This window comes from Lolium perenne, chromosome 5, assembly GCF_019359855.2.
Source record: "Lolium perenne isolate Kyuss_39 chromosome 5, Kyuss_2.0, whole genome shotgun sequence".
Taxonomy (NCBI): Eukaryota; Viridiplantae; Streptophyta; class Magnoliopsida; order Poales; family Poaceae; genus Lolium; species Lolium perenne.
The window spans coordinates 256,725,592-256,795,505 of NC_067248.2; the positions used below are offsets into that span (position 1 = coordinate 256,725,592).

Here is a 69,914-nt window from a genome sequence, read left to right on the forward strand (position 1 = left end):
GGGTACACAGTTCACTAGTGGTGTCTCTCCAATAAGAAATAGCATGTTGGGTGAACAAATTACAGTTGGGCAATTGACAAATAGAGATGGCATAACAATGCACATACATATCATGATGAGTAATATGAGATTCACTTAGGGCATTACGACAAAGTACATAGACCGCTATCCAGCATGCATCTATGCCTAAAAAGTCCACCTTCGGGTTAGCATCCGCACCCCTTCCAGTATTAAGTTGCAAACAACAGACAATTGCATTGAGTAGGGTGCGTAATGTAATCAACACAAATATCCTTAGACAAAGCATCGATGTTTTATCCCTAGTGGCAACATCACATCCACAACCTTAGAACTTTCTGTCACTATCCCAGATTCAATGGAGGCATGAACCCACTATCGAGCATAAATACTCCCTCTTGGAGTCACAGTATCAACTTGGCCAGAGCCTCTACTAGCAACGGAGAGCATGCAAGATCATAAACAACACATATATGATAGATTGATAATCAACTTGACATAGTATTCCATATTCATCGGATCCCAACAAACACAACATGTAGCATTACAAATAGATGATCTTGATCATGATAGGCAGCTCACAAGATCTAACATGATAGCACATGAGGAGAAGACAACCATCTAGCTACTGCTATGGACCCATAGTCCAAGGATGAACTACTCACACATCAGTCCGGAGGCGATCATGGTGATGTAGAGTCCTCCGGGTGATGATTCCCCTCTCCGGCAGGGTGCCGGAGGCGATCTCCTGAATCCCCCGAGATGGGATTGGCGGCGGCGGCGTCTCTGGAACTTTTCTCGTATTATGGCTCTCGGTAATAGGGTTTTCGCGACGGAGAGTTTAAGTAGGCGGAAGGGCAGAGTCGGAGGGCTGACGAGGGGCCCACACCATAGGTCGGCGCGGGGCCCTCCCTGGCCGCGCCGCCCTATTGTTTGGCCGCCTCGTGGCCCCACTTCTTATGCTCTTTGGTCTTCTGGAAGCTCCGTGGAAAAATAAGACCCTGGGCGTTGATTTCGTCCAATTCCGAGAATTTTTCCTTTATAGGATTTCTGAAACCAAAAACAGCAGAAAACAGGAACTGGCGCTTCGGCATCTTGTCAATAGGTTAGTGCCGGAAAATGCGTATAAATGATGTAATGTGTATATAAAACATGTGAGTATTGTCATAAAACTAGCATGGAACATAAGAAATTATAGATACGTTTGAGACGTATCAAGCATCCCCAAGCTTAGTTCCTACTCGCCCTCGAGTAGGTAAACGATAACAAGGATAATTTCTGAAGTGACATGCTATCATAATCTTGATCAATACTATTGTAAAGCATATGAGATGAATGAAGTGATTCGAAGCAATGGTAAAGACAATGATTAAACAACTGAATCATATAGCAAAGACTTTTCATGAATAGTACTTTCAAGACAAACATCAATAAGACTTGCATAGGAGTTAACTCGTAAAGCAATAAATTCTTAGTAGAAAGTTTTGAAGCAACACAAAGGAAGATATAAGTTTCAGCAGTTGCTTTCAACTTCAACATGTATATCTCATGGATGATTGTCAACACAAAGTAATATGATGAATGAAAATAAGCAAGTATGTAGGAATCAATGCACACAGTTGACACAAGTGTTTGCTTCTAAGATAGAAAGAAGTAGGTAAACTGACTCATCATAAAGTAAAAGAATGGCCCTTCGCAAAGGGAAGCATGGATTTGTGCTAGAGCTTTTATTTTGAAAACACAGAAACAATTTTGTCAACGGTAGTAATAATTCATATGTGTTATGCATAAGACATCCTATAAGTTGCAAGCCTCATGCATAGAATACCAATAGTGCTCGCACCTTGTCCTAATTAGCTCGGATTTACATGGATTATCATTGCATAGCATATGTTTCAACCAAGTGTCACAAAGGGGTACCTCTATGCCGCCTGTACAAAGGTCCAAGGAGATAGATCGCATTTGATTTCTTGTTTTTGATAGATCTCAACTTAGGACATCCATACCGGGACAACATAGAAAACAGATAATGGACTCCTCTTTAATGCATAAGCATTCAACAACAGATAATATTCTCATAAGAGATTGAGGATTAATGTCCAAACTGAAACTTCCACCATGATACATGGCTTTAGTTAGCGGCCCAATGTTCTTCTCTAACAATATGCATACTCAAACCATTTGATCATGATAAATCACCCTTAATTCAGACAAGACGAACATGCATAACAACTCACATGATATTCAACAAAGGTGTAATAGTTGATGGCGTCCCCAGAAACATGGTTACCGCTCAACAAGCAACTTATAAGAAATAAGATACATAAACGACACATTCTTCATCACAATAGTTTTTAAGCTATTTTCCCATGAGCTATATATTGCAAAGACATATAATGGAATTTTAAAGGTAGCACTCAAGCAATTTACTTTGGAATGGCAGAAAAATACCATGTAGTAGGTAGGTATGATGGACACAAGTGGCATAGTTTTTGGCTCAAGGATTTTGGATGCACGAGAAGAATTCCCTCTCAATACAAGGCTTTAGGCTAGCAAGGTTGTTTGAAGCAAACACAAGTATGAACCGGTACAACAAAACTTACATAAGAACATATTGCAAGCATTATAAGACTCTACGCTGTCTTCCTTGTTGTTCAAACACCTCACCAGAAAAATATCTAGACTTTAGAGAGACCAATCATGCAAACCAAATTTCAACAAGCTCTATGGTAGTTCTTCATTAATGGGTGCAAAGTACATGATGTAAGAGCTTAAACATGATCTATTTGAGCACAACAATTGCCAAGTATCAAATTATTCAAGACAATATACCAATTACCACATGAAGCATTTTCTGTTTCCAACCATATAACAATGAACGAAGCAGTTTCAACCTTCGCCATGAACATTAAAAGTAAAACTAAGAACACCAGTGTTCATATGAAACAGCGGAGCGTGTCTCTCTCCCACACAAAGAATGCTAGGATCCGATTTTATTCAAACAAAAACAAAAAATAAAAACATACGGACGCTCCAAGTAAAGCACATAAGATGTGACGGAATAAAAATATAGTTTCACTAGAGGTGACCTGATAAGTTGTCGATGAAGAAGGGGATGCCTTGGGCATCCCCAAGCTTAGATACTTGAGTCTTCTTGAAATATGCAGGGATGAACCAGGGGGCATCCCCAAGCTTAGAGTTTTCACTCTCCTTGATCATATTGTATCATCCTCCTCTCTTGACCCTTGAAAACTTCCTCCACACCAAACTCAAAACAAACTCATTAGAGGGTTAGTGCATAATCAAAGATTCACATATTCAGAGGTGACATAATCATTCTTAACACTTCTGGACATTGCACAAAGCTACTGAAAGTTAATAGAACAAAGAAATCCATCAAACATAGCAAAACAGGCAATGCGAAATAAAAGGCAGAATCTGTCAAAACAGAACAGTATTTAAAGACGAATTTTTTAGCGGCACTTAACTTGCTCAGATGAAAACGCTCAAATTGAATGAAAGTTGCGTACATATCTGAGGATCATTCACGTAAATTGGCAGATTTTCTGAGTTACCTACAGAAGGGGCTACTCAAATTCGTGACAGCAAGAAATATGTTTCTGCGCAGTAATCCAAATCTAGTATCAACCTTACTATCAAAGACTTTACTTGGCACAACAATGCAATAAAATAAAGATAAGGAGAGGTTGCTACATTAGTAACAACTTCCAAGACTCAAATATAAAACAAAAGTGCAGAAGTAAAATAATGGGTTGTCTCCCATAAGCCCTTTTCTTTAACGCATTTCAGCTAGGCGCAGAAAGTGTGAATCAAGTATTATTAAGAGATGAAGCATCAACATCATAATTTGTTCTAATAATAGAATCAAAAGGTAACTTCATCCTCTTTCTAGGGAAGTGTTCCATACCTTTCTTGAGAGGAAATTGATACTTAATATTACCTTCCTTTATATCAATAATAGCACCAACAGTTTGAATAAAAGGTCTTCCCAAAATAATGGGACAAGATGCATTGCATTCAATATCCAAGACAACAAAATCAACGGGGACAACGTTATTGTTAACCGTAATACGAACATTATCAATCCTCCCCAAAGGTTTCTTTATAGAATTATCAGCAAGATTAACATCCAAATAACAATTTTTCAATGGTGGCAAGTCAAGCATATTATAGATTTTCTTAGGCATAACAGAAATACTTGCACCAAGATCACATAAAGCATTACAATCAAAATCATTGACCTTCATCTTAATGATGGGCTCCCAACCATCTTCTAACTTCCTAGGAATAGAAGTTTCAAGTTTTAATTTATCTTCTCTAGCTTTAATGAGAGCATTTGTAATATGTTTTGTAAAGGCCAAATTTATAGCACTAGCATTAGGACTTCTAGCAAGTTTTTGTAAGAACTTAATAACTTCAGAGATGTGAAAATTATCAAAATCTAAACCATTATGATCTAAAGCAATGGGATCATTGTCCCCAATATTTTGAAAAATTTCAGCAGTTTTATCACAAACAGTTTCAGCAGTTTTAGCAGTTTCAGACAGTTTTACACGCTTTGCATTAGGAGTAGAAACATTGCTAACACCAATTATTTTACCATTGATAGTAGGAGGTTTAGCAACATGTGAAGCATCAACATTACTAGTGGTGGTAATAGTCCAAACTTTAGCTACATCATTCTCGTTAGCTAGTTTTTCTTCTCTTTCCCACCTAGCATGCAATTCAGCCATCAATCTAATATTTTCATTAATTCGAACTTGAATAGCGTTTGCTGTAGCAAATGACTTAATATCTTTAGTTTCATTAGGCATAACTTTCAATTTTAAAAGATCAACATCAGCAGCAAGACTATCAACCTTAGAAACAAGAATATCAATTTTACCAAGCTTTTCTTCAACAGATTTGTTAAAAGCAGTTTGTGTACTAATAAATTCTTTAAGCATGGCTTCAAGACCAGAGGGTACACTCCAATTATTGTTGTAAGAATTACCATAACCATTACTATTAGAAGGATATGGCCTATAGTTGATACAAGAATTATTCCTATAGGCATTGTTGTTGAAATTATTATTTTTAATGAAGTTCATATCAACATGCTCTTCTTGAGCAACCAATGAGGCTAAAGGAACATTATTAGGATCAACATTAGATCTACCATTCACAAGCATAGACATAATAACATCAATCTTATCTCTCAAGGAGGAGGTTTGTTCAACAGAATTTACCTTCTTACCTTGTGGAGTCCTTTCAGTGTGCCATTCAGAGTAGTTGATCATCATATCATCAAGAAACTTTGTTGCGGCTCCCAAGGTGATGGACATAAAAGTACCTCCAGCAGCTGAATCCAATAGGTTCCTTGAAGAAAAATTTAATCCTGCATAGAAGGTTTGGATGATCATCCAAGTAGTTAGTCCATGGGTAGGGCAATTCTTTACCAAAGATTTCATTTTTTCCCATGCTTGGGCAACATGCTCATTATCCAATTGCTTAAAATTCATTATGCTACTTCTCAAAGATATAATTTTAGCAGGAGGATAATATCTACCAATGAAAGCATCCTTACATTTAGTCCATGAATCAATACTATTCTTAGGCAAAGATAGCAACCAATCTTTAGCTCTTCCTCTTAAGGAGAAAGGAAACAATTTCAATTTTATAATGTCACCATCTACATCCTTATACTTTTGCATTTCACAAAGTTCAACAAAATTATTAAGATAGGCAGCAGCATCATCAGAACTAACACCAGAAAATTGCTCTCTCATAACAAGATTTAGTAAAGCAGGTTTAATTTCATAAAATTCTGTTGTAGTAGCAGGTGGAGCAATAGGTGTGCATATGAAATCATTATTATTTGTGCTAGTAAAGTCACACAACTTGGTGTTCTCAGAAGTATTCATTTTAACAGTAGTAAATAAAGCAAACTAAATAAAGTAAAGTAAAACAAGTAACTATTTTTTGTGTTTTTGATATAAAGAACGCAAACAAGATAGTAAATAAAGTAAATGCAAGTAACTAATTTTTTTGTATTTTGATATAAGGAAAACAAACAAAATAGAAAATAAAGTAAAGTAAAGCAAGACAAAAACAAAGTAAAGAGATTGGATGTGGGAGACTCCCCTTGCAGCGTGTCTTGAGCTCCCCGGCAACGGCGCCAGAAAAAGAGTTGCTGGCGTGCAGTTGACGTGGGAGTTAGAGATCTCTGTAGTGTAACTTTTCTTCAGGTCCCCGGCAATGGCGCCAGAAAAAGAGTTGCTTGTGACGGTAAAGCACACGTCCGTTGGGAACCCCAAGAGGAAGGTGTGATGCGTACAACAGCAAGTTTTCCGTCAGTAAGAAACCAAGGTTATCGAACCAGTAGGAGATGAAGGCCACGTGAAGGTTGTTGGTGGCGGAGTGTAGTGCAGCGCAACACCAGGGATTCCGGCGCCAACGTGGAACCTGCACAACACAATCAAAATACTTTGCCCCTACTTAACAGTGAGGTTGTCAATCTCACCGGCTTGCTGTAAACAAAGGATTAAACGTATGGTGTGGAAAATGATGTTTGTTTGCAAAGAACAGTTGAGAACAATGATTGCAGTAGATTGTATTTCAGATGTAAAAGAATGGACCGGGGTACACAGTTCACTAGTGGTGTCTCTCCAATAAGAAATAGCATGTTGGGTGAACAAATTACAGTTGAGCAATTGACAAATAGAGAGGGCATAACAATGCACATACATATCATGATGAGTAATATGAGATTCACTTAGGGCATTACGACAAAGTACATAGACCGCTATCCAGCATGCATCTATGCCTAAAAAGTCCACCTTCGGGTTAGCATCCGCACCCCTTCCAGTATTAAGTTGCAAACAACAGACAATTGCATTAAGTAGGGTGCGTAATGTAATCAACACAAATATCCTCAGACAAAGCATCGATGTTTTATCCCTTGTGGCAACAGCATATCCACAACCTTAGAACTTTCTGTCACTGTCCCAGATTCAATGGAGGCATGAACCCACTATCGAGCATAAATACTCCCTCTTGGAGTCACAAGTATCAACTTGGCCAGAGCCTCTACTAGCAACGGAGAGCATGCAAGATCATAAACAACACATATATGATAGATTGATAATCAACTTGACATAGTATTCCATATTCATCGGATCCCAACAAACACAACATGTAGCATTACAAATAGATGATCTTGATCATGATAGGCAGCTCAGAAGATCTAACATGATAGCACATGAGGAGAAGACAACCATCTAGCTACTGCTATGGACCCATAGTCCAAGGATGAACTACTCACACATCAGTCCGGAGGAGATCATGGTGATGTAGAGTCCTCCGGGTGATGATTCCCCTCTCCGGCAGGGTGCCGGAGGCGATCTCCTGAATCCCCCGAGATGGGATTGGCGGCGGCGGCGTCTCTGGAACTTTTCTCGTATCGTGGCTCTCGGTAATAGGGTTTTCGCGACGGAGAGTTTAAGTAGGCGGAAGGGCAGAGTCGGAGAGCTGACGAGGGGCCCACACCATAGGCCGGCGCGGGCCCCTCCCTGGCCACGCCGCCCTATGGTTTGGCCGCCTCGTGGCCCCACTTCGTATGCTCTTCGGTCTTCTGGAAGCTCCGTGGAAAAATAAGACCCTGGGCATTGATTTCGTCCAATTCCGAGAATATTTCTTTTGTAGGATTTCTGAAACCAAAAACAGCAGAAAACAGGAACTGGCGCTTCGGCATCTTGTCAATAGGTTAGTGCCAGAAAATGCGTATAAATGATGTAAAGTGTATATAAAACATGTGAGTATTTTCATAAAACTAGCATGGAACATAAGAAATTATAGATACGTTTGAGACGTATCAGTGACGATCAGCGCGCGGAGGAGCGGTTCTGGCCGGACAACTACATGTCGTGGACAGAGTTCTTCCGTTGTAGGTACGAGCGCGAACTCGCCGCTTACGACGACCCTTGTTGTGGGTATACTTTATGGGTATATCAACGGCATAGCCTAGATCCGGCAAGCCCGGGTGGCCCATAGTTGGTGGTGAGGCATGTGGCCCATCGGGCGGCCCAGTTGCTGTAGATCATGAAGGATGAAGTCCAGCCCAGGAACAGGAAGCCGGATCTCAACCGACTTACGAAGGAGGCCGGATTCGTGGGGGCCCATGGAGTATCCGGATCCAGCACGGCCTAGAAGGAAGGCGGATACTTGACATACACGGCAAGACATTGTACCGTAGTTAGGCAACTTGTATTCCGGCTAGGACTCTCCATGTAAACCCTAGATCCGTGCGCCTATATAAGCCGGATCCCGGGGGCCCTAGAGACACAACCACAACTCATTGTAACAACGCGAAAGCGCCCAGATAATTCCAGACAAGCAGCAGTAGGCCCTGTCATCGTGCAGGTGTTCCGAAGCTGGGTAAATCGCGTACCACCGTCCCGAGAGCACTCCGCCCTATGGCCCCTACTTCTTCTCCCCCTCGTGAGGATCCCTCCTCCGAGGTACCGTCGATTAGGCAACGACAGTTGGCGCCCACCGCGGGGCCTGTGGCGTCTGGAGGCCGGAACCGGGAGGGTTCCGCCGTGGGAAGCTACGACGACACCATCGCTGTGGGGCGCGTCCTCTACGCCGGAAATCTGCCGATCGTCCCTCCGGATGAGTGTTGGATTCCGGCTAGGACAAACCCCGTCAAGCTCTCCATCGTCCCAGTTGGCGGCATACACATCTTCATCGGGGAAACCGTCGATTCCGACGGAAACCCACTGGTAAGTAACGCAGACGCGACCGCCGCAGAGCTGGACGCTGTCGCGAAGATCCGATCTGAGATGCAGGAGCTTCCCAAGGAAGATTCCGCCTCGGATCTGGAAATTTCAAAGCCCACCCAATCCGCCCCTGAGCAGGAAAAAACGGTGGAAGACCAATGCAGATCCGCCTGGGTCTCCCAGGTGTTAGAAAAGCAGAGGTGCCACTTCGTACACTTCTTGGCCCATACCGCCGGAACCGCCCCTCAAGAAGACGGAGCTGGTCCTGAGCAGGTAGAGGCACCGGAAAACGACGCGGATCCGGATCAGGCTGAGCCTGTAGGAGAAAGCAAAACTCCGGTTGAAGAGTCGATTTTGGGCAATCTGAGCCCAATTTCGGGAGATACCCCCTCCATGGAGTCTGATGACTTCGTTCGCAAGATAAGGGAATACGGATACGGTGATCAGCCTGAAGTTGAATCCGCCCAGACTAAGCAGGTTCTCGCAACCGTAGCGGCGCTGGGGCAACCCGGATCAGAAGAGGCAACCGACCAATCTGACCCTCAGCCGTCCCACCAAGGATCTCCAATGTCGCGGGAGCGACCCCGCAGGGAGTCTTCCTCGGAGGAACTCCTGTCAGCTGAAGAGATGGTTGCACGAGCAGTTCTTAACAAACCTATAACCCCAGGCGACGCCGCAGATCCGGAGGCTCTAGAGGCCACTAGAAAGGAAATGCTGGCCACAGCCAAGAAGCTCGCCGATGCCGAAGCCGCATTAAGGGAGGAAAGGGCAGAAGCTGCAGGATTGGTGGACCAATTCGATAGACAGGATCGCGAAATTGCTGCCACACTCGAGCATGTCAAGAGCATGGCGCAAGAGTGGGAAGTAAAGATGACCTATGCGCAGGCGGAGGCCGATCGAATTGTTAGAGAAGCAATTCCGCCTCGCAGAATCAACTTTGCCACGCCCGCAGAGCAGCAGCCGCTGGAAACCCCAAAGGACAACATGCTAAAAGCTGCGGAGCTGTTAAAGAAGAAGGACGAAGAGGTTGATATCAACTACCTCCGCAAACTTGTCGCTTCAGCAATGCAGCAGCAAAGCAAGGCGGATACTTCGCGCAGGTTAGAATCCAATCCGGATAACTGTGTATCTACCGCGCAGAAGGACGCCCGCGCCAATCGGCATCCTGATGATGAATCACACACCGGATCCTCGGAGCGCAGAAGAAGAACCAGGGAACACCCAAATCCGATCCCCGTTCCGTCAAAGACGCCTTCGTCAGATCCAAGAAAGGGAAAGGATGCAATATACTCTGGACGAGACAAATATCGCAACCCCTCTCCTCCACCTAAGGGTTACCCGCGACCCCCTCGCCGCCGTAGTCCAGCCGGAAACACCAGGCCCCCAGGGCATGGTGGGATTGTTATCCGCGACAACGAGCTGCCAAGAAACAGAAACAGGGAGCGCTCGCCGGAACCTCGCCGGAACCAGAACAACGTTCGTGAGCCCGAGCCCAGGAGGAGTCGGAATGAGGAGCGCGACCCAGAGCCTCGCCGGAGCCGCGACCCGGAGCCTCGCCGGAACGACCAGGGCAGCCAACGCTATGGCGAAGGCAGCCACAGAAGCCGGAGTCAGCACCGGGAAGGCCGAGGAGAATCGGAAGGCGGAAGCAAAAAATCGGACCGACCACCTCGAAGGTCTCCCTCACCACCACCTAGCGGCGGCGGCGGAGGTGGAGGCGGAGGCGACGGCCGGAGATCTCGCTCTCGCTCACAATCTCCTCGCCATGGCCTGCGCGACGCACGGGACCGCCTTAACGAATACAGAACCGACTACATTGGTCCGAAGTGCTTCGGCAGGATGATTCGAGAGGAACCAAAGCCAAGGATGAACCTCAAGCTACCCGGAAACCTGAAGCATTATGATGGCACCGAAAGGCCGGATACCTGGATTGAGGATTACTATAATGCAGTAACCTTTGCCGGAGGAACCCCTAACATCGCCTGCCGCATGCTCCAGTTGTACCTTGTAGGTCCAGCCCGGATCTGGCTCAGTGACCTCGAGAAGAACTCCATCTTTTGCTGGTTCGACCTGAAGACCGCTTTCGAGAAACACTTCAGAGGCACCTACAAAAGACCTGCCACGGCAAGCGACCTGCAAGCATGCATCCAGAAGAAGGGAGAAACCTCAAGAAACTACCTCACACGATGGTTGGCATGCAGGAACGAGTGCGAAAACGTCGACCACACCACCGCCATGTATGCCTTCATTGGTGGACTGCAGAGGGGAGGATTGCTGCGGCATACGCTCACTTGTTTGGCTAACTCAAACAAGCTGACTTTGGATGAGATGATCTCCATTGCCAGTGATCATACTGCCGCCGATGACGACGCAGGCGGTGATCTCGCAGCTACAGCAATCCCCCTACATCAACAAAAGAAGAACCGTGATAATGGCAACAGCAGCAGCCATAAGCGCAAAAACCCTGATGACCAGAAGAGTGGCGGATCCGAGATGGTCGCCATGGCGTTTCAACGCGGAGGTTCAGGAGGCGGAAGAGGACGCGGTCGTGGAGGCGGAGCCGGCAGGGGTCAGCAGCATGCCACTGAGGTCACAGCTGGCGGATCCCGCGCCCCGCAAACCTACGAGGAGTACAGAGACATGCCCTGCCTGGCCCACCTGGATCCGGTTACAGGGAAGTCCACTCACACCAACCGCAACTGCAAATGGGTCAATGATCTAAAGAACGACCCGGAGGCAGGATACAAGCGAGCCCGGAAGCACCGCCCACGCGGCAAGGGAGGCAAGGGCAAAAACAAGGACAAAGATGAAGATAGTTCCGAGGCGATGGACGAGGATGATAACTCGCCGGATCCCAAGGTAGGATCCGTAGGTAAATCCAACCCATTCGACAAAAAGAGCGTGGGGGCTTACCACACTTTCCTCGGAACCCCAATAGTCCGCGCTGCCAAGTCAGCTACCCGGATCCTGAACGCCATAGTTCCGGCTGTGCCGCAGTATGTCAGGTGGTCGGAAATCCCGTGCACATTTGATAGGAAGGATCACCCTGCCATTGTGCCCAAAGAATGCTACGCCTTGGTTGTAAGTCCCCGCATAGATGGGTATGATTTCTCCAAGTGCCTCATGGATGGTGGAGCCAGCTTGAACATCATGTACCTGGAGACTCTAGAGCGGATGAACCTCACCAAGGAACAGCTCAAACATAGCAACACTGAGTTTCACGGCGTAGTTCCGGGTAAGAAGGCGAATTCCCTCGGCGGCATCACACTTCCCGTGGCTTTTGGCGATGTTCACAATTTCCGCGAAGAAAAGATCACGTTTGAAGTTGTGCCCTTCAAGAGCTCCTACCACGTCATCTTCGGCAGGCCCACCTACCACAAGTTCCACGCAAGAGCATGCTACATCTACAACAAGCTCAAGATTCCGGGTCCTAAGGGTATGATTACCGTATCCGGAGACTACAAAAAGGCTCATGAGTGCGAGTTAGGCGAAGCCGCCTTCGCAGAGTCTGTGATATCTGGAGAGGAGCTGAAAGGCTACAGAGCCGCGGTGGATCCGACTGAGATGCAGACCACCAAGAAGCAGATCTCCGAACAGAAAACCTCCTTCAAGGCCGCGATAGAAACCAAGAAGCACGACCTCATCAAAGGCGACTCTTCCAAGCAGGTTTCAGTCGGAGCCAACATGGACCCCAAATAGGAAGACGCGCTCATCGAGTTCCTCCGCGCTAACATGGATATCTTCGCATGGCAACCTTCTGACATGTCCGGAGTACCTAGGGAACTCGCCGAGCACTACCTCAACATAAATCCGGGGGCTAAACCGGTGAAGCAAGCTATGCGACGCTTTGGAGATAAGAAGCGCCGCGCCATAGGAATGGAACTAGCAAAGTTACTAGAGGCAGGTTTTGTAATAGAAGTTATCCACACCGATTGGGTCGCAAATCCCGTCCTTGTACCCAAAAAGAACACTGAAATACTAAGAATGTGCATCGATTACTCCGGCTTGAACAAGCATTGCCCGAAGGATCCGTTCCCCTTGCCGCGCATTGACCAAGTCATTGATTCGACGGCGGGGGCGGAACTTCTGTGTTTTCTTGATGCGTATTCCGGGTATCATCAGATCCGGATGAAGGAGTCCGACCAAAAGGCGACTTCATTCATTACCCCGTTTGGTACTTACTGCTATGTTACCATGCCTTTTGGTTTGAAAAACGCAGGTGCCACCTACCAACGTACGATGCAGCGGTGCCTGAAGGACCAAATCGGCCGGAATGTGCACGCTTACGTCGACGACATCGCGGTCATGACCCGGAAAGGATCCGACTTGATCAGCGACCTCACAGAAACCTTCGACAACCTCCGCAGGTACAAGATGATGTTGAATCCGCTGAAGTGCGTCTTTGGCGTGCCAGCCGGAAAACTCCTTGGCTTCATAGTCTCTCACAGAGGCATTGAGGTTAACCCGGAAAAGATCAAGGCAATCCTGTGTATCAAACGGCCAACTTGTCTCAAAGATGTGCAACGACTAACTGGTTGCGTCGCAGCAATCAGTAGGTTTGTTAGCCGTCTTGGCGAGAAGGCGCTACCTCTGTACAAGCTGCTGAAGAAAACAGACAAATTCGTCTGGGACGACGCAGCCGACGCAGCTCTTCGGGGGTTGAAGGAAATACTCACCTCCCCACCTATCTTGGCAGCCCCAGCAGAGTCAGAGCCAATGCTCCTTTATCTGGCAGCTACCAACAAAGTCATCAGCCTCGTCATCGTGGTGGAGCGAAAGGAAGAAGGTCATGAATATGACATCCAAAGACCTGTCTATTACATTAGCGAGGTGCTGACGGAGTCAAAGCAAAGATACCCTCACTTTCAGAAGCTGGCTTATGGAGTGTTCCTAGGCAGCCGGAAGTTGAGACACTACTTCCAAGAGCACCCAGTAACAGTTGTGAGCAAGGCTCTGCTGTCAACAATTCTCAACAACGCTAACGCAACAGGACGTACGGCTAAATGGGGCATCGAATTATCCGCCTTCGACATCGCTTACAAGCCTAGGACTGCGGTTAAATCCCAAGTCTTGGCAGATTTCGTCGCAGATTGGACAGAAGCTCCGGATGCAAGTCTGGAGCCGGAACCAGAAACATGGGTCATGCACTTCGATGAATCCAAGCAGCATCAAGGCTCAGGAGCCGGAGTCACCCTGAAGTCCCCTACCGGAGAAGAACTGCAGTATGTTCTGCAGATCCACTTCGAAGCTACAAACAATATGGCGGAATACGAGGCTCTACTACACGGTCTGCGCATCGCTAAGGAAATCGGGATCAAGCACATTATATGCTGTGGAGATTCCGACCTGGTGGCACAACAAGTAGCCGGAACCTGGAACGCCAGAAATTCCGTCATGGCGGCCTACAGAGACGAAGTTGACGAGATCGCCAAGTGCTTCCTCGGATACGAAGTCAAGTACGTCAGGAGAGACGATAACACAGCGGCAGACATGCTATCCAAGCTCGGATCCGGCAGGAAGCAAATTCCGCCTGGCATTTTCCTGGAGCATCTCCGGATACCCTCGGTGAAGGGCGCTAACCCGGAAAACCCAGAAGTGGCAGTATCTCCGGCTAGGGAAGTGATGGCTATCATTCCGGCTTGGACACAACCTTTCCTGGACTACCTCATCGATCAGAAGTTGCCAGAGGACGAGGTCCTTGCGCGACAGATCGTCAGACGAGCAAGATCCTACACAATTGTTGATGGACAGCTCTACAAACGAAGTGCAACAGGGGTATTTCTCAAATGCGTCTCCAATCAAGATGGCATTGAAATCCTCAGAGAGATCCATGCAGGGGACTGCGGGCATCATGCCGCCTCCAGGTCACTCGTTGCAAAAGCTTTTCGGCTAGGTTTTTACTGGCTCACAGCTAAAGAAGATGCTGACAAAATAGTCAAGACCCGCCGAGGTTGTCTGTACTACGCTACTCAACCAAACGCTCCAGCCCAAGAGCTGAAGACCATACCTATCACCTGGCCATTTGCGGTCTGGGGGCTCGATATGGTTGGTAAGTTAAAAAGATCATCTCCTGGCGGTTTTGAATACCTTCTGGTCGCTGTTGACAAATTCAGCAAGTGGATCGAGGCAAAGCCAGTGAGGAAAGCCGATGGTGCTACGGCACTAAAATTTGTCTGCAGCCTCGTGATGAGATTCGGCATCCCACACAGCATAATCACAGATAATGGCACAAACTTCGCACAGGGAGAATTGAAGGATTACTGTGAGACAGTAGGGATTCGACTGGATCTTGCATCTGTGGCTCATCCACAGTCAAATGGTCAGGTTGAAAGGGCTAACGGCCTAATATTATCAGGAATTAAACCGCGCCTTGAAGAACCGCTGCGACGAGCAGCTGGAGCTTGGGCTGACGAGTTGGAAGCTGTGTTGTGGAGTTTACGAACTACCCCTAACAGATCAACAGGGTTCACCCCATTTTTCCTGGTATACGGATCCGAAGCCGTGCTTCCCTCCGACATCATCCACGATTCACCGCGAGTTTCCGCCTACAATGAAGAAACAGCTGACGAGGCCAGACAGCTATCTGTGGACCTGATCGAGGAAGCCCGGAACTTAGCTGACCAGCGCTCCGCCATCTACCAGTAGAAGCTCCGACGCTATCACGCCGTGCCGAGTTCGGAATCGCTCCTTCATGGCAGGAGACCTGGTCCTCCGCCTTCGACAGGTGAAAGACCATAAGCTGCAATCTCCCTGGGAAGGACCCTTCGTCGTTAGTAAAGCGCTTCATAACGGGTCGTACTACCTTGTTGATTTCCGTGAGCTGAAGGATAGACCTGCTAATTGGCACCGAAAACGCAAGCGTGAGGATCCGGATGACATCTACGACGAGACAGATCGCCCTTGGAACATCGCACAGCTACGTCCTTTCTACACTTAGCATATTTTTTCCGAGTTACAAACTCTGTAATAGTTATACATGATCAATGAAATAAAGCTTATGGTTCACTCTTTGAGTCTTTTACCTCCTTTACTTGTTCATTTTAGATCGTGTATGTTTTCCGACTAAAACCGCAGAGCTGGATGTTTCCGCCTAGGCGTGTATGAAAGTTGTGATTTTCAAAATCGTCCTTTAGGACGTAAGCTTAAGTTTTCTGGTGGAAATTTTTTTCGTTGCGAACTCGTGGATTCCTGGTAGCGACTTCCGGCACCTAGGCGGGGGGCTTGTTTCCGCGGTTATGGACGGACGCCATTGGGCTTCGTCACCGCAGGCGAGCGTTTCCGGCCAAAGGTTTTCCGGCTCGTGGAAGGTCAAACGAGTAAGCCGGAAAATTAACAAACCAGCACTTGCTTTTAACAAACGAAACATGCAAAATAATTCTAACGGATAGCAGGATAAGTTTTCCGCCCACGCATAATTGTTTCGTCCCTAGATACTTAAGAATTTAAAGTTATATTACAAACCCTCGCTGGGGCCAAAATGATGCATTGTTTTTCCCGCAGGAATAAAAGTTTTCACTCCCCCTTAGCCGGAGAAGTCTTGCCCTCTGGATCTTTTCCTTTGGCGCCTTCGGCCGGAGATGACACGTCTTCATCACTTTCTTCCTCTTCTTCAGAAGCTGCAGCGCTGGTCTTGGGTTCCTCTTGGGGAGCGTCCTTGGAGCTGGTCCAGGTAAATTGGGTTCCGGATTCCGCAGGTCGTGCCTCCGCGTCGCGCTCCTTTTGAAGTTCGGCTTCCAAGGGCTCGTCCGCAGGAAGAACGACCTTGTCGTAGAATTCATCATGCCGGATCCTGCGCGCGATACGGGTGTCGTAGCCGCTCACTGCATCCAGGAGCGCGTTAACATCCTCATCCGGAGGAACGCCCGCGGTTACCTGCTCAAGATCAAGCTCCGGGTTATGTGCTAAGCACATAGTTAAGGTCATTGCAGCTGCGCCTCTGGCTGATGATGCTTGTAGATCCGTCACCAGCTCCGGAAGAACGTCCACTTTTCTAACAAGTTTGTGAACATTGCAAGTGCGACTCCTCTTGATGGATAAGTTGTAGCATATCTTGCGGGAGGCGGAGATGAGATCTTTGCAATCATCGCCTGCTAGTTGAAGAAGGTCATCTCGTGGGAACAAATTCCGACGCTTCTCCGGATACCCAAGCGGCTCTGCATAAGATAATCAGGATATAAGCATGCGATTTGAGCACAAAGAAAAAAAGTCGGAGCAAACATCTAGACAAGGTTTCAGCATAGTACCCAAGATGTTCTCGTTGAGCAAGTCCCAGTGATGTTCCGCGGTCTCCATATATTTCCGGAGTCCATTGAGCTCTTTCTGCAGCCTCTTGATGGTCTCGCTGTCAGCATTTCTTTTCAATATAAATTCGCCCTTTTCCCTGATGTGCTCGGAGTTTTTCTCCGCCAGCTGTTTCTCGGCCTGCTCCCTCTTCAGTTCCGCCTCCTTTAGTTTCGTTTCCAATTCTTGGTACGAGGAGTGCAGGTTCTCAAGTTCCGACGAGGCTGTAGAAAGGGAAGAGGATGCGCCTATAATAACGTCAGTCAAAAGCAAGTTCAAAGCCGGAATATGAACTAATGACGAAGAAGACGAAAACCAACCTTGGGCGTCCACCAGTTGTTTGTTCAGTTCCGCATTCGCATCTTTCAGAGTTCGGATATTTTCCGCCTGGTTCAGAGTAACGCGGCGCTGAAGGGCAATGTTCTTGTGCAGCTCATAATGCAGCGCCTGCTGTTCCTGTAAAACATAGACAGGGCAGGAGTAAAAATTCGGCTTGTAACAGTGGTTTCCTTCAAAGCATTATTGCCGGAAACTTTCCGCCATAATGCTTGGGGGCTACTGATCCAATTTACAAACTTTCCCGGAAGTAATCTTTCTCTAAGCATCTAAGCGCCAACTATTATTTGAGTTTCCGCCTACATGCTTGGGGGCTACTGGGGAGTACCTTTTGCTTGCAGATGAGTTTGTCGAAGAACTGGCCGACATTCTTCTTAAAGTCCTGGATTTCCGATGTCGCGGTGTCAGGCTTCCCTGTGCGTTGTTCAGCATGGCGTTGAGCAAGTCTTGTTCAAGCTCCCATTTCTCCGCCTCGGTTAACTTGTTGAAAAACTTGGTAGCATATGCCTTGGGGGTGGAAGTGGTGTCAGCCGGATCTCCAAAGTTTTTCGGAAAAACGACGATGTCGCCAGCGCCGTCTCCGGCCTTCTCAGAAGAAGTGACTTCAGCCTCTCCTTGGCCTTGTTCTTCCGCGTCTTCTTGGGCAGGGCCTTTGGCCTTAGGATCTTCTCCGCCCACTTTCTCGCTGCTAACCGGAATTATTTCCGGTGGAGTGTTTGCGGCAGGAGGGGGAGATTGATCAGCTTGAGGGGGAGACGACCGAGGAGTAGGGTGGGAGGTGCTTGGTGGAGCTGGGGTAGTAGGACCAACTGCCGGAGACTTTTTCATGTATTTAGTAATAGGCTCTTGGCTGATGGTCCGCGTGGCAGTGGTACTCGGATTCCTGCAAACAAGTGAAAGGGATCGAATAAGAAATAATTTCGCCAAATAGAGGTGCACCATATTCGGAAACTTACGGGGCGCCGGGGATGATGGGGCGCGTGCGTTTGCCAGCAGTTGAAAGCATCTTCAGGCGTGCACGTTCCGCTTTCCTCGAGTCTAGCGGAGGTGGCCTTACGGTCTTGGACTTCTTGGCGGAGGTCTCGCCGCTGGCTCCGGCTTCTGAGCCGGAAGCTATGGCGCGGGGACGCTTCGAAGGTCGAGGGGCCGCCTTGCGGGGTGCCTGTTCCTCTTCCTCCTCCTCGTCTTCCGGAACCTCCTCCGCCGCGTCGCCGCTGACAGGGACACGAAGAATGGTGCGGAAGTTTTCCTCCGCCAAAGTGTTGAGCTGGGAGGAATATGAAATAAAAGTTAGAGTTAACATCCAAAGACTTGTGAAGTTTGAAGCAACGAAAAGAACAGAGCTTACCGGAGGACACTGGTCGTTTGTGTAGATATCCTTGATCAGTTCCGGGACTTGTTGGCCCCTGGGGATCTTCACCAACGTCTTGAACCTTCTCTTGAGGGAGTCGGCCGGAAGATCGTGGCGAGTGACCCGGAGGAGATCGTCCGCCCCAGTATAAGCGCACATCAGGCGTGCGTTGTAGCGCAGAGGCTGGATTCTCCGGGAAAACCAGCTGAGGGTAAGCTGAGCTCCGGTTAGCCCGTCATGGACTAGCCAGGAGATTCTCCGCGCTGCCTTCTCCAAGATAGGGGTTTGGGCGAGCGAAGGAACAAAGCTCCAGCTCGCGAGCTCTTCCGGAGGCTCGTTGATGAACTTGGGCAAGCCATCGTGGATGTCCGGAACTGAGGCGTTCTTTTCATAGAACCATCCGGCGTTCCAGTACCGGACGGATTCGTGCGAGTCGTGGGGAGGATACATGCGGCTAGGTCGGAGCATGAACGTCATACTCCCACAGTTCACCATTGCTTTGTCTTTTGTTTCCTTCTTCACCCGGAAGAAGAACTGCCATAATTTGACATCTGGTCGGATCCCAAGGTGCCCTTCGCAAAGAGTTACGAAGTTGGAAAGGAGGAGGTACGAGTTTGGGCAGATGTTGTGGGGCTGGAGCCCGTATGTGTTGAGGATGGAGAGGAAAAATTCCGAGCAGGGGAGCGATAATCCGCGTTCCACCCAAGCCTTAGTCATGACGATTTCTCCGGCTTCGGGTTTGGGGACGATGGAATCGCGTGTGAAGCTCCAGTGAGTGGAGATCATACCCTCGTTCTGGAGCTCTCTAAGCTCCACATCAGTAGTTTCGCAAGGCCACCACTGACCCCGCTCTCCTTCACGGATCCGGGCCTTGGACGCCCTCTTGTTTTCCGCCTCCTGTACTTTGGCTGCCATCCTAGCTTGTCCCTCGAGTTCTTCTTGAAGCTCTTTGAGGGAGGGGATCCGGCCTGGAGTGGTGCTGGAAGATGCGGAAAAAGGTTGAGCTAGTCTGATGTCGGAAACATATGGTGGCAGGTATGCTATGGGATCCGGACATATTGGTTCTAATGGATTGGGATCCGGGCTACTCGGAGAGCTACCAGTACAGTGCGATGAATCAAGTGGCATGCTTCCGGCTGCACCCATGCAAGTTATTTGAGTATCCGGATCTACACTAAGTTTGTCTTCTACAAGGCCGGCGCACGTACCGTTAATGGCGCGGTGGCTCGACGGAGCTCCGGTGAAGACGAGGTCGCCGGACTTGCAGGAAATCACCTCGCGTGACCACGAATCGGCGGCGGGAAGGATTTCCCGTTCAACCGAAGGGATCTTGGCGCGAGGAGAGGCTTGGACTGGCGGCGCGCGGAGTTCACCGTGGCGAGGTTCGCCGGAGCTCAGATTCGTCGGGCGGCGCGGCGCGAGGAGGAAGATGAAGTTGTGATGAGAGGTGAAAGAATGAAAAATTACCGAGCCGCGGGGTATTTATAGGCCACACGCGGAGATTCGGGATTCGGATCTGACGGTGGAAATGGAACGGTCACACCGTTGGATGGATGACACGTGTCTTAGGTCAAGTGCGGTAAAACGACGTGGAGGTAACTTAACCATGCACTCCCGAAAATTCCGGTTAAAGATTTGCATCTGCGAAAATTTAGCGCGGGAAATAAGGAGGTTGTGCGCGGGAAAAGCGGAGTCTCCGTTGTTATACGTGATCTGAAGATGAAGGATTTCCGAGTGAATGAACCCGGAATCAAGTAAAAGTTTTGAAGCTCTTCAAGATTCTCTTCGGATCCGAGCTGAATGAAGTCGGAGGAATGATGAATCTCGGAGAACTTCGGGGGCTACTGTTGTGGGTATACTTTATGGGTATATCAACGGCATGGCGTAGATCCGGCAAGCCCGGGTGGCCCATAGTTGGTGGTGAGGCATGTGGCCCATCGGGCGGCCCAGTTGCTGTGGATCATGAAGGATGAAGTCCAGCCCAGGAACAGGAAGCCGGATCTCAACCGACCTACGAAGGAGGCCGGATTCGTGGAGGCCCATGGAGTATCCGGATCCAGCACGGCCTAGAAGGAAGGCGGATCCTTGACATACACGGCAAGACATTGTACCGTAGTTAGGCAACTTGTATTCCGGCTAGGACTCTCCATGTAAACCCTAGATCCGTGCGCCTATATAAGCCGGATCCCGGGGGCCCTAGAGACACAACCACAACTCATTGTAACAACACGAAAGCGCCCAGATAATTCCAGACAAGCAGCAGTAGGCCCTGTCATCGTGCAGGTGTTCCGAAGCTGGGTAAATCGCGTACCACCGTCCCGAGAGCACTCCGCCCTATGGCCCCTACTTCTTCTCCCCCTCGTGAGGATCCCTCCTCCGAGGTACCGTCGATTAGGCAACGACAACCCTCCTCCACCTCCCGCTAGGAACAACGCCGCCGGCCGCCACCGGTGGTGGAGCGCGCCTGGCCGCACCCTCCCGAATGTGCTCGCGCACATCGAGGGTGGGAACTTCACCGTTCTGGGGATGCCGCCACCGTAGGCGGCTACCGTGTCGCGCCGACACGGTAGTTCCTAGACGTCGAGGAGGATGGCGCCGTCCTCCTCCTTGTCTGGGTCACGGTCCGCGTCCAGGTCCGACGGGTCGGCGCCTACGCGCTACGTGAAGAAGGAGCCGGCGTCTCCGACGACACCGCGCTTCGTCAAGAAGGAGACGACATCGCCACCGCTGACCAGAGGGCGCAGCGGCAGCGCCCTCGTCATCCGCGACTAACCCTCCTCCTCTCCATCGCACGGGCGGAAGAGGAAGTCATCGAAGAAGGAAGCCGCCGCGGCCGCCACCGCGAACCAGCTCGCCGAGGAGGAGGCCCAGCGCGCCGAGGACGCCGCGGTGGAGGAGGCGATCGCCAGATCGTTGAAGGACCTGGTGCCCGCCGACAACACCCTCCCCATCGACGCCGCGCTGGAGTGGTCCAGGCGGGACTGGGAGCGGTAGGAGGCGGAGCAGCAGCTGGACCTGGCTGCCGCGCGGCAGCCGCCCCACCGGCCTCAGCAAGAAACGCCGCGCCCACGCCCGTCGAGCTGATCAAGCTCGAGGAGAGCAGCGACGATGACCTATACCGATCGATGCCGCCACGCGCCGGCGACCCAACCCAGGGTTCTAGCCGCTGGTACGAGGCGCCGCTGTCCGAGGACGCCGACAACTCGAGTGATGATGACGACGGCGCCGACTACACGGCCTTCTACCGCCATTTCAGCATGTAGAAGGCCGCTATTAGGTTTAGTTTATGTTTGCATCTGGGCGAATTCAAATATATGTACGAATTCGGCCTATATATGTACGAACTCGCCTATATATGTTAAATATCACTAAATTTCGCTTATGTTTGAACGAGTTTCGGATAATTTTATCTTAATTCGCCTAGTTTTGTCAAAAACTTTCATTTCATCTCGCCGTAGGGAAAATGGTCCTCCGCAGGTCAAACTTTCGTCCAATCCAGCGCTAGATTTTGATCTGGGGAGCCCAACGGCTGGAGATGCTCTTACGTTTGAGGGCATCTCCAACGGGGTGACACATTTCGGACGCCCAAAAGTGGTCGCGGGCGTCCGTTTGCGTCGCCTCGCGGTCATATATTGTCCGCACGTCCGTTTGCGTCTGGGTGTGCTCCCACCGGGACGACCCATTTTTTGAATTGCAACATAGTTAAAAACATAGAAAGTAGTACATATAAAAATGCATAAAAACTATACAATGTAGATCTATAGGCCTAGACTACTTGCTTCCTGACGAGCCGGCCCCGTCGTTGCGTCGCTCCTCCATCGCCCTCTGCTCCTCCGCCCTCTCCTCGGGCGTAGGCGCATCAGGGTCATCGGAAGACCAAGATATCTCCGAGTCGGAGTCCTCTGCGGATGCAGCGGCCGCCAGCCTACGCTGTTCCAGCTCGGCGTCGACCGCCGCATGGGCCGCCCGCTCCTCCTCCGCTTCCTTCTCCGCTTCAGCCAGGGCCGCGGCGTCCCTGACCGGGTGGAGGAGGTCAGTGCTGTCTTCGGAGTCGAACTCCTCGTCGGAGTTCGAGGCCGGAGGAGGTGGAGTGGGAGGTGAAGGTGGAGGTGGAGGCGTGGCAGCCTGGCCGCGTCCAGCGCTGCTCATGGTGGATCTGCTAGGGCTGAGCGGAAGTGGCGCTACGGCAGCGGCGGCTAGGGTTTAGTGGGGAGGAGATGAGATGCTCGCGCCCCTGTTTATATAGGTCGGAGGCAGGGTGACGGCCACACCACGCGTGACATCGCCATTACTATGCGTGCAGAGGTAGGCGACGGCCGCACGCCACGCGAGGCATCGCCATTTACGCGGCCGCAGACTGCCGAAGCGATGCCTCGGCGTCAGTACTAGCGGTGAAGACGCATCGACTGAGTCACTGCCAGGTGGGCTAGATAAAACGTCCGCCAGACGCGACCGCGAAGTGTTTGCGGAGACGCAAACCTGCCGCATATTTGAGCCAGATTTACGTCTTCGCGAACGGCCGGTCACTTTACGTGGCGTTCCTGGAGGTGATGCCAGACGCATTTTCGGCAAACTGTCGCGCCGCTGGAGGAGTGCCCTTATTGTTCCGTGACACCTGCATCCCTCCTCCTACGTCAGTACTCAGTAGTTGGTGAGTCAACGGTGGTGTAGAGCGGATCCTGCTGTCGAAGGAGGCAGGCCATGGAGTCTGCGGCGGCGAGCGCCTTCCTGAAGAGCGTGATGGGGAGGCTGTTCCAGGTGCTGGAGAAGGAGTACAACAAGCAGAAGGGCCTGAGGCAGGACACCCTCTCCATCCAGCAGGACCTCCGCATGATCGCCGCCGCCATGGACGACCGCATCCACGCCCTGGGCCGGGGCGACCGCCGCACCCGCACGGCCGTCGCGCGGCTGTACAGCGAGGAGATGCTCGGCCTGGCGCACGACGCGCAGGACTGCATCGACCGCATCGTGCACCGCCTCACCTGCAAGCCCTCCCGCTCCAGCGCCGGCGGCGGGGTGTCACCGTCGGCGCTCGTCCGCCGGGTCGCCCACGAGCTCAAGAAGGTCCAGTGCCGCTCGGGATTCGCTGACGAGATCCACAAGCTCAAGGCCCGCCTCAAGCAGGCGCACGACCGGGTCGTCGGCATCCCCATCCCCGCCACCGCCTGCCAAGAATCGGCGGCGGCATCCTCGGCGTCGTGCCGCGTGGCGCGCAACCCGGTCGGCATCGGAAAGCCCGTGGAGGAGCTCCTCTCGTTGCTGGACGAGGTGGAGGGCGAGCCGGAGCAGCTGAGGGTGATCTCTGTCGTGGGCTTCGGCGGGTTGGGAAAGACCACCCTCGCCAGGGCGGTCTATGAAAGCCCTCACGCCGTGGAGAAATTCCACCGCCGTGCCTGGGTTGACGCCGGTCGGCCGTCACTGGAGACCAATGGTGACAGGGTCAGTGAGATCCTACGAGATCTACTCCGGCAAGTTCGTCCGGAGGACGCCATGGATGTTGCTGTTACTGATGGCCAACGTATTGAAGCCTTGCTCACGGAATACCTCAAGGACACGAGGTGTTTGCATCTTCCATACTCCTCTTTTATCCTTATCCCAAATAATAATTTAGATCGTTTCTTGTAAAGTCTGAATTTTGGGATCCCAGAATTCTAGCATTGCAAATCATATTTGTCCAGTTCTTCCAGATTTTACTGAAATGTTTTAAGAACTTCCTTTAGTGGAATGCCATCTTCTAACCTCCATCAACCAATTTGATTGCTAGGTACCTAATTGTCATAGATGACATTGCAATGGAGCAGTGGAGCGCTATAAGTTTCATCTTTGAAGACAATGGCAAAAGCAGCAGAATCCTACTGACCACAGCTACTCACAAAACAGCTAAAAACTGCAGCCATGGCAGTGGCTATGTGTACCAACTGGACACACTTGGTGAAGAGGACTCCATGGAGATAGCTCTTCAGGGGGCGGTGAGATCGCCTGAGCTGGAGCAGGGTTCGACGACGCTGCTGCAGAAATGTGGTGGTCTTCCACTTGCTCTTGTCAGTGTCTCCGATTTCATGAAAAGTTCAGTTGAGCCCACGGGGGAGCAGTGCGCAGAGCTATGCCGCAGCCTGGGGTATCATCTGAGAGAGAAGCATGACCATGACAACTTCGCAGAACTAAGAAGGGTGTTGATGCATAACTATGACAGTTTGTCTGTGTATGATATGACCTGCTTGCTATATCTCAGTGTATTCCCAAGCAATCGCCTCCTTAAGAGGAAAGTTCTGATCAGGCGGTGGTTAGCTGAAGGATACGCGCGGAGCGATTCTCTTCGCAGCGAAGAGGACATTGCAGGTGAGACTTTCAAGACGCTTATTGATCGGAATATCATCCAGTCTATTGAGACAAGAAACGATGCACAAGTGAAGACCTTCAAGACTCATGCCATCATGCATGAGTTTCTGCTGCACAAGTCCATGTCGAAGGGGTTCATCGCGACGTCGTCTTGGAACCACCCAAGACCCTGTGCCTATCTTAATAATGCTTGCCACCTTTCTGTCCACGGTGGCAGTTTGACAGATAGTGAGGCATCTGAGGAGGATTTATCCCGTGTCCGGTCTCTGACAGTCTCTGGGAAAGCAGGTGATGCTATTTCTTATGTTCGTAAGTGCAAACTGCTACGAGTTCTGGATCTGGATGAATGCAATGATCTGGAAGACAATCACCTCAAACACATAGGCAAGCTATGGCATCTGAAATATCTGTGTGTTGGGGGCACTATTGAGAAACTTCCGAGCAGCATTGAAGGACTGCATTGCTTAGAGACCCTGGATCTGAGGAGAACCAAGATAAAGACATTGCCCATTGAGGCCATTATGCTCTACCACTTAACCCATCTGTTCGGAAAGTTCACGATTGACAAAGATGATCTGAGGAATGCAAACAAGATGAGGAAGGTGGTGAAGTTCTTGTCTGGAAATAAGAGCAACCTAAAGACCTTAGCTGGATTTGTCACAAGCGAGAGCCAAGGGTTTATGCAACTTATGGGTCATATGAAAAATCTGAGAAAGGTCAAGATATGGTGTGAGCCAGTTGCAAATGGTAGCAGCTACACCACTGAGCTTTCCGAGGCCATTCAGGATTTCAGCAAGGTTCCCATTGACAATGCAGGTGCTCGTTCTCTATCACTTGATTCAGAAGTATGTTCTGAAGACATGTTGAGTTCGCTTGATTTCGAGCCATGCCCTGAAGGTTCCAAATATGATATAAGGTCGCTGAAGCTACATGGCAAGCTACTCCAGTTACCTCCATTTGTTACCTTGCTGATAGGTCTCAAGGAACTGTCTATTTCATCAGCTACCCTTACACGGGATCTTCTATCTTCTCTGATCAATTTGGGTAACCTGCTTTACCTCAAGCTGATCGCGAATCAGCTTGAGAATTTTGAAATGAGAAAAGGGGCATTCCCAAGCCTGCGGCGTCTGTGCTTTGTAGTGCGAAGTCTTGCTTCACCTCTGCCAGCAATCGAACAAGGAGCTCTTCCAAACATTGTCTCACTCCAACTTCTCTGCCCCGGTCTAGTTGGTCTTTCTGGCATCCAAATCAGACACCTCAGACATCTTAAGGAGGTCACAATTGACCGTGCAGTGTCTGACCAAACAAGAACAGATTGGGAAGAAGCAACAAAGAACCACCCAAATAGGCCTAGACTCTTGTTGTTCAAAAATGGTGATCCAATGGAAAGTGAGGGACCAGGGCATGAAGAAGCTTCTGCCATGAGAGAAAAACGGAAAATATGCGTAGTGCAATCAAGTTCAGATTTAGATTCTGGTCTCAAGAAGATGCGTCTTTCAGAGTCTTCTTCGCGGCTTGAAGTGATCGTCCATTCGAATTCCTCTATGCAGTTATGAATCCGTTCACTGAGGGAGCAACCCGACCATCTTGGTATGATGTAGAGGTCATATTTATATATCATCATGATGCATGTAAACACAGCCAGAAGAGAAAAATATGTGTAGTCCAACCAAGTTTGGATAAGGACTGGATTCTAATATCAAAGAATATGAGACTTCAAAGAGTCTTCTTCGTGATCTCAATTGATTGTCCATCCTGTGCTGTTAAGGGGCAGATGACCATCTTAGTATGCTGTCGGACTCATCTGTACGTCATCATGATAGTGCTACTTCAGTTCAGTGAAGCAAACGGCTGCGTAAATGAGCTTGGTCTCTTGAATCAGAGAGAGATGAAATGATGAGCTGTTGGTGTATTGTATGGTCTGTAGTTTCAAAACATTTCGTACCTTTTGCAACAAGGTATGTAGCAGCACCATAACAGTATCCTTAATTCCTTTTCTACATGCTCGTGGTTTTCTATTGTTAAAAATATCACCATGTTGCAAACTGCAAAATAATCTTTGTTTCCGTTTCCATTTCTACCACTTGCAACTGTATATTCACATCATGCTAGAAACAAAACAGGGCTAAAGCTAGCAATACAGCGGCAGTTCTTCAGAAGCTAACAAACAACCACTTGATGGTTAAGATCTACGTATGGTGCCACCACACAGCCATCAGAGCTGCATGGCCTCACAATGGAGCTCATGAACGCCGTCACGACTTCCGTGGATGCATCTTTCCGGAGCAAGGAGATGGCGTACTCCATGACCGCGGAATCACAGGGCAGTGTGATCCTCCCGTCTTTGCTGCCCACAAAGCCAAACTCCTCCTGAGACATCCTCAGGAACTCTCCGAAGACCACCGTGCCGAGGTACGCCAGCGGCACCTCAAACCGTGCCCCATTGGCAGTGTACACCACGAAGTGGCCCTTCATCGCCACCGATGATGCTGTGCAGCACTCATCGTAGGCTGCTCCTTTCGCTGCTACCGCTGTCCGGGTGAGCCTCTTCCTCCCCATGGCCGCAATCCTCTGCCACTTCTTTGCCATCTGAGCAAGTCTCTTGGGACTAACCATGGTTTGTTTCGCTACTCGTTTCTTGGCTAGGTGTAGTGGTGCTGCTTTAGCTTGTGTTTTGTGGATGAACTGATGAGGGGATGGTGGTGCTAGCCTGATGGATTTATATGCGAGGGACTGAGGGAGAATGAAAAGGGAACCATTCAGTTTAGGTGCAGCTATCATGACAAGTTGGCAAGGGACATGGCCATGAGCGCAGAACATGTAATGCTGCAGGGCAAGCAACGTGATCTTGATTTGATCTCTCTGGGGCCATCAGTTTGCCACTTGTTGGGAACAGTACTAGCAGTGTCTTGTGTGTTGTTGGACAATCCGTTGTGCTGCCATACTCACCTGCTTTTCTTTTTCTTTTTTCTTTTTGAGAATAACTCACCTGAGGCATATGGCTGACTGATGATGGTTCATTTCTGATATTTTGGGTTATTGATTAATCATATCCCAGTGAAAGGATATATGTAGAGTGGCCCCTAGGATGAAGATATCTAGTCTAACCTCATGCCTGTGACAGAGTGTTGATGACCAACCAGATTAAATCTCGTCAGTTGCCCAAACACCTAGCTACAAGATTATTATCAAGTGAGGGACCACATTCATCAGTTGATGCTGGAGATGGCCATATTTATCTTCATTTTTTACGTAGGAGCAGAGGTGGAGATCTACTATCTTACATGTTTCAGCATGGACTTTTTTACATGATTTATTCAAAAAAGTGAAAAATGAGAGAGAGTAAGTTTTGACTGACTAGAACAAGATTTGATGCGAGCGATTAAGATACCAATCATTCCTGCGAAGTTGGATTTGGCCAATTGGTCTTCCTTCCATGTCATTTTGGCAAATCAGTACCACGTTCCTCTTCGAATCTTTGGTGTACTTTTTTTATATATTTCACAGATTTGATTATGCGTGAGGGAAAATAGAGATTAACTCCCGAGCCATGCATACTGTGATATTTCGTGAACTCAAATGCATTATAGATTCACACCATTATGCAATTGAGCCTTACCTTAACTTATCACAGCCATTGCTACAGAACTCAGCGTTCAGGAGTCTCAGCTCTGCTGTGGAAAAATCTGTCTCCCATATGAAACTACATATTTACATCATCCTAAATAATGGCTAAGAGCCTAAGAAGTCTAAAAAGGTCCCTTTGTAGACTTTAGAAACTAGAAACAGCTACTGATCTAGTAACTCCCATGGATGGCTCCGAGCCACTATCCTGGTGGCAAGTCCTGACCACGGAGCTCAGGAGAGCCCTCTCAACCTCTTCCGATGCGTTCTTTCTAAGCAGGCACATGACGTACTTCATCACCGCCGCATCGCACGGCAGGGTGATCCTTCCGTCGCTCGCGAAGCCGAACTCGTCGTGGGACATATTCAGGAGCTCGCCGATGATCGCTGTGCCAAGGTATGCCAGCGGCACCTCGAAGCGCGCTCCGTCAGCAGTGTACACCACGCAGTGGCCCTTCACTGCCACCGAAGACGATGGCGACGTTGCGCAGCACTCATTAGAGGCTCTAGCTGTGGTTGTCCGTGTGAGCCTCTTCCTTCCCATGGCCGCCATCCTCTGCCACTTCTTGGCCATCTGAGCAAGTCTCTTTGAACTCACCATGGTGTTCAGAGAGTTCAGAGTCTTGTGTGTCAGGTATTCAGCTGGCTAGGTAGATGTGGTGGTTTGGTTGTGGATGGAGGCTGTGGTTCTAAGCTGATGGATGTATATATAGGTGAGGGGGGAGAAAGGAGGGCAGTGCATGCAGTCTAGGTGAGGCGACGCTATCATGGGTGACAAGTTGGCAAGGGACATGGCCATGAGCTCTGAACATGCCATGCTATGATGCTAACTGCAAGTGTAAGGCCATGATATCGATGTGATCTTTGATTCAATCTCTCTGGGGCCAACCTATTTGCCTGTTGTCGGGGGTGACTGGAGAGATCAAAGCAGAGTGTGTTGCCATACTGTCCGGCCTGCTTAATGGCTGATGATAGCACGCGTGTTACATCAGAGCTACCCATTGATCGTTTTGGTTGCTTAGGATCATCACGCACGTTGTGACAGATTAACATGTGGCCCACATGCCGCTTCTCCTCCTCTGAACCGCTCTGTGTGGCAATGGCTGCAAGCCAGTGATGTGCAAGCTGGGATGCATGCATCCATGGTTCATCCGTTTGGGTTGCCGGCTGCAGTTTCAGCAGCATTGCATGCTACGTGCTCATAGCATTGCCACGCTCAAAAAGTCACAGGTGAATGCATGCACTTGACCAAGCCTCAAAGCTCTCTACAGAACATGCATGTTCCCCTATACAAGTTCTGTACAGAGAACGGCAGCATCCTTAGAGAGGTTTTTTCCTCTTCTGGATCATCTATATTCAAAGTCATGTATGAGAATATCAACTATAACTGGAACATCACGTTGCACAATACAATGCATTGCATTGCAGTTGAGCAGTAAACACAACACACATCTGCTTCAGCATGGAAATGCGAGGTGCCACTTTCAGAGGAAACAAAGGTGGCTTCACAAATCACAGTAGGTTTTGTTCTGGTCATGTACTCAAGTACTGGAGTACCTAATAGATATGAGATGCAACAGGGAGAAGCCACCATGCGAGACACGGAAACCTAAACAGATCATGTGCTAGACCAGCACAAGTTCCCAACTGAATGTGTAGAAAAGTGTAGACTGTAAGGAGCATAAACAATTGCATATCATGACTCACGTAAGGATCCATGAACAACTGTTAGACATGACATCTCCATCTCAGGGGCCACTCTATATACTTCTTATCATTAGGTTATCATCAACATCCAAATAATCAATTGGTTTCTCGTTGGGCAATCACAAGCAGAAATGGACCCAATTTACAGGTGGTCCTCTGTTTTGGCCACTACTTGAAACATGTGAGTATGGAAGAAAATTGTAATGTCCAAGGCTGCAAAATCACACTGCTAGTATCAGTCGATAGTCTCCAACAAGTGGCAGACTGATGGCCCCAGGAAAATCAAATCAAATCAAGATCGCATTAATTGCTTGTCTATGCACTCTTGCAGCATTACATGTTCTGAGTTCATGCCTCTGTTCCTGAGAACATATCTAGTGATACCACACCTTATTTGATACCATGATACCACTCTTTAAAATTTAAATTGTAAATGTCAAAAATTTCGGAACTAAAATTTTGGGTGTTCACAAGATGTGTGTTTACATACCTTGTAACTTTCATGACCAAATTCGAAATATCCTTAGAGAAACAAAAAAGAGAAATCTAGCATGAATAGTGTCACATAAAGACAAAAACTCAAAATGCCACTATTCACACAACCTTGCCAACTTGTCATGAGATATTGATCAGCTGCACCTACACTGCATGATGCGTCGGACTGAGATCCGGTGCCCTGCTTAAGACAAGGCACGGATGAACAGTACCATGCCTTGCTCTCCTGGACGTTAGATCGAAAATGGACGAACAAGATCTGAGCCCTGCAGCAACACACTGTAGCGCGTGCACTGTGCACAATACTGTAGCAGATGTCCTGTAGCAAGCGCACTGTAGATAGTACTGTAGCTTATGCACTGTGTGCGGTCATCTAGCCATTGATTCTCAATCCAGTGGCAAAAAAAGGGGGTCAAGGCATGATACTGTTCATCCGTGCCTTGTCTTAAGCAAGGCACTGGATCTCAGTGATGCGTCTCCCCCTCCCCGCCTATAAATCTACCAGCTTAGCATACCATCTCATCATCATTTCATTCACAAGCCAACCACTACAAAACCTAGCTGAGTACTTACTACCACCTGAGGCAAGAGTTTTTCTGAAATTTGTGCCAACAAAGAAAGAGAAGCTACCATGGTCAATGCCAAGAAGCTTGCTCAATTGGCAAAGAAGTGGCAGAGGATGGCGGCCATGGGGAGGAAGAGGATCACCCAGACTACGACGGCAAAAGGAGCCGCTGAGGAGTGCCACACGACAATCTCAGTACCGGTGAAGGGACACTGTGTATTATACACCGCCGATGGGGTCCGGTTCGAGGTGCCACTGGCATACCTCAGCAATGCGGTCTTCAGTGAGCTCCTGAGGATGCTCATGAGGAGTTCGGATTCTCAGGCAGCGACAATGGCCATATCACGCTGCCATGTGACGCCGCAGTCATGGAGTACGCCATGTGCTTTCTCAGGAGAGATGCCTCCATGGAAGTTGTGAAGGCATTCCTGAGCTCCATTGTGAGGCCGTGTCATTTTGATTGTGGCCTGATGGCATCATCTGTAGTGCTTAGCCAGCATGTACCCGTTTGTTAACTTCTGAAGAATGGCAGCTAGCTAGGATCTTGTTGATACCATTTATGTTCAATCGGAGATGTAAATATGGGGTTATTAGATTTGAAATGGAACAAATATTCGTGATGAAATTTGCAATCTTTTTAGTCATAAAAAATATGGAGTTCAACCGTTTATTGCAGAGTCCGTATATAGTCACTGAGCTTCAGCAACACAGCTATATTTGTGTGTTAACACATTGCTTTGAAACTATAACTAATGCTGCTATTTTGTGAACTATAAAACGACGCAAGAGCTTTCGTATAATTGAAGAGAAAAGCAAAGGGTGATACATTCGAGTATGCATGCCACATGAGTTTTACACATGTTAGCATCTTGGAATTAGATGAAAGAAAAACTTCCACTAAACAAAAAACTCAGCTAAATAAATAGGGGACCCTGGAAAATTTAGCAACTGAATGAGACCTAATTACCAAAACATTGATTCCTCCTAAATAAGTATTACCAGTTTCGTCAGGAATTAAATTAAAGAATATACCTTTGAAAACATACTATATTTTTTTTACAACTGACTTAAAGTCGAAATGGGGGAAACAATAATGAACTGGAGACCACGTGAGATGCTAAAGAAAGAATGACCTCTGTTGGGCAAGTGGATTTAGGCAAACGCATGCATCTAGGACGAGTTTGGTTGCTCGGAAAGTCGTACCCTGGCTCCAGGGATGCAAAAATCGTGAGATTGGAAGGCATCCGTGTTCCTTGTTATTAGCTCGCGTGAACTTTAAAGCAGGGTCAGGACAGACCCGCTAGGCATGCTCGATTGGTCTGTTGTCGCTGGGACACACTGGCGGGTGCAAAAGGAGGGAAGTTGAGCGCGCGGGGGGAGCACATGCGTGTCGAGGGAGATGGAGGGAGGGGGAAATTTGGCCGCCCGATATGGCACGGAAAGTAGGCTCACCGCCACATAGGGGGTCACCTCCGCTGGAGAAGACAACATTCCCCATTTTCCCTCTCGGACAACGAAGGCGCCAGTGGCGTTTAAGATCTGCGGCACCAGCAGGTCGTACTAGGCAGATCGGCCTCACCGACTCCCTTGGGAAGCGGGGTTCGCAGATTTGCGGCGGCGGCGACCTTGCTTGGTGTCGGGCACCATCTTTTCCCCGTCGTCTCCACCGACGGTACCATGGCGCCGCCTTCAAGAAAGGTTGTAATCACCTCTAACCCTCTATTGGCCGAAACCATTAGAACTTAAGCCAATTTTCCGTTACTTAGCTGAATTTTCCGTTCTCTGTATGCAACACCGAATAAATCATGACGAACAGTAGAAGATTTGCATTCACGCGGCTACGCTCATAGCTGTGATTCATGCCTAAATGTTTGTGACGTTAGAGCGAGCAACTCGTTGCAGTGCCATATCGGTTTTCACCTATGGTCCACTGTTCGAACGTGACAAAAAGCGGATGAACAATTTGAACTACACCTATAACAACAACGATGTAGAGGCTGCTGAGGATGAAAAGGGTCCCTTTAACAACCTGATGAACACATTCAGGGCTAGGGGTTGCTCAAAGATAGCATCCACTGTTGTATCAAAGAGCAAGTGGCAATGTCTCTTCATGTTCTTGGACATAACCAGATATTCTGAGTAATTCACAACACAGGGAGGAGATCCACTGGAAAAATATCTCGCTATTTCAAGCAAGTCTTGTATGCTATTAGGAAGCTCATAGAAGAGATGATCAATCCGCCATATGCCCGCACTCCCACCAAGATCAAAGACAGCTACCGATGGTTTCCATATTTCAAAGTGAGCAAGCGAACATCATTGTGCATAACACTTTTCTACTTCAGCAAGCCCTCACAAGTTGCTAATTTTCATGTTAGGATTGCATTGGTGCGATTGATGGCACTCATGTAACTACAGGAGTGCCAAGAAGCGAGATGTCGCATGCATACATGGAGAGGAAATACTACACAAGCCAAGATGTGTTGGTAGCTGTTGATTTTGATATGAGGTTCACGTATGTTCTAGCAGGATGAGAAGAATAAGCCCATGGTGCAACGATTAACAGCTTGGAGAGACATGATGGCCTCCAAGTCCCACAGGGTAAGTTCTACCTTGCTCATGCCGGAAACAACAGTGAGGTGGACCTCCTTGAACCCTTCGTCAGTACGGACGCCGGATCTGATGATATCCCACATCTTCTCTACCACGAAGGAGGACTGGAATGGCAGACACCATGGCGCCCTTTATCTGCTCACCGTGGACTTAATTTGCGCGCTTCACGAGCATCATGCAGCTCTTGCTCCTGCCTTGCCTTACCAAGGTTCAGGGCAACCTTCAATGCCATGATGCTAACAAGGCTATGCACACTGCTTTGCGACATTAATCCGAATTGCACATGTTGAGGCTTCTTAGAACTCTAAGCCACCTCCACATTCACAGAGTTCTCACCCACGTGAGCTTGAGAATCGTCGACAAAAGAAAGGATCTGCGAGTCCTCAAAGCGGACAAGAGCCTAGCTAATAAAATCCTGGCACAACGAGTCCTACATTTACCAAGAATCTACAAACTAATTAAATGATGGTACAATCGACGTAATACAAGATCATAAGCCTATATAAAACTAGATCAAGGCATAGAAACAACTAGATCATATGAGACTACGATTGCACAATATAGGCAACCAACATGATAGGACAAGACAAACCATGCTCGTTGAGGTAAAAGATCAAAGAACTAACAGTGTAATGCCACGAATCGAACCTACAAGGTTACATTGGTGATAGATCTAACCTAAAGTGGATAGATATCTAACCCTAACCACATAAAGGTGAAGAAGAAGTCATGGTGATGTTACTCACAGTCATCGCTCGAGGTGGACGAAGGAGTGGCGAGCTAGATGAAGTTGTCGGAGTCGCCCCGCTGCCATAGCTGTCGACACTGCCTACTTACCTTGCTTGCAGACTGGAGAAGAGTGCTGGAAGGGGGGGAAATGGTGGTTTCAAAATCTGAGGTGATAGGAGGGGGTAGAAATAAGGGGGCAGTCTCGGCAGAAGGTGACAAAATCCTCCCGCCCCCTTTTTCGCTTGTGTGCAGGAGCTCACGCCATCTCCCTGGTCGGACCAAAGCATGCCGGCATTGACATTTTTTGGATGTTGGGAGCCAGCGACAAGGTTGGCTCTGGGAAACAGTCGGGCGTTCCCCATAGGTCTGGCCCAGAGGTGTTTTGACGCGCGTGCCAACTACAACGTAGCCGCAGCCCAATCATCTAATCATGCCATTTTCTGCTCTCCAAGACCTGGTTGGCCTCCATGCAAGCTACCAATCGAGCCCTTAGAGCACAAAACACGACGAGAAAGAATGGGAGTAGCAGCAGCGGCCAAAAAGCCTCACGGCGGCGTGCTGGAGAATCATTGAGTTGGTACAAGGGGACGGACTCTGATACCAAGTTTCACAGGAAAATACCCAATACATGTACAAGTATAGAAAAGTAGAGGAAACCTATAATACATTAGGATGTACAGTAAAGTGTGCTATACATCTCTAACAATACTAACCTGCTTTCCTTTTTCTTTTTGAGAATAACTCACCTGAGGCATATGACTGATTGATGATGATGGTCCATTTCTGATATTTTGGGTGCTTGATCAATCATATCCTGATGAAATGATATATGTAGAGTGGCCCCTGGGATGAAGATATCTAGTCTAACCTCATGCCCATGACAGAGTGTTGATGAAAAACCAGATTAAATCTCTTCAGTGGCCCAAACACCTAAAAGTTATTATGAAGCGAGGGACCACGGTCATAAGTTGATACTAGAGATGTCCATATTTATCTTCATTTTTTTCAGTAGGAGTAGAGGTGGAGAGCTGCTCTCTTACATGTTTGGTATGGACCTTTTTACACAATTTAATCAAAAAACTGAGAAATGAGAGAGAAAGGAATTTTTGACTGACCAGAACAAGATTTGTTGTCATTTTGGCAAATCAGTACTATTCCTTTTTAGGGACATTTTGTATCATATCCACTTCGAATCTTTGGTCTACTTTTTATATATATAATGGAAGATTAACTCCGGGCTATGCACACTATGATCTTTAATGAACTGAAACGCATTATAGACACGCTTATACACACCATTATGCAATTGAGCCTTAGCTTAACTTATCACATCCGTAGCCGCAGAACTCGAGTCTCAACTATGCTGTGAAAACAGAACATACATTTACGTACTATAGTTCCATTCACTATCTCCCATATGAAATTTTTTTTTTACATCATCCTAAATAATGGCTAAGAAGTCTAAAAAGACCCCTTTGTGGATTTCAGAAACTACAAGCAGCTACTGATCTAATTCCCATGGACGGCTCCAAGACTCTATCCTGGTGGCAATTCTTGACCACGGAGCTCAGGAGAGCCCTTTCAACCTCTTCCGATGCGTTCCTTCTAAGCAGGCACATGACGTACTCCATGACCGCCACATCGCACGGCAGGGTGATCCTTCCGTCGCTCGTGAAGCCGAACTCTTCGTGGGACATACCCAGGAGCTCGCCGATGATCGCCGTGCCGAGGTATGCTAGCGGCACCTCGAAGCGCGCTCCATCGGCAGTGTACACCACGCAGTGGCCCTTCACGGCCACCGGCGATGTCGTGCAACACTCATCGGCGGCTCTTTTTGCGGTCGATGTAGTCCGAGTGACCCTCTTCCTCCCCATGGCCGCCATCTTCTGCCACTTCTTGGCCATCTGAGCGAGCCTCTTGGCGCTGACCATGGTGTTCAGTGAGTTCTGTGTGTGAGGTATGCCAGGGATGGAAGTTAGCTTGTTGTGGTGCTTTGCTTTGTGATGGAAGCTGTGGTAGATGTGGTTCTGAACCGATGGATTTATAGGTGAGATGGGAGAAAGGAGGGCAATGCATGCAGTCTAGGTGCGGCGACGCTATCATGGGAGACAAGTTGGCAAGGGACATGGCCATGAGTTCTGAACATGCAGTGCTAACTGCAAGTGTATGGCCATGATATCGATGTGATCTTGATTCAATCTCTCTGGGGCCAACCTATTTGCCTGTTGTCGGGGGTGACTGGACTACTGGAGAGATCAAAGCAGAGTGTGCTGCCATACTGTCCGGCCTGCTTAATGGCTGATGATTAGGACCCGTGCATCATGAGAACTACCGATTAATCGTTTTGGTTGCTTCCTAATGGATTTCAGGATTATCACGCACGTTGTGCCAGATTAACATGTGGCCCATATGCTGCTTCTCCTCCTCTGAACCGCTCAGTATGGCAATGGCTGTAAGCCCTGTGCCAGTGATGTGCAAGCTAGGACTCGGATGCATGCATCCATGATCCATCGGTTTGGGTTGCCGGCTGCAGTCACAAGTGCATACATTCACTTGACCAAGCCTTAAAGCTCTGTACAGAATATACATGTTCCCTATACAAGTACAGAGAGAAGCTGGACAGCTCGATGCTCCTGAACATTTTTTGACAGTTGTACTGTAGGGGAATCCCCTACGGTGTAATTTTTATATTAATACAAGGGCACAGGGCCAACACTGTACATATAATTACATGCTACTGAACATCAAGGAATTAAGAACATTGCCCCAGGCAGCATCCTTATAGAGGTTTCCTCTTCTGGATCATCTATATAGTCATGTATGAGGATATCGACTATAACCGGAAACATCACGTTGCAAATACAATACAGAGTACATTGCATTGCAGTCGAGCAGTAAACACAACACGCGACTGCTTCAGCATGGAAATGCGAGGTACCACTTTCAGAGGAAACAAAGGTGTCTTCACAAATCACAGTAGGTTTGGTTCTGGTCATGTACTCATGTACCTAACAGATATGAGATGCGACAGGGAGCAGCTACCATGCGAGACACGGAAACCTACACAGATCATATGCTAGACCAGCACAAGTTCACAACTGAATGTGCAGAAAAGTGTAGACTGTAAGGAGCATGAACAATTGCATATCATGACTCCCGTAAGGATCCGTGACAAACTGTTAGACAAGACATCTCCATCTCAGGGGCCACTCTATATACTTCTTACCATTAGGACCCCATCAACATCAAAATAATCAATTGGTTTCTCGTTGTGCAATCGAAACAGAAATGGACCCAATTGACCAATTTACATGTGGTCCTCTGTTTTGGCCACTACTTGAAACAGGTGAGTATGGAAGCAAATTGTAATGTCAAGGATGCAAGATCACACTGCTAGTATCGGTCGATTGTCTCCAACAAGTGGAGAACTGATGGCCCCAAGAAAATCAAATCAAATCAAGATAGCATTAATTGCTTGTCTATACACTCTTGCAGCATTGCATGTTCTGAGTTCATGCCTCTGTCCCTTGCCAACTTGTCATGAGAGATTGATCGGCTGCACCTACACTGCATGATGCATCTCTCCCTCCCTCTCACCGCCTATAAATCTACCAGCTTAGCATACCATCTCATCATCATTTCACTCACAAGCCAACCACTACAACACCTAGCTGAGTAAACTACCACCTGAGGCAAGAGTTTTTCTGAAATTTGTGCCAACAAAGAAAGAGAAGCTACCATGGTCAATGCCAAGAGGATTGCTCAATCGGCAAAGAGGTGGCAGAGGATGGCAGCCATGGGGAGGAAGAGGATCACCCAGACTATGACGGCAAAAAGAGTCGCTGACCACACGACGACCTCAGTACAGGTGAAGGGACACTGCGTATTGTACACCACCGATGGGGTCCGGTTCGAGGTGCCACTAGCATACCTCAGCAATGCGGTCTTCGGCGAACTCCTGAGGGTGTCTCATGAGGAATTCGGGTTCTCAGGCGGCGATGATGACCGTATCACGCTGCCATGTGACGCCGCACTTATGGAGTACGCCATGTGCTTGCTCAGGAGAGATGCCTCTGCGGAAGTTGTAAAGGCATTCCTGAGCTCCATTGCGAGGCCGTGCCGCTTTGACGGTGGTGTAGGGCTTAGGCAGCATGTAGCTGTTTGTTAACTTCTCAAGAACGACAGCTAGCTAGGATCCCTCATGTAGACACCATTTTTGTACCATGGAAGATGTAAATATGAAGTTAGTAGACTGGAAATGGAACAAAGATTCCTGATGACATTTGTTTGAAGATTACAAGTAGCTGATGATTATATTATCAAGTAAGGGACCACATTTATCAGTTGATAATCGAGATGGCCAACTTTATCTTCATTTTTTTCTGTAGGAGCAAAGATGGGGAGTTGCTATCTTACATGCTACGGTTACGACGTGAACTTTGATTACAGGATTTATTCAGAAAAAGAAAAGAAAAAAGAGAAGAGAAGTTTTGAGTTACCAGAACAAGATTTGATGATCTATCAGAGATTCGCTGTGATTTAGGCAAATCAGTGCCACAATCCTTTTCAGGGACAATTTGTACCACATCCTCTTCGTATCTTTGGTGTACTTTTTGATATGTAAAGGAAGATTAACTCCCGGGCTATGCATACTGTGATCTTTGGTGAACTCGAACACATTATAGATACACACCGTTATACAATTGAGCCTTAACTTGTCACACCATAACTGCAGAACTCAGCGTTCAGGGGTCTCATCTCTGATGTGAAAAAGAACATATATTTATATAAGATTGTTTATAAGAGTCTCAACCTAACGTATTTACATCGGGAAAATTGGTTAATTTCCCAAAAGTTCATTGGCCTTGGATCATCGTAAGTAGTTCGTAACTAATGGCTAAGAAGTCTAAAAAGATCCCTTTGTGGATTTCAGAAACTAGAAACCGCTACTGATCTAACTCCCATGGACGGCTCCGAGCCACTGTCCAGGTGGCAAGTCCTGACCATGGAGCTCAGGAGAGCCCTCTCCACCTCTTCCGATGCGTTCCTTCTAAGCAGGCACAGTACGTACTCCATGACCGCCACATCGCATGGCAGGGTGATCCTTCCATCGCTGGAGAAGCCGAACTCTTCGTGGGACATACCCAGGAGCTCGCCGATGATCGTCGTGCCAAGGTATGCCAGCGGCACCTCGAAGCGCGCTCCGTCGGCAGTGTACACCACGCAGTGGCCCTTCACTGCCACGGGCGATGTCGTGCAACACTCATCGGCGGCTCTTTTTGCTGTCGACGTAGTCCGAGTGAGCCTCTTCCTCCCCATGGCCGCCATCTTCTGCCACTTCTTGGCCATCTGAGCGAGCCTCTTGGCGCTGACCATGGTGTTCAGAGAGTTTTGTGTGTTGCTCGCTGTGGTGCTTTGCTTGGTGATGGAAGTTGTGGTAGATGCGGTGCTTTGGATGTGGATGGAAACTATGGTTCTGGACCGATAGATAATTTATAGGCGAGGATGAAGAAAGGAGAGCAATGCATGCAGTCTAGGTGCAGCAACACTATCATAGATGTCAAGTTGGCAAGGGACAGGGCCATGAACTCTGAACATGCAGTGCTAACTGCAAGTGTATGGCCAGTCGCGAACTGTGTACCCAATGAATGGATGCATGAACTGCCTGGTCTATAAACTGTGTGCGCGGTGAGTGTATTTAGGCTTTTTTTTGGCCGGATCTAGTAGTGCATTTTGCACACCACGGGCGCAGGCCGTGTGCGGCTGCATGCCATATCGATCGGTTCAGTGGGGAACCGGCATGTGGGCCACATGTTAATAAGCTACAACGTACGTAATAACTTCTCAAGTTCTCATAAAGCATGCGTCCTAATCATCAGCCATTAAGCAAGCCGCAACGCAACACACTCTGATTTGATCTTCGAGTCACCAAACACACTCTGCTAGCATTATCGATTATCGTTGTCCCCGACAAGAAACAAATGGATTGGCCCTAGCTGAGATATCAAATCAAGATCAAGATCACATTGATATCCTGCAGTTTCAGCATTGTGATATCCAGGCACCCAACACTACATCTGCTAGTACAGTCCCTAACAAGTGGCAAACTGATGGCCCCAAGAAAATCAAATCAAGATCACATTGCTTGCTCCTGTATTCTTGCAGCACTGCACGTTCTGCCCTCATGGCTCTATCCCTTGCCAACTTGTCATGGTAGATTGATCAGCTGCACCTACACTGCATGATGCGTCTCTCCCTCATCGCCTATAAATCTATCAGCTTAGCACTACCATACCATCATCATTTCATCCACAAGCCAACCACTACAATACCTAGCTGAGTACTACCACCTGAGGCAAGAGTTTTTCTGAACTTTGAGCCAACAAAGAAAGAGAAGCAACCATGGTCAGCGCCAAGAGGCTTGCTCAACTAGCAAAGAAGTGGCAGAGGATGGCGGCCATGGGGAGGAAGAGGATCACCCAGACTATGATGGAAAAAAGAGCTGCCGAGGAGTGCCACACGACGACCTCAGTGTCAGCAAAGGAACACTGCGCATTGTACACTGCAGATGGGGTCCGGTTCGAGGTGCCACTGGCATACCTCGGCACGGTGGTCTTCGGAGAGCTCCTGAGCATGTCTCAGGAGGAGTTTGGCTTCACAGGTGGCTATGACGGCCATATCACGCTGCCCTGTGATGCCAAGGTCATGGAATACGCCATGTGCTTGCTCAGGAGAGATGCCTCTGCTGAAGTCGTGATGGCGTTCCTGAGCTCCATTGCAAGGCCATGCCGCTTTGACGGCGGTGTAGGGCTTAGCCAGCATGTAGCTGTTTGTTAGCTTATGAAGAATGACAAGCTAGAATCCTTTGTTCCAGGCACCATTTTTGTTCGATGCAAGATGTAAATATGAAGTTAGCAATATTGAAATGGAACAATGATTCATGATGAAATTTGCAATCTTTCTGGTCAGGAAAAATACGCAGTTCAAACTTTTCTCAGTAATACTGCGTGCAGTGCTAACTGAAGGTAGACGGCCAGGAAAATATAGCAATGTGACCTTGGTTTGATCACTACAGGAATGGAGCCAGACGCCGACGGCCAAGCTCTACGCCGAGGGCTTTTTGTCGGGGCCGTCGGCGTACCTCCTCGCCAGGGCACCGCCGGAACACGACCGTCGGCGTACACATACCGTCGGCGTAGAGGAGGCTACGCCGAGGGCAGCCGTCGGCGTCAACTTGGCCCTCGGCGTAGCACCGGCATCGCCACTCGGCCGCGCCGTCACCGCCCGCTCACGGCGTCAGCCAGACACCGAGGGCCACCCTCGGCATAGGGCATGGCCACCCTATGCCGACGGCCACCCTCGGCATATAGGGTTTTTTTTAATTTTTTTTTCTCTCTCATATTACTTTATAATATGTTTCTATTATTTATTTACTAGTATGAATTATGTAAAAAATGGTTCTATTTTTTAAGAATTCGTAGATGGCATATGTAGGTCCCACGGGTGACGCTCTTCGCAGACGGGTCAACCGGAGCCACTAGGCCCAACATTTGCTATCGATGTACATATGGGTAGATCCGCGGGGTCCCCGCCCTACGGTTTCCCTAACCCTAACTCTAACCCTAACCCTAACCCTAACCCTAACTCTAACCCTAACTCTAACCCTAACTCTAACCCTAACCCTAACCCTAACTCTAGCCCTAACCCTAACCCTAGGGTTTCCACATACATTGCTAACTCTAACCCTAACCTAACCCTAACTCTAACCCTAACCCTAGGGTTTCCACATACATTGCTAACCCTAACTATAACCCTAACAGATCACTTGGTAAAACCCTAACCCTAGGGGTCCCGCCCTAGGGTTTCCCAAGAAACAGATCACCGGAGCGTCAGAATTGTTGGAAAACTTGCTTCTGCCCCTAACATACATGTACAAGTGTGATGTAAGGTTTGGCTAACCTTGGATGTACCCGGCGTTGACGATTTCCGCATAATGGGCTACCAGTTGGTAAAATCCAGGATCTGTATGTGGAAACCCCCGCCATGGCTCGAACAGAGCCTATTTTATGGTAAAGTATGCCCAACCTATCGGTTCCATGTACATATGTCCTAAACAAAGCAAACTAAATAAAAAAGTCCACTGGTAAACCCTCGCACGGAGAAAGCTATAGGGGTAGATGTGTGGGGTCCCCGCCCTAGGGTTTTCCAAGTTACAGACCACCGGAGCGTCGGAATCGCTGGAAAACTTGTGTGTGCCCACATGGCATGCACAAAAGTGATTTGAGATGGTTCTATATCCAAGGCTACCCCCAAGGTGTGTCCGGCTTCTCGGACAGGGGGTTCCTACACTTAGGCAGATTCTGCATGTATAGGGGGGAACTCCCTCGGAGTTGAACCGGAGAGAAACTTGGGATCATATGTGATGATCCTTGTTTCCAAATGTACCTATGACCTAACCAAGCTCAAATGGAGGCATATGCCCACCGGGGGACCCCCGATGGGATGCAGTCAAAGGGGTAGACCGCGCGGTCATCAGAACTAGGGTTTCGTCGGAAATCGAGCATCAGATGTAGAGAATGGCCCCAAAACTTGTGTGTGTCCACATGGAATGCACAAAAGTGATTTGAGATGGTTTTATATTCAAGGCTACCCCCCAGGTGTGTCCGGCTTCTCGGACAGGGGGTTACTACACTTAGGCAGATTCTGCATGTATAGGGGGGAACTCCCTCGGAGGTGAACCGGAGAGAAACTTGAGATCATATGTGATGATCCTTGTTTCCAAATGTACCTATGACCTAACCAAGCTCAAATTGAGGCATATGCCCACCGGGGGACCCCCGATGGGATGCAGTCAAAGGGGTAGACCGCGCGGTCAACAGAACTAGGGTTTCGTCGGAAATCGAGCATCAGATGTAGGGAATGGCCCCAAAACTTGTGTGTGTCCACATGGAATGCACAAAAGTGATTTGAGATGGTTCTATATCCAAGGCTACCCCCCCAGGTGTGTCCGGCTTCTCGGACAGGGGTTACTACACTTAGGCAGATTCTGCATGTATATGGGGAACACCCTCGGATGTGAACCGTATTTACAATTGAGATCATATGTGATGATCGTTGTTTCCACATGTACCTATGACCTAACCAAGCTCAAATGGAGGCATATGCCCACCGGGGACCCCGATGGGATGCGATCAAAGGGGTAGACCGCGCGGTCAACGTAACTAGGGTTTCGTCGGAAATCGAGCATCAGATGTAGGGAATGGCCCCAAAACTTGTGTGTGTCCACATGGAATGCACAAAAGTGATTTGAGATGGTTCTATATCCAAGGCTACCCCCCCAGGTGTGTCCGGCTTCTCGGACAGGGGGTTCCTACACTTAGGCAGATTATGCATGTATAGGGGGGAACTCCCTCGGAGGTGAACCGGAGAGAAACTTGAGATCATATGTGATGATCCTTGTTTCCAAATGTACCTATGACCTAACCAAGCTCAAATTGAGGCATATGCCCACCGGGGGACCCCCGATGGGATGCGATCAAAGGGGTAGACCGCGCGGTCAACGTAACTAGGGTTTCGTCGGAAATCGAGCATGGGATCAAGGGAATGGCCCCAAAACTTGTGTGTGTCAACATGGAATGCACAAAAGTGATTTGAGATGGTTTTATATCCAAGGCTACCCCCGTGTGTGTCCGGCTTCTCGGACAGGGGGTTCCTACACTTAGGCAGATTATGCATGTATAGGGGGGAACTCCCTCGGAGGTGAACCGGAGAGAAACTTGAGATCATATGTGATGATCCTTGTTTCCACATGTACCTATGACCTAACCAAGCTCAAATGGAGGCATATGCCCACCGGGGGACCCCCGATGGGATGCAGTCAAAGGGGTAGACCGCGCGGTCATCAGAACTAGGGTTTTGTCGGAAATCGAGCATCAGATGTAGAGAATGGCCCCAAAACTTGTGTGTGTCCACATGGAATGCACAAAAGTGATTTGAGATGGTTTTATATTCAAGGCTACCCCCCCAGGTGTGTCCGGCTTCTCGGACAGGGGGTTCCTACACTTGGGCAGATTCTGCATGTATAGGGGGGAACTCCCTCGGAGGTGAACCGGAGAGAAACTTGAGATCATATGTGATGATCCTTGTTTCCACATGTACCTATGAGCTAACCAAGCTCAAATGGAGGCATATGCCCACCGGGGGACCCCCGATGGGATGCAGTCAAAGGGGTAGACCGCGCGGTCAACAGAACTAGGGTTTTGTCGGAAATCGAGCATCAGATGTAGGGAATGGCCCCAAAACTTGTGTGTGTCCACATGGAATGCACAAAAGTGATTTGAGATGGTTCTATATCCAAGGCTACCCCCCCAGGTGTGTCCGGCTTCTCGGACAGGGGGTTACTACACTTAGGCAGATTATGCATGTATAGGGGGGAACTCCCTCCGAGGTGAACCGGAGAGAAACTTGAGATCATATGTGATGATCCTTGTTTCCACATGTACCTATGACCTAACCAAGCTCAAATGGAGGCATATGCCCACCGGGGGACCCCCGATGGGATGCAGTCAAAGGGGTAGACCGCGCGGTCAACAGAACTAGGGTTTCGTCGGAAATCGAGCATCGGATCAAGGGAATGGCCCCAAAACTTGTGTGTGTCCACATGGAATGCACAAAAGTGATTTGAGATGGTTCTATATCCAAGGCTACCCCCCCAGGTGTGTCCGGCTTCTCGGACAGGGGTTCCTACACTTAGGCGATTATGCATGTATAGGGGGAACTCCCTCGGAGGTGAACCGGAGAGAAACTTGAGATCATATGTGATGATCCTTGTTTCCAAATGTACCTATGACCTAACCAAGCTCAAATGGAGGCATATGCCCACCGGGGGACCCCCGATGGGATGCAGTCAAAGGGGTAGACCGCGCGGTCATCAGAACTAGGGTTTTATCGGAAATCGAGCATCAGATGTAGAGAATGGCCCCAAAACTTGTGTGTGTCCACATGGAATGCACAAAAGTGATTTGAGATGGTTTTATATTCAAGGCTACCCCCCCAGGTGTGTCCGGCTTCTCGGACAGGGGGTTCCTACACTTGGGCGGTCTGCATGTAGAGGGGGGAACTCCCTCGGAGGTGAACCGGAGAGAAACTTGAGATCATATGTGATGATCCTTGTTTCCACATGTACCTATGAGCTAACCAAGCTCAAATGGAGGCATATGCCCACCGGGGGACCCCCGATGGGATGCAGTCAAAGGGGTAGACCGCGCGGTCAACGTAACTAGGGTTTTGTCGGAAATCGAGCATCAGATGTAGGGAATGGCCCCAAAACTTGTGTGTGTCCACATGGAATGCACAAAAGTGATTTGAGATGGTTTTATATCCAAGGCTACCCCCCCAGGTGTGTCCGGCTTCTCGGACAGGGGGTTCCTACACTTGGGCAGATTCTGCATGTATAGGGGGGAACTCCCTCGGAGGTGAACCGGAGAGAAACTTGAGATCATATGTGATGATCCTTGTTTCCACATGTACCTATGACCTAACCAAGCTCAAATGGAGGCATATGCCCACCGGGGGACCCCCGATGGGATGCAGTCAAAGGGGTAGACCGCGCGGTCAACAGAACTAGGGTTTCGTCGGAAATCGAGCATCGGATCTAGGGAATGGCCCCAAAACTTGTGTGTGTCCACATGGAATGCACAAAAGTGATTTGAGATGGTTTTATATCCAAGGCTACCCCTGTGTGTGTCGGCTTCTCGGACAGGGGGTTCCTACACTTAGGCAGATTCTGCATGTATAGGGGGGAACTCCCTCGGAGTTGAACCGGAGAGAAACTTGAGATCATATGGGATGATCCTTGTTTCCACATGTACCTATGACCTAACACAACACAAAGGAAGAGAAAAGTCCATTGATCAGCTGTCATCGGAGGTCGGTCAAAGGGGTAGATCTACGGGGCTACCGGATTAGGGTTTTGTCTACCGGAGGGAATAGTGATGTAAGATAGGGTAATTATTGGTACTACATGTTCCGATGAACTAACACAACACAAAGTAAGAGAAAAGTCCATAGTTCAACTGTTATCGGAGGCCGGTCAAAGGGGTAGATCTGCGGGGCTCCCGGATTAGGGTTTCGTCTACCGGGGGGAATATTGATGTAAGATAGGGTAATTATTGATACTACATGTTACAATGACCTAACAAAACACAAAGTAAGAGAAAAGTCCATGGGTCAACTGTCATCGGAGGTCGGTCAAAGGGGTAGATCTGCGGGGCTACCGGATTAGGGTTTCGTCTATGGGAGAAAATGTTAAGTTAAGATGGTAACTTATTCCTATGACACGCGCCCGAGCCCGACCCACTCCCATTTACTTGTTCCTATGACATAAATAAACGCAAAGGTACATTAAAGTTCATAGGGGCAGCGCCGTTGGAGGCCAGACAAAGGGGTAGACCGCACGGTCAAAGAGGTAGACCGCACAGCAAAGGGGTGGACCGCGCGATCGATTTAACGTCGACGCGGTCAATTTTTTATATGAACTAATTATTATATATATATATTAGTATAATGTAGTCAGAAAATTAAATAAGAGAAAAAACAAAAAAAATAAAAAACAAAATTGAAAAAAGGGTCTATGCCGAGGGCCACCCTCGGCGTATAGCCGGCCCTCGGCATAGGGGGGCCGCTCCGACCCGTGTTACAAGGGAGCTGGTCTGGCTCGACCAGCTCCCAACCCTATCCGCGCCCGCCACCCTCCTGCCCCGCGCCGCCACCCTCCTCCTGCCGCGCGCCGCCACCCTCCTGCGCGCCCGCACCTTTCCCCGTCGCCGGCCGCCCCGCACCTCCCGTCGCCGGCCGCCGCCCCTCCCCGTCGCCGGCCGCCCCGCACTGGCCGTCGGCCGCCCGCGCCCGCACCTCCCGTCGCCGCCGGCCGCCCCGCACCTCCCCTTCCCGGCCGCCCTCCTCCTGCCCCGCCCTTCCCCGGCCGCCCTCCTCCCCGACCCTCCCCTTCCACCGGCCGCCCTCCTCCTCTCGCCTCCTTCCCGGCCGCCCCGCCACGGCCCCTCGCCGCAAGCACACCGCGCCGCGCCGCCCCTCCTCCTCCCGCAGCACGCCGCAGCTGCCCTCCTCCCGCAGCACACCGCCCGGCCCCTCCTTCCGCAGCCGTGCCGCCGAGCCTCTCCTCCCTCACCGGCCGGCTCCATGGAGAGCTCAAAGGTATGCATTTTTTTTTGTTAATTTGTTAGTTGTTAGTTAGTTAGTGTTGTTAGTTAGGTAACCAATTGGTAGTTAGTTAGTTAGTTAGGATAAATTGGTACTTATAAATAAAAATGTTACTTAGGGTAAATTGTTAGTTGCAGATTTATTGACTATTTTGTTTATTGTTTTAAATAGGCACCGGCGTGAGCACCCCGACGTGACGACCCGGGATCTTGACGCGATTCGCTCCGGCCACCGACATCGCCACCTCCACGTTCGACATCGCCACGCGATTCTCTCCGTCCGCCGAGGGTGAGCTAAAACATCGCCTCCCCTTCTCCGCATTTTCTTATGTCACTAGATTCATTTTCCAAGTCCAGTTGCGTAACCTAGGTGTCACTTCCCGTCCGCGAGCGTTACGCGGATAAATATGCATTAGTGGTCCGCATATTTTGAACCGTAACGCTTGCGGCATTTACGGGACAGTCGGCGGATGCGTAGTTGTCTACGTTTTCCATGTTCTACTCCGGTCCGAGTCAGGATTTCGGCGGCGCCTCCCCGTTGTTCTCCGGATGCACATCCTCTCGGCTTTTTGCCGAGACGTGTATCGGGAGAGCAGCGGGGAGGTGCTGCCGAAATTCTGACTTGGACCGGGGTAGAGCATGGAGAACGTAGCCAACTACGGATCCGGCGGCTGCTAGGAGCCCACCTAGTAGAGATGTAGGTTGATGCATGCGGTTCGCCCGGTAAAATAAATAAAAATATGATGCATTTAATTTCCTATTTGATATAAATGCTATGTCTGTGGTTTGGCTCCCAATAAAGCAGAGGATGGCTGATAATGGATGGATGTACAATGAGCGTGTTAGTGCGATCGAGAAAAAAGATGTGTTGACAAGGAAGAACCATTTTCTAGTGAATGAGTTAGCGCGTTGTACAAAGGGGCTGGTTCGGGAACTTTGCCCCTGTGTTCGCTGCGTGAAGCGTCAACGTCGTTTGAAGTATGAAATGTATAGACACCTTCTGCAATATGGGTATATGCATGGGTACGTCACGGAAATCGACTTTGATGAGCGCGAACGTGACAGAGGTGAGGTGATGCGGCAGCGGCTCAATGGCAATGCGTACGATGGAGTTAGAGACTTTCTAGATGATCTCGTCCATGCCGATGTCCCGGATTCGCCGCTGAACCGGAGGCGCCGCCAGAACCGGAGGCGCCGCCAGAACCGGAGGAACCAGAGCCAACCGCGAAGGCCTTCTATGATATGATTGCCGCGGCTAAGAGGCCTCTGTACGAGGGCGCCGCGATTTCTCAGCTCGATGCCATCTCCCAATGTCTAGCCGACAAGACCCGGTACAACACCACCCGTGAGGGCTTTGAAGCAAGTCTGAAAACAACTGGTAACATGTTGCCCAAAGATCATTGTCTGCCTCAAAGCCTGCACGCGACGAGGAGAATTATGAAGGACCTCAACATGGATTATCAAAGGATAGATCGTTGTCCGAAAGGCTGCGTTCTATTTTGGAGACAGTATGCGGAGGACAAGTACTGTCCCATCTGTAAGCGATCTAGGTATGAAGAGGTAACGGGAAAGGATGGTCAGGTGAGGCGATCAAGCACCGCAAAGTCGATTCTTCGATATCTCCCATTCATAAAAAGAATCCAGCGGCTTTACATGCACGAGGAGACAGCCAAACAGATGACGTGGCACAAGTATGGGAAGAGATTCATGGACGAAAACAAGAAGTTGAAGATGGGACATCCATCCGATGGTACGGGATGGAAGAACTTCGATACAAAACACCGCCTTAAGGCAGCCGAGGCTCGGAATGTCAGAATTGCGATAGCAACAGATGGCTTCAATCCATATGGTATGTCCAATGCCAATTACAGTTGCTGGCCCGTGTTTGTTATTCCGCTCAATCTCCCTCCCGGAGTCCTAATGACGAGGAAGACCATGTTTACTGTCGCCGATCATTCCAGGCCCTCATTACCCGGGAAGAATTTGAGTGTCTACATGCAGCCGATTGTGGAAGATTTGAACCACTCTTGGCACCACGGGACATTGACGTACGATCGAGCATCGAAGACAAACTTCTGCATGAGAGTTTGGTTGCGATACCATGCATGACATGCCCGGGTACGCCCTAACATGTGGATGGTGTACAGCTGGTAAGTGGCCATGCCCAGTGTGCAGGCATCGGCTTGAGTTCCTTTGGCTACAGAAGGGTCGCAAGTATGTTGCGTTTGACACGAATCGACAGTTCCTCAAAAGGAGGCATCCGTTTAGAGAAGACAAAAAGAACTTCAAGAAGGGCAAAGTTGGGCATGAAAAAAAAGATGTGCCGAAGTTTGATGGTACACTTGTTGAAGCCGAGCTACGTGCTCTCGTGCCGGCAGCGACGCCAACTGGCCATCAATTTGAGGGATATGGTGTAACGCACAACTGGACTCACGAGGCGGCTTTAACGAAGCTCGAGTATTACAAGGACCTCGAACTTCCCCATAACATCGATGTGATGCACATCGTAAAGAATGTCGCGGAGTCCGTCTTTCACACATGCCTGAACATTCCCGGGATGTCAAAGGATATTGTCCAGGCTCGCGTCGATATTGAGATCCTCTCGTGATAGGGAAAAATTACACATGAAGCGTCCTATTGGCCGTCAAAAGAATTGGTTCAAGCCGCATGCCAACTTACTGCCTTGATTCCATCCAAAAGAAGGAGGCATTCGGGTGGCTCAAATACGTCGTGATGTTCCGGATGGTTATTGCTCGAATATGAGTAAGGGAGTTAATCTTTCGACGGGAAAAGTCACCGGGCTCAAGAGTCACGACTATCATATATGGATTCAGCGGCTCATGCCGGTGATGCTTCGAGGGTATATTCCCGAGAAAGTCTGGCGAGTGCTTGCGCAGTTGAGCCATTTCTTCCGCACGCTCTGTGCTAAGCAGATATGTCCCGAGGTTATTGCAAAGCTACAACATACAAGGCGGAGTTGCTATGCAATTTGGAGATGATATTTCCGCCAGGCTTCTTTACTCCGATGGCACATCTCATTGTGCACCTCGCCAACGAGGCACTCTTGGGTGGTCCGGTGCGGTTTCGTTGGTAGTTACGTATTGAGAGAGAGTTTAAGTATATTCGAAAGATAATCGGAAACAAGGCCAAGATTGAAGCATGCATAGCTGAGGCAATATGCCTTCGGGAGATGGCAGATGCCGCGACAACGTACTATCCCGATGATGTTCCCACTCAGCATAACCCGGTCACTCGTTACAATGTCGACGTGCCCGAGAATGACCCCAAGCTAAAACTATTCCAATTCCCCGGTGGCAAGGCTGGTAAAGGAACAAAATATAAATTGGAGAACGAAGAGAAGGATTGTATAATGCTATATGTGCTTATGAACATGGAGGAAGTGATCCCATTCGTAAGGTAAAATGGTGAACAAATTACTTTGCAGCTAGTAACCTCGTCTCGGTCTAATGCTTATTTTCTCCTTTCAGCGAATTCACGGATGAAATGTGGCCGTATGATGAATTGCCCGAAACCTCGGAGATGGACACTCTACTGAAAGACGGTGCTCCCGGAATTAATAAAAACTTTGTGACATGGTTCATGGAAAAAGTAATTTCTAACCTTTCCTCTTACATTGCAACACGTGACTTGTCCCTCTTATTACACGTAACTAATGCACACAACAAATTTGAAATGTTCTTGTAGGGCCGTGAGAGAAACGTTGATATGATAGATGAGTTGAAATGTGTTTCCCAAGGTTGTAGCCGTGAGGTGACCAAGTATGAGAAGTATGATGTGAATGGGTTTCGCTTCCACACAGAGACGCACCAGAAGGGCCGGGCGAATCCCAAAACGATAAATACTGGGGTCTTCACCAAAGGAGCCAACAACTTTGATTACTACGGAAGGTTACAAAGTGTATACGAGTTGACATTCAATCGTACGAACGTGCAACTCAATATCGTCGTGTTCAAGTGTCATTGGTTCGACCCAATAGGTGGACAGAGAAGTGATAAGTCCATTGGGTTAGTTGAAGTTAAGCCTTCAACCACCTATAGCGGAGCCGATGTCTTTATTGTGGCTCACCAAGCCAAGCAAGTTTATTATTTGCCCTACCCATGCCAGAAAGCGGAACTCAAGGGTTGGGAAGTCGTCTTCCAGGTATCGCCACATGGTAACCTACCGATTCCCTCTGAGGATGATTACAACAACATTGACCCCGTGACATACGAGGGGATTTTCTATCAAGAGGAACAGGACTTCGGGAATATATTTTAGAACCGTTTGTTCAAGAAGACCTCGGGAACGATGCGAAACTTCGTGGTGAGTCGGTGGTGGATCTAAAGGACATATCTATGCTCGAGAAGTTACTTGAGGCGAATGACAATTATGATGAGCCTCCACCCGTCGACCCTTCAACTTTGTACTCACAAGTTTGTGATAGTGATAGTGGTCCAGAGAAAGAGAAAGAGAAAGAGATGGAGTATGAGAGTGAGCATGAGAGCGATGATGGCTGGTGAGGGTCTTTTATTCTTAGTATTTATTATGTCAACATGCTTCTTAATTGCATTGTGCCTTTTATTCTTAGTATCTTCATTTTATTATGTCAACATGCTTCTTAATTGCATTGTGCCTTTTATTCTTAGTATCTTCATTTTATTATGTCAACATGCTTCTTAATTGCATTGTGCCTTTTATTCTTAGTATCTTCATATAATATGTCTTTGTGCTTAATTGTTTTATTCTTCTCAATGCAGGTGACTGGACAATATGAGCAGCGGCAAGGCAGACTCCGAGAGCTTGCTTAAGACGCTGGCGCAGGTGAAGAGGAATATTCCTAGACCCACTAGACGGAGTGATCGAGCCCCGGTGCAAAATCCGCGTTACGCCGATGGTACCGATGGAGGACGAGGACGAGGAGGACGAGGTGGAGGTCGAGGACGAGGACGAGGAGGACGAGGTGGAGGACGAGGTGGCGGCGGGGTACACATGGACTTTGACGAGCCACCCTCCGCTTCTGGCGACGTGGCTCTGAGTTGTACCTAGAGGGTCCGTCTAGTGGGGAGGTGGAGATGGAGACGGAATCTACACACGAGTCGGACTCTAGGGCTGAGTTGGAGGTGATGGAGGATGGGGTGCGCCGAAGCCCTTGAAGCTTCGTGGAGAAGCTAGAGTCCCCGATGCGAGGAAGGAGCCGAAGACCCATGATGACAAGGCCCTTATCATTCCTTCGAGCGATGAGTAAGTGTACTACTTCAGAAATTTCGAACATGTATTTTCATCTTGGGCATAATAAACAATTTGGCATGTGTACTAATGTGTGATTTATTTGCAAAAGAATCGGACATGGGATGCCAAGCCCCCCGCATGCCTAACGGCTTGCTTGGGGCTACGATTAAGAAGTTCTGGCCCGGCAGATACACTCCCCTTAGCACGGTCCCCGGTGGCCCGACGAAGCTAGCCACTACTTGGGCGGACTATGAGGATGCCCTCGCCATAGGCTTCGCGACACCGCCGAGGCCGTGACCACCAAGTTCGGGTAAGGCATATATTTCTTGAGCACCGTTCATAGTTGATGACCCTAATGTGCTAACTCATGACTTTCACAACTGATTTATGCATGATTGAAGTGCTTCTATCGTGTGGACCCGGAGCATGACACGCAGCGCGTCTCACTTTGCGTGGCGCTTGCGAGAGGTTGACACCGCAAAGTGGTACAACCAAAAGTTCACCAGCGCTAGTGCCTTCTGGGCTAACAAGGGTAAGAGGGTCAAGAAGGAGTACTATGTTGGTAACGAGCCTACGGAGGAATGGGCAATGACCATTGAGGAGTACATGTCGGTGAGTAAAATGTCAATGAGATTCTACATTCTTGCTAAGTTTTCATTGAATTATCTTGAGCTGAGTATTGCGTTTTCAGGTTTGTCCGGAGTGGGCCGAGCAGCATAGGGAGGCATGGGAGGAGCTGATTAGGGCGAGGTGGCTCAGGCAGGACGAGGAGTTTGCAGCCGTGTCGAGGCGTAACATGGAGAACCGAGGCACCGGTGGCACACACTGCGCGGGAAACCGCGACTACACCCGCTTCAAGGGGAAAAAGGTATGTATATACATGGAACGACCTTCATTCATTTCCCGCCATGTCTCATTTGTGGTACGCTTAACTTTTCTTTTCGCGATGCAGGTGGCCGAGGCACCACGGGGTGGTGCTTCATGATGCCCAGATATATGACATGATGCGGACGGCAGAAGCCCAATCCCGCATTGCCTCGGCCCACGGTACTACGGCAATGCCAAGGCCGCCAAGGAGGACTACTGCGACATGGTCAAGTCTCGTCACCCCGAGGTGGATGACCCCTTGAGCATTCCGGTCGACGAGGAGTCGTTGGTCCTGTCGGGGCACGGGCGTCCGCATGGCCATTTCCCTTGGATGAATAAGGCGGTCAAGCCTACCCACTCCACGAGCTACACGCGCCTCAAGCATACCCTCACCGCCGACAGCCCCCAGCCTCGTCCACGGCCTGCTCGTCCTCCCGCCTACGATGTAAGTTTCCTCATTTTCATCCTCTTTCCGGTTTTCCTTCCTACATGGCTAAGTGTTTACGAGATTCATTGTTTCTGAAATTGTAGCCTAACTTCGAGGCGGCCTTCGAAGCCTGCAATGAAGCGTATCAGCAGGCCGTTGCCCAGTGGAATAGGCAGAATACGGCCTATATCACGTATATATCAGTAAGTCTGAATCTTCCTTCTCGCGCAAGTAGATGACAAGTCTCAGTTTGATGCTTTATTTCTGCAAAGCCTAACTTGTAACCTATCTTGCAGGAAATGATGATCTCTATGTCTACTGGTACACCGCCACCGGATCGAGTTGCCGTGGCGGGGGACATGCCTATCATGCCATCGAGGGCAGCTTTCGCTGCGACTTACTACGGATCCACACCGGAGGTAAGTTCTTTGCCAAACCGGTAGTTACCACTTTCCTTTGCCTCGCAAGTTGCTAACATGTAGGGAACACGTAGGGAACGGGATGGTCCGGGAACCAGGCATCGCCGGGTGGGCGCGAGGTCACACCGGTTCATGAAGGTGGTCGGTCTCCTGGGCGTTCTGCTGGTGTCTCTCCGTCGACTACTCCTGGGACTACTCCCGGTGCCTCTCCGTCGACTTCTCCTGGGCGTGCTACCGGTCCTTCTCCAGGTGGTTCTTCTGCAGCTTCTACCGGAGCGAAACCCCGGGCTGCTCGTTTCGCCAACGATGTGGGCGGACACACCCCGCCCGGGTCCTTCCTCCGCTAGTCAGCACCGGGCTTCTTGCTTGCCATCATTTGCTACCTACTACTATGTATTGGATGACATGGCACTCTCCTCTTGTATGCTACTACATACACCATGTATGCTACTATGTGGATTTCATGCTATTTATGTGAATTATGGTGATTTTGGATGAATTTGGATGTATTTGTATGCTACTATGTGGATTTCATGCTATTTACGTGAATTATGACGAATTTGGTCGATTTTGGATGAATTTGGTCGATTATATGATATTTATGTGAATTTGGTGGATTATATGAACTGGAACTGGAACTGGATTGCATTGCAACTGGAACTGGAAAACAGAAAAAAAAATGGCAGGCCCCTATGCCGAGGGTAAGGCCGTCGGCATAGACCCTGACATAGGGCCATATGGTCAGGTCTATGCCGAGGGGGTTGCCCTCGGCGTAGCCCGACGCGCCTGTGTCTCGCCGCGTGTCCACGGCCTGGCTGCATGGATGAAGCATATGCCGAGGGGGTTGCCCTCGGCGTAGATGCCCAGCTGGCGGCGCCACGACGCGCCACGTCGCCCACCCGCGAGGAGGCCTGGCTGCATGCGCCATGCAGACGCCGAGGGCCGGGCCGTCGGCATAGACACCGCACGTGGCAGCCAGGCGATGCGCCACGTCGCCCCCACGGCGCGCAGATGGCTGGGCTATGCCGAGGGGATTACCGTCGGCGTCTGACGGAGCACCGTTAACGGAGACGGCTGGCCGTGGCCAAACGCCGAGGGCAGCTACGCCGAGGGGAAGTCGCACCGTCGGTATAGGCGGCATACGCCGACGGCCGGCCCTACGCCGACGGCACGATGACAGGTGCCGAGGGACCTGGACGCCGAGGGGCTATGCCGAGGGCTGCCGTCGGCGTAGCCTACGCCGAGGGCCAGGCGTGGCTACGCCGAGGGCAGCCGGCCGTCGGCGTCTACGTCGATTCCTGTAGTGGATCTCTCTCAGAGACAACCATAGTAGTGCGTGTCTGGATGACTGGGATCACAATGCGATGCCATACTGGCCTGCTTAATATGCACGATACAAATCGTTGTGGTTGCTTGCTAATGGAACCGAAGATTGATAATATCATCACACACGTTGTGCCTGATTAGCATGCATCCCACATGCCGGTTCCACACTGAACCGGTCAGTATGGCACGCTGCATCAACTGTGCAACCAAAGCACACGAACCACACTAGCTATACTACTACTAAGACTACTACTACCAGATACGGCACTTACCTGGCCCCGTCGATCAGAATGTACACACACGGCGCGTATCCATTGGGCTTGTATGCAGCAGCTATGCATGCTATTTGCTCGTTGACCAGTCCCTTCCAGCTTGCCACTGACAGGTGCATGCACTACACTTGACCCTACAAATTCAGGCATTGAAGATGAATTGCAACATCAAGATCCAAGCTAACATCTGTTTCAGTCGCAATTGTCAAACTAATCAAGCCAACCAGATTGTATGATTCTAAAAAGCAGTCAAAGCTCAATGCAACAAAGACCAGGTACCAAAACATGTTTTCCCAAACGTATACAGCTTCAGAACGAAAAGGATTAGAGAAGCTGGATAAGTCAATGCTGAACCAGTCCACAATGAATTAATAATACATGTGCCATGGCATTCTTAGTGAGAGGTTTCTTTTTCTGAATTTTTCTTATGCTGTACCATTACTGGAAAGATCACTATGCACTGGAACCAAACAGCAAACACAACACACATCAGACTACGAGAGACATCAGCTTCAGTTTGGTCATGTGACGTATCTACCACTTTCAGAGGAAACAAAGGTTGGCTTCATAATCTGTTTGGTTCTAGTACTGTGTACTCCTGTACCCTAGAAGAAATGAGACCGCAAGACCCGAAGCAGCCACCATGTGAGATGCTGGAAATCAAACGGATTATGTGCTAGACCAACCCAGGCTTTGGACTGAATCTTCACAAAGAGCAGAACTGATCTAAAGAGAATGAACAAAGCACATAACAATGTCAGGTATCTGTCAGGAGAAGTGCGTAGATGGCGTAATCGATCAGTGCTCGCCTAAATTATTCAATCTCTGAATTCGATGTACTCTCCTTGCACGTTGTCAATAGCCATGTTCTCGACACACCTCTTGTTCCCTGCACGGTTTGGTATGGCTGCCACAACTGATAAGGCAAATCAACAGGTTACAGGTTGCAACTATAGGCTCCAGCATACACCCAACATTTAGCCCCATCACGATCTAATCTGAATTGATCATACTGAAACACTGCATGCACCAATACCATGGCCTTGTCCCTAGCCAGCTGCCAACTCTTCTCAATGACAACCACAGTTCACTGTCAAGATGTCCTTACCCTCGCCTATAAATTCAGCAAACGGCTAGTTCAACACCCATCACTTCATCAGCTCATCCACAAACTAAGCATTGCAACATCCATAGCTCACTTCAGCTGAAAACACAAAGACCGAGAACCAACTATGGCTGGCGCAAAGAGACTTGCCGAATTGGCAAAGAAGTGGCAGAGGGTGGAAGCACTCGTGGGGAAGAGGCTCACAGTGTCAGCCAAGGAAGATGAAGGTTGCTGCACTTCTGTACCAGCCAAGGGCCACTGCATCATGTACACGGCTGATGGGAGGCGTTTTGAGGTCCCTTTGGTGTACCTCAACACGACGGTCTTCGGCGAGCTCCTGAGGATGTCTCAGGAGGAGTTTGGCTTTGCAAGCGATGGCAAGATCACACTGACTTGTGATGCCACAGTCCTGGAGTATGTCATGAGCTTGCTCAGGAGAAATGCCTCCACTGAAGTCGAGAATGCGCTGCTATACTCTATGGTGACCTTTTGCCACTACACTGGCTGTGTGATGCCAGCTGTTGGAGCCAGCCAACAAATTTGTTGTTTGTAGCTTCTGAAGAACATGCATGCAGGGACCCTGATGCTGTCTTTTGTTTTGTGTAGTTTCCTGGGTAATGTAAGATAGTTAGATAACAGATAATAGGAGACTGTATGTACAACAAATCATGATAACCATTCTTTTCTTACATTTTAGTTGTAGAAGACTACAAAATGAACCAGTAATTGTTGCAACTCTATTTTTAGATATCGAAAGTTGCATACTGGTGAACAAGAATACAAACCAAGTTTCTTTACAATCTATCATCCAAGCAGGCCATAAGAGGATATAAAAAAATTGTGAATTTGTGAAATGACTGGGTAGTAAAGGAGCCATTTACAATGATAAATTGTCAGGAAAAAATTTAGAAGGCCATCAATACAAGTAACGAAGTAGGATAAAAGACAGAAAATAGAAGAAAAGGCAGGGTTTACTCCAAAATTGTGAATTTGTGAAATGACTCGGTAGTAAAGTACCCATTTACAATGATAAATTGTCAGGAAAAAATTTAGAAGGCCATCAATACAAGTAACAAAGTAGGATAAAAGACAGAAAATAGAAGAAAAGACAGGGTTTACTCCAAAAGTATTTAGGGTTATAAGGCATATTTATTTTGGGGGTTTCATATCTAGCTTTTATGGGACAAAAAGCTTGATTGTTGTTGTTGCTGTACTGAAAAACTGAATCTCCTATCCACAAAACTTTACAGAAGGTAGTGTCGGTGCAAGATGAAGTATATGCCTGCTATTCGCTTCAGACATGCAGCTGGTCGAAGGCCCAATAGGAAAGTTCAGAGAAAGAGCTAAGAGCATGTATAACAGACCCCCTATTTCTGCCCCATAAAACGCGAGTAGAGGCTCTGTATTCACTTTCCACCGGCCGAAAACTCGTCCGAGCTATTCTGTTTTACGGGTTGGGGATACGGGGTCTGCTAGCTCGCACGAGTTTTCAACCCCTCAAAACAGGGTTTTTGACAAATTGGATATTACAACCAATACAACATTCACATTGAATAGAAGTTTTAAATCACACAATAATCGTCATAATTATTACAATAATGTTTTTCGGAACTGCCAACAAATGTTCTAATGGAAGAATTAAACAAATAACAAATGTTCCCGCAATCAAACAATCAAGATAACTGTTTCACATACAACAATAGGAAATGAATGTAAAAAACTCATTGGCCATGCAACTGCCAGTGGTGATCAATCAGATCTTGGGTGAGCTAGTGATGAGTCTCGGCATGTTCAATGCTGCGATGCGCTGCAAGAAAAGCTTCAATCCGATCAGGGTTCCGCTGGGGCTGCACTCGGGTGCCAACATTGTCATAGAAACATGGCAAGTTCAACCCTCTCTCATCTTCAATGATCATGTTGTGCAAAATCACACAACATTTCATGATTTCAACAAGAGTTTCCTTGTCCCAAAACCTTGCAGGTCCACGAACAATGGCAAACTTTGCTTGCAAAACACCAAAAACTCTCTCAATATCCTTGCGGCACGCCTCTTGATTTTTGGTGAAGCAAGCTTCTTTTCTTGTCAAAGCCTTGCCTTTTTTCTCTTTAATAGACTTGACAAGAGTTGCATAGTTAGGGAAATACCATCTATGAGATAGTACCCCATGGTGTACTCATTGTTCATAACTTTGTAGTTACAAGTTGGAGCTTCACCCTTAACTAGTCTTGCAAACAAAGGGGATCTATTCAAGATGTTGATGTCGTTGAGTGTCCTCGGTAGTCCAAAAAAGCATGCCAAATCCATAAGTCTTGCGAGGCCACAGCTTCAAGAACAATGGTAGCATCACGGCTTTTGCCACAATACAATTCCATGTCATGCCGAATAGGAGCAGCAGCATCTCCGTGTCGTCGTTGTTCAGCAGCTCGTCGAGGTTCGAATTGTCGGATTCCGATGAGGACCAATCGGTCCACGAATCCACCAAATCCTCCATATGCACATCCTCCGAAGTCATCTACCACCGTGAATCATAGATCAACCTCCAAGCATATCGATTCTACCGGCGAAAAGAAGAGAAACGCGGCATAGTACTCACCGTGGGTTTGACGGCGGAGGAGACCGCGGTGGGGGTGCGGCGGGCATCGACGCAGCGTGGCGCGGCTCGGCGGGCGGCGGAGGGGGCCGGATCTAAAGGTTTCCGGCGGCAGTGCGCGGGTGGCTACGGCGGCGGCACGGGGGAAACGGGTGCGAAATCTGAAATGTCCGCCACCCTAGCTGAAATGGGATGCTGGGTTTGCCCTGTATTTCCTCTCCCGCCCCGCACAAGTAGGGGGGCAGAAGCCACCCCTTAGCCGAAACTGAAAAAAATCGATGCGGGGGCCTGTTTAACGGGGTCTGCTAGACGGCCGGGTAGAGCCCTACCCCGTATTTCGGTGGTTATTATACGGGTTTGGCCCTTTTAGGCCTTGTTTGGTACTAGTGTTTTAGTGGGGATTAGTGGGGATAATACTCTAGAGTATTGGGTGAATCACTTTTGTCACCCAATCCCCACAAAACCCCAACCCCAATCCACTAGGTAAGGATAGAGTATTGGAGATTGAAAAAATTACACTAACATTTGGGGAAAAGTGGGGATTAAACTCGCTCATACTCTAGCACCAAACATGTATTAGGGATAAGAGGGGATTTAAAGTTTGGAGCGGATTATCTCCGCTAATCCCCACTAAAACTCTAGTACCAAACAAGCCCTTAAGGGGTGTGTTAGACATGCTCTAAGGAATGGCTTCCACATGCAATGCTACAAGTAAGGTAGGTCATCAACAGGACTGAGATATGACACTGTTCAGCAAGTTGCATGTGTTGCGACAATTAACACCGTCTCTTTGGCACCTAATCAAAATGTTAACAACACGCATTAAAGTGCAACCAGAAATCCAACTAAGTCAGTTTATCATCTGCCAAAGGAAAACTATTGACAACTTAACATGCTGGCTCGATATCCCTATCACAAATAGCACCGAATCTGGGTGGAGATTAGGAAAGTTAGGTCCGATATCCATGGAGCATGGGCGATTGGGGCGATCGGGGCGATCTCGCCCTGCCACCGCCGCCGCTGGCCTATGAGAGTCCTTCGGAGCGCCGGAAAGCGGCGAGAGAGGCAGCACGTGCTACGAGATGCGTAGGAAAGGAAGATCGGGAGAGAGTCCTTCCCAGATACGATTTGGTTGAGGCGGTGGGAGAGTCTTTAAAACCTCCTCGCCTGGGTAACCTAGATCGTGAAGTCCAAAACCTGAACAGGCCGGAGAGCACTACCAAGATCGGTGCAACTCAAACCCCTGCGTGGACGATGGATGCTGTGGGGGGAACAATGAGGGGCCCGTCGAACGCTGGCTCCGGCCGTGATGGACGACAGGCGAGTGCAGCCGCCAGAGATCATGCCTGTCGCGATAGTGCCCACTCTGGAGAGGGCCGGGTCGAGCGTGCGCAGTTGCCTCCAAGAACGGCTGGCCTGCTGACTGCGCCGCCGAGAAGTGGGGGTGAACAAGGGGGCCTCGCCGCCTCGGTGAGAGACCTACCCACCCGAAGCTTCTTGGCGGTGTGTCGGCGGGCACGCGGCCATGGCACCAGGCGCTCCTCGAGTCAGGCCAGAGGGAGGTAGACGGTGGCAATTGGGAGGACGGTGATGGGTCCGGTGAGGCTGGTTTTAGGCAACGCACAGAGACACGGATCGACGGCAATGTGGAGGCCGATGATGATGTGTATCTGGAATTTGATGAGGACGATGACGTGAAGAAGGCACCGAGTGAGCAAAAATCATGGGATCTGCTAGCTCGGTACATGGATTCGTTCAAACCGAATACAAGGGCTATGTTTGCTTATTTCATTGATGAAGTTTGGCATCCGAGGGCAGGCATCGAGTATTCGGAGAAGGGGAAGAATTATTTCATGATCACCCTTTTCTCAAAGGGGGACTATGACTTTGTGAAACGAGGAGGCCCCTGGATCTTTAACCAGAACGCCCTCATTGTGACTGACCTGGATCCAGTAAAATGCCCATCGGAGACGGTGCTCGATTCTGTTCCGGTCTGGGTGAAGATATATGATGTGCCATGGGGGAAGCAGGACAGGGACTGGGGCATGAGATATGGAGATGGCTTGGGTGAGGCCATGGAGGTCGACGTGCCAGCCAGTGAACAACACAAAAAGGATTACCTCCGTGTAAGGGTGAAGCTACCATATAACAGACGGCTACAGACACACATCACTACGGGTGTGAGAGGGAAACCCCAGGAGAAAAAAGTTTTTAAACTGAAGTATGAGCGTCTACCATATTACTGCACACATTGTGGCTTTATGGGCCATAAGACTGATCATTGCGAGAAGAAAATTAGGGGAATACCGTCTCTGAACTATGATGCACATGAACTCCGATGTAGCCCGCAGAAAAAGTTCGAGCACCGGCCGAGGTATGTACCGCCTCCACCTGTGAAGCGTGGACTCAGCTTTGCGAGCTTTGGTAGTGCGGAATCTCACAAGGGGGGCATGTACCAGCACCGCCGTGATCAACGCCGGTCTAGCACTTCAGCGGGACGGGTGCAATCGCCGGCAGAGTCTGCAGATGACAACGTGATGCCGCCCCTTGAGGATGACCCAGATTATGTAGCTGCGATGATGCAGGCCGAGATTGATAGGCAGGAGAAACAGGTGCCCGTGGAGGTTGAAACGACGTTGGCGGCAGGAGTAGATGCAATGCTGGTTGAGCAGGGGCAGTGCACGCAGACACAGCCAAGCGGGCAGCCACCAGCTGGCCAGAGGAGGGCCGCAGCATCCCCGATCATTGAGTTCCCAGATGACGAAGGGCTGTATGCACACCATACCCAGGGCAATCCAGTACGTGTAACCATGACGGAGGATATGCTATCAAACTTCCATCGTATGTATGCGGGCAACGGAGCTGCATCTGGCGGGAGCAGTTGGCGAGGCGAGCCAAGGGCAAGCGACATGATACCAGCGCTTCATGGGTTGTCTTCCTTGCATGTTTCGTTTGGTTCCGTGAGTGATACAGCCATGACACCAGCAGATACTGTTTTGGGCAAACGAGCCGCGGAGGAGCAGGAAGTCCAAGGGGAAAGACGTGAGCTGTCTTCAGGACTGGACTATGCAGGAGAGGAGGTGGCTACACCGCCGAAGAAGGGGAAAACAAGTGCACCAACAGGGAAGACAGATGAAAAAAGCAAAACAAAGGTGTACACGAGGACCAAGAGCATGGCTGCCACCGGACATAAGCATTCCGGGAAACTGACGAGATCGAATGTATGGTCTCGTCAGGAGCAATGAATTGCATGAGTTTCAACTGTCGGGGAGCTGGGAACGCCCCGACAGTTAGAGAATTAGCCCAGTTCTCCAAGTCATTAAATCTTCGGTTGCTTTTCTTATGTGAAACTAGACAGAATAAAGATAAGATTAGGAGTCTTCGGTTTCGTTTAGGTCTTAAGGGTTTTGCTGGTTTTAGTAGTGATGGTCTTAGCGGTGGTCTAGCTTTGTTTTGGCATGAGAGTCTTTGTGTTGAAATAAAAGATATTAATGAACGGTACATTGATGCCTATATTAGGGAGTCGCTGGATGCTCCCCAATGGCGCCTCACTTGTGTGTACGGAGAGCCCAGAGTTGAAAACCGCCACCAGATGTGGACAACTATCAAAAATTTAAAAGCAACTTCAAACTTGCCCTGGATGATCATGGGAGACTTTAATGAGGCTCTATGGCAGCAGGAACACTTGTCCTGTACCCCCCCGCCCGGAGGGGCAGATGGCTGCCTTCCGAGAGACCCTGGCTGTATGTAATATGGTGGATCTTGGGTTTACTGGCCTACCCTACACATATGATAATAAGAGGAAGGGTCGAGCAAATGTTCGGGTCCGTCTAGATAGGGCTGTTGCCTCGGCCGATTGGCGTGATATGTTCGGTGAGGCTGTTGTTGAACACCTTGTATCCCCTGTTTCTGATCATACCCCTATCCTTGTTCGTCTCCTGCAGGAACAAAGGTTACCGGCGCGACAACCCCGTCGCCATTATGAGGTCTGGTGGGAGCGGGAAGCCAAGCTCCCTGAGCTTATTGCCCAAGCGTTGCAGGAGGCTGGGCCCAAGGGTGACTTGCGCAGTGTCCGTGATGGCCTCGATAAAACTATGCAGGTCTTGCAATCCTGGAGCAGAAAGAAGTTTGGCAATCTCCTTGCTGAATTGGAGAAATGCAGGAAACATCTTACAACTTTGTTGCAAACTGGGAATGACCGTGAGGCGATCGGGAGAGTTTCTGATCAAATGAATGAGCTGCTTTACAAGGAGGAGATGCTTTGGATGCAAAGATCACGTATTAACTGGCTTAAGGAAGGAGACCAGAACACCAAATATTTCCATCAAAAGGCAGTCTGGCGAGCGAGGAAGAATAAGATTAAAAGGCTGAAGGATGAAGACGGTGTCTGGAGAGAGGTGCCATCAGATATGGAGAGAATGGCTACCTCCTACTTTAAGGAGCTATTCACCAGGGACCCTAATCTAGATTATGAAGACCTCCTTAATCTGTTGCAGGCAAAGATCACTACTGAGATGAATGATAACCTATGCAAGGACTTTTCAGAAGAGGAGATTAGTGATGCACTCTTCCAGATCGGACCCTTGAAGGCGCCAGGAATAGATGGTTTCCCGGCGCGTTTCTATCAGCGTAATTGGGACACTCTGAAAGCTGAAGTGGTGAATGCCGTGGGGTTGTTCTTCCTCACTGGGTCTATGCCGGAGGGGGTCAATGACACAGCCATCGTCCTCATCCCCAAGACCGAACAGCCAGAAACACTAAAGGATTTTCGTCCGATCAGTTTATGCTCGGTGTTGTATAAAGTTATTGCTAAGTGCCTTGTCAATAGGCTGCGACCAATCCTTGGCGACATCATATCTATTAACCAACGTGCCTTTGTTCCAGGAAGGCTCATCACAGATAATGCCCTGGTTGCCTTTGAGTGCTTGCACTTCATCGAACACAATAAGAGTGAGAATAAGAGTTTCTGTGCCTACAAACTGGATTTATCAAAAGCGTATGATAGGGTGGACTGGGGCTTTCTGAGGAGAGCGATGGAAAGACTGGGTTTCTCTCACAGATGGGTGGACTGGATAATGGCATGCGTCACCACTGTGAGTTACTGTGTGAAATTTAATGGAACCCTTCTGGATTCATTCTCCCCTTCCCGAGGACTTCGGCAAGGTGATCCCCTGTCCCCCTTCTTATTCCTTTTTGTCGCTGATGGTTTGTCGGCCTTATTGCAAAAGAAAGTACAGGAGCAGAGAATTCAGGCATTGCGCGTATGTAGGAGGGCCCCTGGGGTGTGTCATCTCCTCTTCGCCGATGACAGCCTCTTGTTCTTCAGGGCGAACCCGGAGGAAGCCGGCCAGATTCAAGAGGTACTGAACATATATGCAAGGAGTACTGGACAACTTATTAACCCAGGGAAGTGCTCCATCTTATTTGGTGAGACTAGTAGAATGGAGGAGCGCGAGGCGGTGAAACAAGTGCTGCAGGTGACACAGGAAACTTTCGAGCCTAAATACCTAGGTCTTCCCACACCCGATGGCAGGATGAGTAAAAGTAAATTCAAGAGCCTACAGGAGAAGTTAATCAAGCGGCTTATTCAGTGGGGAGAGATTTATCTTTCACTAGGAGGGAAGGAAGTGCTGATAAAGGCAGTTGCGCAGGCGATCCCGGTTTATGTCATGGGGCTGTTTAAGCTGCCCTTTGGCTTGCTTGATGAAATAACGCAGATGATCAGGGACTTCTGGTGGGGCTCTGAGAAAGGCAAGCGGAAGGCACACTGGATGTCATGGGATAGTATGCTGCGGCCAAAGGATCAGAGGGGTATGGGGTTCAAAGATATGCGGCTCTTCAACCAGGCCCTCCTTGCAAAACAGGCATGGCGCCTCCTCCAAAACCCTGATACCTTATGTGCGCAAATACTGAAGGCCAAGTACTTCCCACAAGGGCTCCTCACCGACACAGCGTTCCCGGGAAATGCGTCCCCAACCTGGCGTGCCCTTGAGTATGGACTGGAGCTGCTTAAGAAAGGGGCTATATGGCGCATCGGTAATGGGGCCAGCATCCGTGTATGGCGGCAACCATGGATTCCCAGAGAATCCCACCTCCTACCGATTACTTGGCAAGGAAGATGTAGACTGCGATGGGTCTCTGATTTCTTAAACCCTGATGGTACCTGGAACATGCAGCTCCTCATGAGGTGGTTCTTGCCGATCGATATTACGGAGATTGTCAAAATCCGCACCTCTGCAAGAAATGAGCATGACTTTGTTGCTTGGAACCCTGAACCAACTGGGGTTTTTACGGTGAAAAGTGCATATCGGCTAGCCTTTGAGTTGCAGCAGAGGGAGAATGGCAGGCTCACAACCAGTACTCGTCCTAGCGGCGATAGCCCAGAGTGGAAGATGATATGGCAATGTCCAGTCCCACCTAAGATTCGTATCTTTGCGTGGAAACTAGCCAACAATGCCCTGGCGACCCAGGTCAACAAGCACAGGAGGGGCATCAAAACACCAGCGACATGCCTGATATGTGGTATGGAGGAGGAGAGTACTTTCCATGTTATGATAAAATGCCCTCATGCTCGGGGCCTCTGGAATGTGATGCGATCAGTCTGGGACCTTCCTGCCAGCGAGTTGCTCGTGGAGCAGAATCCCGATTGGTTTCTGCATGTAATACCGCGCCTGAACCTTGACCAACGTGCAGCCCTACTGATGCTCCTATGGCGGATTTGGCACATACATAATGAGCTCACACACGCAAAGAAGCCAGCGCCGGTGGAGGCATCGAAACGCTTCCTGACTAGTTACATGGATTCGCTGCTGACGATCAAACAATGCCCCAACGCTGATGTTGGAAAGGGGAAGCATGTGATCGACAATAGTCTGGGCTTTGGAAAGACAGTAAGACGCCCTGATGAAAGACCGCAGGTCAAGCAGAAATGGAAGTCGCCTGATGATGGCCAACTGAAGCTGAACACCGACGGGGCTTTCACGGCTGATGGTCGAGCTGGCGCAGGGATGGTGATAAGGGATGCTGGTGGCAGGGCGATTTTTGCCGCATGCAGAAACATTATTGCATGTGCGGACGCCCTTGACGCGGAGCTAGCTGCTATGGAGGAAGGGCTGATGTTAGCCCTGCACTGGACGACGGAGCCTTTTGTGGTGGAAGTTGACAGTTCGGATGCTATCAAGCTTGTCGCCAAGGGTACTCCGAACCTGTCGCGCTACGCCACGAGAGTGTCCCAGATCCGTGAGTTTCTTAGGGAAAGGGAGATATCTGTCACTAAAGTCGGGAGGGATGCAAACGGAGTCAGCCATCGCCTTGCTGCTTTAGGGAGAACACAGGGAAGAACAGAGTTTTGGCTACAAGACTTTACAAGACTTTCCGCCAGATGTTGCTGAGGCAATCCTAGCTGATTGTAATGGCCCTGTGTAACTTGGGGATCCCTTTCCCCCGCAAAAAAAAAAAAAAAGATATCCCTATCACAAGTCACAAAGATTGTCTGCCAACACATCATTGCACAATAGCTAAAGAATTAGCCCTCACGCGTTCAACCTAGTTTGCATGGGGTCCTCGTGCTACTTATCCACTAAACACATCACTGGTGGTGCATGGTGACGGCACACACCAAACAGTTAGGCCCAAAGCAACATGTAGTGTCAATAACATTGCCTTGATCTGCTTGCGACATTGCACACACCAGACTCATGGCCGTGTCCCCTTACCCAATCATCAACGACACTTGACAGGCCTCCTGCTTCTCTTCAGCCATAAATCTTGGTTCAGTGCCCTCTAAACACCATCCTTCAACACGAACAAAGAACTGCAACTCAAGTTACTTTTGGCAGTGATGATGGCAGGATAATGTTGCCATGTGACGCCATGGTGATGGAATACACGATGTGCTTGCTTGGAAGAAATCCTTCAGTGGAGGTTGAAAAGGCATTCTTCAGCTCCATAGTGATGCCATGCCACTATACAAGTTGCATGGCACCATCTATGTGTGTTAACCAACAAGTGACTGTTTTCAGCTCCTAATGTTTTTTTTTGTTTAGTACTACTTGTTAGTACAGCAGTTTTTTTTTTACATAGATAGAAAAATAACGGAAATTGTTATTCTCTTAATGTTAAATTGTTAATGCAATCTACGCCTTTTCAGTGGTGCGAGGCTTTAATCAATCCAGAACCTGCCATCACAATTTTATCAATTTTTCTCTTGCAGTTTCTTCACAAAAGAAGATAATGAATTTGCATATAAAAATAGTGAATAGATCCCATTCTAGAAGAAAATAGTAAAAATGAAGTCATATTAACGTATGTTCAACTACAAGGCTCATTTAATTTCTGTGTAATGTCTACAGAACAGAAGATCAAAAGCAAGTACCAGAGACATGTATCAGAAATTCACTTGCTTTCCTACATATTGCTACTGATTAGAGTGCTTATCCTGATATGGAATTCTCACCAGAGTGTGGTGAGACGATGTGAGGAATGGAGATCCAGAATTGGCCACTTCCGGCAACGACAGTGGAAGCGTCCATTCCTAGGCAGCAAAATGTCATTACTACCTCTAACCAGAACCTACAAACTGCTCAACCCACCTCCATCTGAGATAGGCAATCTCAGTCTGACTGTCAGAGGTAGGAACACCAGTTTATTTATTCCCCATCGCCATCTCCTTCATCGTGCTGTTACCGAGTTCAGACAATTTCCAGTCATCTCCATCCTCCCCTTTTAGTCGCTACTTCCTGCCCCCGGAAATCATGACGGCGAACTATAAACCCATGGTTTTTTGTACTTTCTTCAGTACTCTATATGAACTATGTTAAAGGATGCGTCAAAACAATCCATTTTTCCCCGAAAAAGTGTCTCTTTTATATCACTTCCTGTGATAATCGGATCTTACATGAAACTATACAGAGCTCCTCTTGTCCTAACCAAAAAAAAAAAAAGAGAAGCTAAAGCTAAGTACAAAGGGCTAATTCATGGCTGATTTCCATTGATGGCACCATGCAGCTAGAGTTGTAGCTGCAGCAGTGCCCAGCAATGGAGCTCAAGAATGCCTTCTCGACCTCCTCAGAGGCGTCTCTCCTAACAAGGCACAAGACGTAATCCATCATTGTGGCATCAAAGGGCAGTGTGATCCTGCCTCCATTGCCGCCACTCATGAAGCCAAACTCCTCCTCAGACATCCTCAGAAGCTCAGCAAAGACTGTTGTTCCAAGGTAAGCCAGAGGGAGCTTGAACCGTGCTCCATCAGCGCTGTACACCACACAGTGGCCCTCGTCGGCAACAACAGATGATGTTGTGCTGCAGCATTCGTCCTCGGGATCCAGGGCCTGCTGGCGGCGGACACCGGCTCCAGGCACCAACATCCGCTGGCACTTCTTGGCCAGCTGGGCAAGCTTCTTTGCATGGATCATGGTTGAGTCTGATGTGTTCCTGGCTGGCTAAATTTCACTTTGGCTCTGAAAGCCTGAAGCTGTGTTGTAGACTGTGATGTTGCTTGCAGATGAGATGAAGAGGTTTGTGTTGGACACACCATGGATTTATAGTAGAAGTAAAAGGAAGAGTGGGCACAGGGCAGTGCATATGCGTGCAGGTTGTGTGTAGCTATCAGCAAGAGCGGTG

The 69,914-nt window shown here is 48.9% G+C and overlaps 9 protein-coding genes and 1 pseudogene across 11 annotated transcripts in view; 5 read left to right on the top strand and 5 right to left on the bottom strand.

Annotated features, from left to right (window-relative positions):
• Positions 1-23,355: 23,355 nt before the first annotated feature.
• On the top strand, positions 23,356-28,216 carry LOC127302807 (disease resistance protein RGA4). 3 transcript variants are annotated; one of them, XM_051333440.2, is made up of 4 exons: positions 23,356-24,323; positions 24,530-27,062; positions 27,217-27,643; positions 27,751-28,216. In XM_051333440.2, the coding sequence occupies exons 1-2, from the start codon at positions 23,467-23,469 to the stop codon at positions 26,658-26,660; spliced, it is 2,988 nt and encodes a 995-aa protein (XP_051189400.1). In that variant the 5' UTR covers positions 23,356-23,466; the 3' UTR covers positions 26,661-27,062; positions 27,217-27,643; positions 27,751-28,216. The 3 variants fall into 3 exon arrangements, with proteins under 3 accessions (XP_051189400.1, XP_051189399.1, XP_051189401.1); XM_051333439.2 differs by having other exon boundaries at positions 27,228-27,643; XM_051333441.2 differs by having other exon boundaries at positions 27,228-27,643; positions 27,757-28,216.
• LOC127302808 (auxin-responsive protein SAUR36-like) lies at positions 27,265-28,217 on the bottom strand. Its single transcript, XM_051333442.2, has 3 exons — positions 28,213-28,217; positions 28,094-28,127; positions 27,265-27,837 (listed from the first exon to the last, which is right to left on the bottom strand). Exons 1-3 carry the CDS (start codon positions 28,215-28,217, stop codon positions 27,265-27,267), a joined length of 612 nt encoding a protein of 203 aa, XP_051189402.2.
• A 416-nt stretch (positions 28,218-28,633) lies between these two features.
• Positions 28,634-29,394, bottom strand: LOC127302809 (auxin-responsive protein SAUR36). Its single transcript, XM_051333443.2, has one exon. The coding sequence runs from the start codon at positions 29,327-29,329 to the stop codon at positions 28,877-28,879; it is 453 nt and encodes a 150-aa protein (XP_051189403.1). The 5' UTR covers positions 29,330-29,394; the 3' UTR covers positions 28,634-28,876.
• A 2,010-nt stretch (positions 29,395-31,404) lies between these two features.
• LOC127302811 (auxin-responsive protein SAUR36-like) lies at positions 31,405-32,121 on the top strand (annotated as a pseudogene).
• A 4,200-nt stretch (positions 32,122-36,321) lies between these two features.
• LOC127302813 (auxin-responsive protein SAUR36-like) lies at positions 36,322-36,768 on the bottom strand. The gene has a single exon (XM_051333446.2). The coding sequence runs from the start codon at positions 36,766-36,768 to the stop codon at positions 36,322-36,324; it is 447 nt and encodes a 148-aa protein (XP_051189406.1).
• A 1,808-nt stretch (positions 36,769-38,576) lies between these two features.
• On the top strand, positions 38,577-39,005 carry LOC127302815 (auxin-responsive protein SAUR36-like). Its single transcript, XM_051333449.2, has one exon. The coding sequence runs from the start codon at positions 38,577-38,579 to the stop codon at positions 39,003-39,005; it is 429 nt and encodes a 142-aa protein (XP_051189409.1).
• A 593-nt stretch (positions 39,006-39,598) lies between these two features.
• LOC127302812 (auxin-responsive protein SAUR36-like) lies at positions 39,599-41,170 on the bottom strand. Its single transcript, XM_051333445.1, has one exon. The coding sequence runs from the start codon at positions 40,211-40,213 to the stop codon at positions 39,767-39,769; it is 447 nt and encodes a 148-aa protein (XP_051189405.1). The 5' UTR covers positions 40,214-41,170; the 3' UTR covers positions 39,599-39,766.
• LOC127302814 (auxin-responsive protein SAUR36-like) lies at positions 41,152-41,786 on the top strand. The gene has a single exon (XM_051333448.1). It carries the CDS (start codon positions 41,240-41,242, stop codon positions 41,672-41,674), a length of 435 nt encoding a protein of 144 aa, XP_051189408.1. The 5' UTR covers positions 41,152-41,239; the 3' UTR covers positions 41,675-41,786.
• Positions 41,787-57,652: 15,866 nt separating this feature from the next.
• On the top strand, positions 57,653-58,393 carry LOC127302819 (auxin-responsive protein SAUR36-like). Its single transcript, XM_051333452.2, has one exon. The coding sequence runs from the start codon at positions 57,830-57,832 to the stop codon at positions 58,253-58,255; it is 426 nt and encodes a 141-aa protein (XP_051189412.1). The 5' UTR covers positions 57,653-57,829; the 3' UTR covers positions 58,256-58,393.
• A 10,740-nt stretch (positions 58,394-69,133) lies between these two features.
• Positions 69,134-69,914, bottom strand: part of LOC127302816 (auxin-responsive protein SAUR36) — an 865-nt gene continuing 84 nt past the window's right edge. The window contains exon 1 of the mRNA XM_051333450.2: positions 69,134-69,914. This exon is cut by the window's right edge and continues 84 nt beyond it. Coding sequence (XP_051189410.1) covers positions 69,248-69,706 — 459 coding nt within the window. The 5' untranslated portion in view covers positions 69,707-69,914 and the 3' untranslated portion in view covers positions 69,134-69,247.

Coding starts and splice junctions, on each gene's coding strand:
- LOC127302807 (XM_051333440.2), top strand. CDS start 23,467: ATGGAGTCTGCGGCGGCGAGCGCCTTCCTGAAGAGCGTGATGGGGAGG. Junction 24,324..24,529: donor GAATACCTCAAGGACACGAG/GTGTTTGCATCT, acceptor TTTGATTGCTAG/GTACCTAATTGTCATAGATG.
- LOC127302808 (XM_051333442.2), bottom strand. Junction 27,838..28,093: donor CAGTCAGCCATATGCCTCAG/GTGAGTTATTCT, acceptor ATTCTCCCTCAG/TCCCTCGCATATAAATCCAT.
- LOC127302809 (XM_051333443.2), bottom strand. CDS start 29,329: ATGGTGAGTTCAAAGAGACTTGCTCAGATGGCCAAGAAGTGGCAGAGG.
- LOC127302813 (XM_051333446.2), bottom strand. CDS start 36,768: ATGGTCAGCGCCAAGAGGCTCGCTCAGATGGCCAAGAAGTGGCAGAAG.
- LOC127302815 (XM_051333449.2), top strand. CDS start 38,577: ATGGTCAATGCCAAGAGGATTGCTCAATCGGCAAAGAGGTGGCAGAGG.
- LOC127302812 (XM_051333445.1), bottom strand. CDS start 40,213: ATGGTCAGCGCCAAGAGGCTCGCTCAGATGGCCAAGAAGTGGCAGAAG.
- LOC127302814 (XM_051333448.1), top strand. CDS start 41,240: ATGGTCAGCGCCAAGAGGCTTGCTCAACTAGCAAAGAAGTGGCAGAGG.
- LOC127302819 (XM_051333452.2), top strand. CDS start 57,830: ATGGCTGGCGCAAAGAGACTTGCCGAATTGGCAAAGAAGTGGCAGAGG.